The sequence below is a fragment of the Anastrepha ludens genome, chromosome 2, assembly GCF_028408465.1.
Source record: "Anastrepha ludens isolate Willacy chromosome 2, idAnaLude1.1, whole genome shotgun sequence".
Classification (NCBI taxonomy): domain Eukaryota; kingdom Metazoa; phylum Arthropoda; class Insecta; order Diptera; family Tephritidae; genus Anastrepha; species Anastrepha ludens.
The window spans coordinates 156801832-156862121 of record NC_071498.1 but is presented as its reverse complement, the minus strand read 5'-3'; the positions used below and the strand labels follow the sequence as shown (position 1 = coordinate 156862121).

At 38.0% G+C, this 60290-nt stretch overlaps 3 protein-coding genes across 3 annotated transcripts; all 3 read right to left on the bottom strand.

The window, feature by feature from the left end:
• Positions 1-14984: 14984 nt before the first annotated feature.
• Positions 14985-30323, bottom strand: LOC128860175 (endocuticle structural glycoprotein SgAbd-9-like). Its single transcript, XM_054097469.1, has 3 exons — positions 30255-30323; positions 15458-15585; positions 14985-15388 (listed from the first exon to the last, which is right to left on the bottom strand). Exons 1-3 carry the CDS (start codon positions 30270-30272, stop codon positions 15163-15165), a joined length of 372 nt encoding a protein of 123 aa, XP_053953444.1. The 5' UTR covers positions 30273-30323; the 3' UTR covers positions 14985-15162.
• Positions 30324-39537: 9214 nt separating this feature from the next.
• Positions 39538-43804, bottom strand: LOC128855469 (uncharacterized). The gene is made up of 3 exons (XM_054090404.1): positions 43787-43804; positions 39821-39948; positions 39538-39763 (listed from the first exon to the last, which is right to left on the bottom strand). Exons 1-3 carry the CDS (start codon positions 43802-43804, stop codon positions 39538-39540), a joined length of 372 nt encoding a protein of 123 aa, XP_053946379.1.
• Positions 43805-47473: 3669 nt separating this feature from the next.
• On the bottom strand, positions 47474-57295 carry LOC128860166 (uncharacterized). The gene is made up of 3 exons (XM_054097458.1): positions 57202-57295; positions 48026-48153; positions 47474-47945 (listed from the first exon to the last, which is right to left on the bottom strand). Exons 1-3 carry the CDS (start codon positions 57217-57219, stop codon positions 47720-47722), a joined length of 372 nt encoding a protein of 123 aa, XP_053953433.1. The 5' UTR covers positions 57220-57295; the 3' UTR covers positions 47474-47719.
• Between the last annotated feature and the right edge of the window lie 2995 nt (positions 57296-60290).

The following is a 60290-nucleotide window of genomic DNA, read 5'->3' as shown; positions in this document are numbered from 1 at the left end:
GCAACTTGTAAGCTACCAAATAAAAAAAAAAAACACCATCAATTCTGCAAACGTGCTATATATTCAGTCCCTGACAGATGCAACAAGTAGGATGACGTAGCCAGAATGAAATACGGGGCGCACAAATCGAGTGTAGAAACTTAAAAGAAAGGACGTGAGAAATCTTTTTGGGGCTCTAATTGGGCACGGTCTTATAGGCAGGCATGCCAGCGCCCTATAACTGTTTTAAGAGGAGACTCTATAACACTTTCTATGCGGCTGCATGTCTCTGGGTAGAAGAAGGTTCAATATTCTAGGAAAACGTTTTTGAATATTTGGCAGCCAATTTAAAACTAACAAAGATCGTTAGATACATTAAAACCACTTGCTGGCTCATTGGTGATATCACAATTGACATACAGCTGTCCTAGGGGCGAGACCTATGACGCCATGCTGACTAAATTTTAGTTTCCAAAAATTAATCACCTAAATATCGACGGCATTTGGTTCCAACAAGACGACCCGGTTATCAATCGATTCTTTGCATTATTCAAGCCAATATTGACGCCATACCAAATATCACATCACCTGTAAGGATTCTCCAGAGCTATCTGGCCCAGCTCAAGGATCTATTCTAGGCTCCGATTTGTGGAATCGGAGCTGCGACGAGATATTGAGCATAAAAATGCCAGAAGATACATATCTAGTGGGATACGCGGACGATATAACGTTGGTCATACCAACTCGGTACACTGATGCTGCGAGAAGGAAGTTGAACCAACTTATGATAAAGACGCAAATATGGCTTGAGGACCGCGGCCGGGAACTCGCCAAACATAAAACTGAAGTCATCCTTTTGACACGAGGTCACATGCCACTCGAGGTCAGCCTGCAAATAGGCGGCACGCCCTTAGTGACCCAAAAAGTAGTGAAATACTTGGGTACTCAATTTGACTGCAGACTTACTTTCTGGGCCCAGCGGCTACCAAAGCAGCAAAGGTCACGAGTATGCCAAGTGGATTAATGGCAAACATCAGTGGGCCAACACAAAGCAAAAGAAATCTACTTATGCCGGTCACAAAATCAATTCTCTCCTGTACGGCAGCGAAGCATGGGGAATTGCGCTAAGCTGCAAAGCCAAACGCAAAGCAAAAGCTCTGCAATGAACAACAGCACTCAGAGTTTTCCCAGCCTACCGCACTGTCTCAGGCCCAGCAATTTTTGTGATCAGCGGGCAGATACCCGTCGACCTCGTGGTCCGGGAACGAAAGGATGCGGGGGACTCCAAGAAGAAACATGTGATCACTAGCTTCCCAGAACGGAGCTGCCAAACCATGCTGCGGTGGCAAAGCGGATGGGATACTGAACCGAGTGGCAGATGGACGGCGAATCTTACTCCATCAATAGGCAAATGAGTCCAAAGGAACTTCGGGGAAGTGAACTACTTTTAACTCAGTTCCCCTCGGGCCACGGATACTTCCGGAGATACCTATACCGCTTGAGCAAGGTAACCGATTACAAGTGCATATACTGCGAAGAGCTGAACGGTGGCGCTGAACAGACGTTTTTTAGTTGTGACAGATGGCTCGCGGAAAGAAATGCTCTGAGGGAGCAGATTGGCTACATCACGCCGAGCAACATAATCAGCAAAATGTACGAACGCGAGGGTAGTTGGAACGTGGTAAAGAGAACGTACTGCGGAAAAAAAGGTAGATCTCGACACAGAGCAACAAAGTGAAGTCGCATAGATAGAGACACAAGGAGACGAGCCTATAGCATGAAAGCTGGCTATAAATATGGTGGACCCAGACGTGGGTGAATAGAATTGGTTTTTATAGATGCCTTTCTGGGCCCTCAGGAAGTAATATAGAAAGCAGTCCCGAAAGCAGGGTGTTTCCCCAGATGGAGAAGAGGGATCGTTTTAGTGGCCACACCATACGACGCCGTAGACGACGGTCACTGTAAGTGCGAAGGCATTTTGAAGCCCATCAAACAAAAAAAAAAAACAAATATCATCAAGATATACATGCCATGAAATTATCTGTCAGATTATAATAAAACGAATTGTTTTGTTTTAACACGATTTTCAATATTTTATGAATTTTTCTGGAATCTTAGGGGCAGATAGACTGAGATTTTTTGACGCTTGTACGAAGCGTTTAAATTAGTCTAAGTCTCTGAGACTCGGTAGACTTCGCTCTCGCCGTTTAAAAATTTTGTTCCTTAATGAATTAAAATATGTAAGCACAAAATAAATTCTTAAGCGAACTCTATAAATAATTTTTGAATATTGTGAACCTAATTCTCTATTTACACGAATTTTTTTTACATGCATTTTTTTGGGATCATTTAATCTCTCAAGCTCTTTAAAAAACACCCGATATATTCAGCATTTGTTCGAACACACTTATCACAAACTTACGCACTCATAGCAACTCACATTATGTTGTCAGTGGCGGATGTTTGCCTGCGCCATCTAGCGGTTATTAGCAGTCGTTAAAGAATATTTGCACCAGAGAATGTTAACAGCGCAATGTTAATGAATTAGCATTCTTAACATTCTCTGCTGTTGTTTCGGTGTTGAGCAAGCATTTTATCAACAGCAAAACTGTGCGTTGGGGAAATGGAATTTTGATTAATTTCCAAGTGCTTCTAATGAGATCGTCCTCCAGAATAAAATTATTGCTGTTATAAAATATTGAATATTTTTAACCAGTATTAATCTAATTTTTGCTTTTTATTGTCAAGTTCTTTTATCATATTTTTGACTATTTTGTCGCTTTATTCCGTCAATGATATTAGAATTTTTTAGGAGAGATCGATACTCGCTACCGATTTTAAAAGTTTCCAATCCTTTCGATACTGCACAATGGACGCAAAATAGCCACAAATAGGGAATAAATCAGTGCAATTTAGGAAATTTAGAAGGTCTCGCCTATAAAAAACAGGGCTGCAGTGGCTGAAAGCTGAGGCTAATACTAATGAAAATGACGCAAAAACTTTATATACAGGTTCTATGATAAGGAAAAGTCAATGACACATTTTTTGTGTGATATAAAATTTTATATTCAGATTCTGTAAAAGAGAAGAGTCAATTCCGCAATTAAAACAAAAAGAAATTTGTTTCTAAAACGAAAGGTTAAAAAATTGTCATATTAAAAATTATACAGATGCATAAATAAAGGGTTTGCCAATAAGAGGTGGAATTTTGATATTAGAAGAAAAATGTTATTTTTTAATATAAATGATCGGATGTTTATTTCGTTATAAAGGGGAAGGTACGCCGTTAATAGTGGAAAATAAAATCAGGCAAATGTCCACCACGACCACGCTTGCAGGACAATATCCTTTTCATGAAATTTTCCATAACCGAATTCCAAGTCTCACGAATTCCATCTTTGAGGTCTTGCGTAGACCTTCTCTTTCACGCGGCCCCAAAGAAAAAAATCACAAGGTGCTAAATCACAAGATCTCGATGGCCAATTGTGATCACCTTTTCGAGAGATAACACGGTCCGGAAACTTTCCCCGTAAAAGATCAACGAAACCGCTTGTGCGGCACGTAGGGCCGTCTTGCTGAAAATAAATGTTGTCCAAATCAATGCCATCTAATTCCGGCCATAAAAAATCGTTAATCATCTCTCGATAGCGCAACCCATTCACCTGTAACACCTGTTATTGGAAAACCCTTTGTACTTAAATTTTGAACTTTTCAAATGAATTTTGAGAAAATTTTCGGGTACTCATCAACATGGCACAGGAAATTCAATAGTAAAATGAAGCGGCTAATTCCATATAAAAATTAACTTCCTGCGGGAGAAAATGCGCGAGGCTTTTCGCAAAATATTAAAAAATTAAAAAGAATCAACACCAGTTTTTAAAAATTGCAATTTTTATATAAAAAATCGAAAGTGCAGTCACCGAAAACAAAAAACAAAAATTGTTATTAATCGCCGTTTGAACTTGTACTTCGTAATACCAGAATTCAATGGTCTATAAAGCTGCATACCAGAAATTTCTGTAAAAATTCAGTTTAAAATTTGGATGAAAATTTGTTGAATATTTCAAATTTAGATGAGTTTCTAAAATTTAGACGAATTTTTTTAAATTTTTTTTTTTTAATTTAGATGGATTTCTAGAATTTAGATGAAAATTTGTTGAATTATTCAAAATTTAGATGAAAACTTCTTGATTTTTTTTTCAAAAATTTGTATAAAGTTTGCAAGTTAAATTTATATGGATTTGATTCAAGAACTCTCAATACAAAAAAATATAACCAAAAAATTATAATTCGGAAAACATTGCAAATATGAAAACAAACAACAAGACTCTTCCATCGTACATGGTTCCGGACTTTTTTCTTTGCACTGTCCTAAGAGATGTCGGCATCTGTTAGTTAGCGCAACATCGACCTTCTCCAAGTTTTTTTTGGTCGACCGCGTCCACTGCTTCCTTGCGCATTCCATCTAGAACCAGTGGTCTAGAATTTTCAAAATATCGACTGCCTTTGATATTTTGAAAGCATAGTCTTTTAAGAACATACTGCCAAATTTTTGAAAGGATATTCTCAGTATTTTCGATTCTGTTTGACACGCAGCGGTATCAAAACTTAAAGCTCAATTATCTCAAAACTACATTTTTCGGTTTGGTGTTGTCAAAAATCAAAAAAGTATTCATCCGAGTCGTCTGAAATTTTAATTTGTTGTTCACAACATCAATGGCTATCACCCGTACTAGAAACATATAATTATTTCTATTATTACGTTTTTTTTTTATTAAAAACTGAAAAAAACGATTTTTAGAGTGTCAAATTCGAAACCACGCCATTTCCTCAAGCTTTTTTTTCTTTTTTTTTCTAGTACGGGACATAGCTACAGGTACAGTCATACTGATTTATATTTTTTTTTTGGTTTTTGTGTTTCAGATTAATAGAAGAGCCCAAATGGACAACACCGTCCAGGTCCAATTTTTCGAGAGGGTCAAATTCAGCACCATTTTTTAAATTATTAAAATTAAGTTTTTTTGTTGTCCTTTTTGTATTTAAAAGAAGTTAAATAAAAAGCCTAAAAAATTTAAATATCGTTTCTCATTTTTTTATTGTGAAAAAAATTAATGAAAATACCCTAAACTTTCGAGCTCTAGACTACCGGGACTCCTTAATGCCGCTTGTTTCTCCCTTTGTAGTGCGCTTTTACAGCCTCCGTACAGTTATTGCTATTTTGAGAGTGAATTTCCACAAATTCTATAATTTTTGATGACTCGTTCAAACATGGCAGCAGCCAAACAACATTCAACGTACGTTAAACTCAAATTCATGCCCCTAATTGGTCACCCTTTACATTGGCCATTGACCGAGAAGTGTTGGTAGCGCGGCCGTCACTGAAAAAACATTTAGTTGCCTGGTAAATAATCAAAAAGTGCATGAAGTATCTGGGCAAGTGGGTGTATCTCTACGCACATACATACACACATGTGACCAAATATGTGCTTGCTAACTAACATCAAGATTATGGTATTTTCTTAAGTGTTCAAGTTGTAATATTTTAACAAAATTGTGACTGTTAATATTTACAAATCACCACGAAAATATTTGGCACTGCAAGTTGTTCTGCGGTAAGCAAATCAAATTGACCGAGAAACGTAATGGCAGCCGCACGCACAAGTTAAATGCAGACGTCGCAGAAAGTCACAAATTAGTTATTTACCTGTCACGCACAATGCCACTCAAGACATTTGCTAATGATTTTACTTAAGACAACCAACCAGTCGTAGACTGGGCTCAAGGTGCTGAAGATGATTCTTGAAATTTATGGCACTGCCACAGTGGGCACTGCCCCATTCAATGCAAGAATGTGTAAATTTTGTGTTCGTTAGTGATAATAAATAAATAAAATATTAATTAATAACAGATAATAACTATGGTTTTTTATATAGAGGGCATCCATCAGCTCACTTTTATAGCTCTAACGTGCGTTTTGGAGAAATAAATATATGAATATATAGTATAGAAAATGGCGTCATTACAAAGGGGTTAAGCTACCGTCGAAAACGTTCACAGAAGGAGGATGTTGAGCATTTTGTGTGTAAATATCCGGGTCTGGCAGCTAAACGAATAAGGTCACTGGGTGCTCGTTTCTTCGACAGCCTGGGGCAGTGCGTCAACCTAAATCCCATCAATCTTCATCGCTACTGTAGGTCTCCTAATGGTATCAAAATGGCGCTTTACTGCTACTTGGGGGGTGCCAGAGTAGTAATTCAACCATTTCCCCTACCTGCCTATAGTATTTTAAAAATTCTACTTGTTCTTTTACTTAAATGGTGCTCTAATACTATGAAAGAATTATAAAGTCTCGGATGTGACAAAATTCGTTCATGGTAATGGTAATGGTTGTACGGGTTAGGCTAAGGCCTTTAAACACTGCGACTAGATTGATCTATTGGGCGCTCCGGGGTGTTTAATTTTAATTATTTAATATTGCGAGGAATCGAACCAGCTCTTTAGGAGTGAGCATGGTAAGCCTTCATCCTTTACTATATTAGCTATGAGCTCAAGATTCTCTCAGCTCTCTAATGTTTCACAGTTGGTGACTAAGTGTTCCATGGACTCCTCTTCATCGCAGCAGAATCTGTATAAACTAGTGCTAGATGGTCCTAGTGCATTGAAGTGTTTATTGCAGGCAAAGCGGCCTGAAAGTGGTCCACAGAGTAATCTTGAGGGTTAGAGCAGATTTTGCTCAGTTGGTATTAAAGCTCAGGAACTTTTTGGAGTAATTAAAGCCGCTTGTGCCGTTCCAGTGTTCCTTGATTTTAGTTTGAATCCATTTTTTCGTTTCCTATTTTAGGTTGCTTTTGTTAAAGCCGAAAAATGAGGTTGGTCCAATAAATAGCCCTTCTGCCCTTTTTGGGCATAAAAGTCTGCCTTCTCGTTTCTTTCGTGTCCCTCATGCCCCGGTACCCAAATCAGGGAAACCTAATAGTTGGTCGCCAATTTGTTGAGATAATTATTACACCCTATAAGGGCTTTTAAATTGAACGTAAACCTATTTAAGCCTTTGAGAACTGATTGACTGTCCGAAAATATTTTAATTTTTACTTTTTTGAACCCTCTTTTGGATATGATTTCCACTGCTTCCATTATGGCGAAGAGCTCCGCATGGAAAGTTGTGATATCTGTACTTAGTGGTAAGAATTTGTGTGCTCCAGGCTCCACTATTCCAGCTTCTACTCCTTGGAGCTTTTTGAAACCATCTGTGTATCATTTTTTAGAGTCATCATTTAGCCATGTTGGGTTAGTGTTCCACTCTTGCCTAGACGGGAAGATAACCTTGTATCTCTTTATAAAATTGAGAACGGGTTCCGTGTGGTAATTCGCCTGGGTTATGCATACTGCATCAATGAAGCCTCTTCAAGATATTGAGGTGTCCAGTAAAGTTTCCTGGTTTAAGTTTTTCTTTCATATGAAAAGAGAGTGTTTGCGTATTAGCTTTCTCTTGCATTGCTAAATGTAGCGGTGGTAAATTTAAAAGCCCTTCCATGCCAGCAGTTGGGGCAGTTCTCGCTCTCGGCTGTTTCGGCTATTAAAACGCATTCCCTGAAGTAGACTTTTGACTCGATCAAACAGAAAAAATAGCAGGTTGCCATATCAGTGGAATTCTATTGTTGCTGGATGATTTTCGTTTCATTCCTGGCCAAAAATTCACGGATAATGATGACACTGTGGTGGGCGATAAGTTATCATGATGCAAAATCCCCGAGTTGTTTTCTCATAAAACATATTTTTTATCGAATTGCTTCACATAAAGGTCTGGTTACGCCGAAAAGCCATAAAAACCGTAAGCCTAATAATTATTTTGCACGAAAAATAAATCGACAGACAGCTCATGCCATTGTCGATAAATTATTTTAAATATTTTTTTTCTTAATATTACAATAAGTAAATTTCTAATTTAATATATTTTACTTTTATTTGCTATCAATACTACGACTACAATACTACTAATACAATACAACAAAAAAACAATACACTTAGATTTTAGCAGCACAACGAATTCAGTAAAACGTAGCTACGCAAAAACAACTGAAAAGATGGAAGATCCACTTCATCAGTAGATTTTAGTGCAGCGAAAATTTCATATTCCAGCTGATGCAACACAGTTCAAAAGTAAATGTCCACGCGAGTTGCATAAGAACTTGTACAATTACGCGCGCACCCACATCTCGATTTTATTCACTACCATTTCATCAAAGTCTTACTTTTCCATCTCTGGCCTCTCGCTACTTCATGTGATATTATATGTGAGTATGTATGTTCCATTTTTCACTTTGTTTCTATTGTTTCTAAGAAAACAACATTTCTAGTACAACAACTAGTTAGTTTGGTTATTGCGATACCTTCACAGCAGCGCTGGTCATTTCGTAGACACGAGTGCCAAATTTTTCTCTTCTGCTTTCACACGTACTCCAAAAAACCGGAGCCGCTGTCACACATACATTAGCGTAATCTATGAAGCAGTCAGGCCGGCGCTTATTACCTTGCTGCGGTGGTGCTCAACCGAGCCACAATTTTTTAGCAATCAACAAATTTGGCGCAGCAATAGTTTGACGAATGAAAGCTTGCAATATTTCTAAAGTATAGGGTGGGCCATGTAAAATTTACTTTTTGAATCGGCTATAAAAGAAAAGAAGAAGAAGAAGATTGAACATTGTCATTTATGAATGAAAAATAATATAGTTCAAATGACTGCCACGACTGGCTTTACAGTAGGCCATTCGATCAACCCAATTTTTAAGCACATTTTCGATTCTTTGGGCTCCAATTTCATGAATGGCAACTTCGATTTCGTGTTTTAAAGCATCAATCTTCTCTGGATGGTTCGCATAGCATTTGTCCTTAACGGCTCCTCACAAAAAATAGTCCAACGGGCTTAAATCACAGCTCCGAGGCGGCCAATTGATATCGCAATTTCGGCTGATTATTCGGTAAGCCAAAAGTTCGAGTGTAACTTTGGCAGTGCGACAAGTTGTACCGTCCTGTTGAAACCAAATGTCGTCCTTGTCATCCTCTTCAATTTTTGGAAACAACTCGTTGAGCATGTCACGGTAACGCTCGCCATTTACCGTAATCGCGGCTTCTCGCTCATTTTCGAAAAAAAATGGCCCGATGATGCAGCCAGACCAAAAACCACACCAAACAGTGACTCGTTGTGGATGCATTTGATTCTCTACAGTAACGTGTGGATTTTCTGAGCCCCAAATCCGACAATTTTGCTTATTGACGTAGCCACCGATATGAAAATCAGAAAAGAAGGAGAAGACTTACCACTTTGGAAATAGGGTTTCAATATTTCCCAATTTTGTTCAAGCGTATAGCGTCCCATATCGCAAATGTCAAACCTTTAAGTAAATTATGAACACATTTGACATGTCATTTGTATTACCATTCTCAAAAAAACAGGTGGTTCAAAAAGCAACCGCTATATGGCCCACCCTGTATTAATGAACTGAATATTGAAGAATTAATTAATAATTAGAAATTCAATACGTTGCATTTCCATTATTTAATTTTATTACAAATTTGCATTAATATAATAAAATAGGTACGCACATAAATAAAAGAAAATGAATTTAATTACTTCAAAAATAAGTTCATTAGCAAAATAATTTCAACCTTTTATATTTACGGAGTTAAAAATGAGTTGAAGAATGAACATTTTAATTTAACTTTAGAGCTAATTCTGTGCAAAATGTTAATTAAAAATCCGAGCAAGAAATAAAGTGAATTTAAGAATTGTACATATGTATATCAAAAGCTTAATCCTTCAACCAAAGGCTTAAACAAGCACGCGTTGTTTGTTTCCCCTGCTAAAAAGTAGTTCGAAGTTCGAAAAGATTCCCACCTTGCTGAAGGAGGGCATCATCAAGCTTTTACTGAAAAACGAATGCAAAAACTGGAGAAGCATGACATTGCTCAGCTTGGTGAACAAAATCATAGCCTACGTAATCAATAAAAAAGTATATGATGCAGTCTGAGAAACGGCTTTCGACCACGATGCTCGTGTGTTGATCATAAAAACTCACTTAGAGTGATCGTGGAACAGTCGCTTGATTGGCGTACGCCACTTTAACTCTGCTTGATCGACTTCGAAAAAGCGTTTGATACCATCAACCACGAAGCTATCTGGAAAGCACTCGTTTGCAAACGTTTACCTGACAATATCAGCAATCTGGTAAGAGAACTGTGCACAGACGCTAGCTGTACAGTTAGGCAAGAAAACATCTTGAGCAGCGGGATAAGGCACACAGGAGTAAGGCAAGGTGGTGTGCTGTCTCCACTCTTGTTTAAGCTGGTCTTGGACTTACCAATACGACAAACTTCTGCTGAGAGAAGAGGCTTAGACGGCGGTCTTGAGGATCTCGACTATGCGAACGATATTTGTCTGCTCACGCACATGCAATCCAAATTGGAGGTGGTAAGCACATTTGCAGCTGAGGAAGGTCTAAAAACTAACATCGCCAAAAGGAAGATGATTTGCATCAATACCACAGGTCCCCAAACTTTGCAAATATACCTAGCCGAATATCAAAAAGTCGTGTAGTGATTGGCATGCTGGACAAGGTGTGGATGTCATCACGTATACGAGGTGTGTTCAAAAAGTATCGCGAATTTTGAATTTTCGCAGATTACGGATATTCGAATTTCGATTTTTTTGTGGCGATATGTTGGTACTCATGTCTCTCACTCATGCCGACGAGTTCGGTCATTTTGAATATTCAGTTAATTGTTGACAGCTGCTTTGCTTGCACGTGTTTCGGCTCGTCTTCGATTTTTACCTATTCAAACAGATGGATCAAAGAACCTGCATCAGATTTTGTGTGAAATACGAAATGAAGTGCGCGGATGCATTCCGAATGTTGACTGTGTCATATGGAGAAGCTAAGCTAAGCTTTGGACCAAACCAACGTTTATCGAGGGTAAAAAATGTTCAACAACAGACGAAAAAATTGATGAAGTGAAGAAAATGGTATTAGCCAATTGTCGAATCACCGTAAGAAAGGTTGCTGAGGATCTAGACATATCGATTGGCTCGTGCCATTCGTTTTTTTTTTTTCAATGATTTTTGCATGAGATGGGTCGCCGCAAAACTCGTACCAAAACTGCTCAATTTCGACCAAAAGCAGCATCGCATGAACATTGCTAATGAGATGTTGGACTCTGTCCGCCACGACCCAAATTTGCTGCAGAGGGTCATAACTGGTGACGAATCGTGGGTTTATGGTTATGACGTGGAAACCAAAGTTCAATCATCTCAATGGAAGCTGGCGCACGAACCAAGAACGAAAAAAACGCGCCAAGTTCGGTCGAATGTAAAAGTTTTGCTTACCGTTTTCTTCGATTGCAAGGGCGTTGTACATCATGAGTTCTTGCCACAGGGGAAAACGATCAATAAGGAATATTACCTGCAAGCTATTCGCAATTTGCGTCAAGCAACCCGCCAGAAACGCCCGGATATGTGAAAGAACAAAATTTGGCTCTTGCATCACGATAACGCCCCTGCTCACACATCTTTGCCTGTGCGCGACTTTTTGGCCAAAAACAACACACTAATGATACCACAGCCACCGAATTCCACAGATCTGGCCCCCTGTGACTTTTTCTTGTTCCCGAAACTGAAGAGGCCCATGAAAGGACGACGCTACGCTACGATTGACGAGATAAAGACGGCATCGAAGGAGGAGCTGAACAAGTTAAAAAAAATTATCTTTTGAAGTACTTCGAAGATTGGAAAAAACGTTGGCACAAGTATATAATATCCCATGGGGATTACTATGAGAGGGACCAAATAGATACAAACGAATAAATACATAAATATTTTTTGAAAAAAAAAACACAAAATTCGCGATATACGCTCGTATCTAGGCGCACGAAACTCGGAATATTCGTGTTCAATGTCAAGTCAGTTACCTTATTTGGATGCGAAACTTGAAAAGCGTATTTGCATTACATCAACCGCAGCCTTCGTAAGATCATTCAACAATCTCTGGGCTATGTCGAAAATTGAAATGGTTTGGTCATACTCTACGCAAGCCCAATTGAGACGACACCATAACAGTTTCATACTGGATCCCGCAAGGAAGTCGCAGATGTGGCAGACCATCGAATGCGTGTGGGCGACTAGCCGAAGAAGAAGCAATACAAGCAAGCCCCTCTTGGCGGCAAGTGAAAATCTTAGCTTTAAACAAATCTAATTTTAAATTGTTTAGTGGGACCCTAAGTTCCTTCTAGGAATGACGGAAAAATATGTATATTAGTAAATAAAATGTAATTCTTCTCTATTTTTCACATTATTTGCACAACAAAAGAATCAACTTTTTCTTATAATTTGCAACCCAACTCGTTGACGAAACTCACGATGTACAGAATGCCGAATCCACGATGACGTGACAACTGATGTTGCTCTCACAATTTTGCTTGGGATGGTCTTCGATGTAATCTGTGATACTTGGACAAAACTGTATGCATTAGGCAAGCGAGCGAGCTGCTCCCATTATTCCCGCATCATCTAGCAAACTTGTAATATGAGATTATGTGAATTTTGGCGAGCATTACTTTCGAGTCTGCACTCTTTTAATTGAGCCTGTGGCTATCGCTATTGCTTAGGAATAGTTTTAATTCAAATATGATTAATCAAAATAACAATAATGGTAATATATTCTTAGTTGAAAAGAATTTTCAACTCAATCGGATCCGGATTTTTCCTCACGAAATGCTCAACTATCTCATTCATCATTGGGATTTTGTGTTTAAAGAAAATAAATTACTTTCTTGAAAGGAAGGTCCGGCAAGTGTAACCAATTAAAAAGTGCATAAATTTAGTTTGGAAAATTACTTTTCGTTCAGTTCAAAGTAAAAAATGTGTGAAAATAATACAAAATTAAGAATAAATTTACTTTTACTCGATATGACTACATTTCGTTTTGACTATGGCCTTGAGACGGCCCAGAAGCGAGTTGCAAGCTTCCCTAATGTGACTTGCAGGTATTTTGGCTCACTTGCGAACAAACATAGAATTGTATGCCGTAAGTACAAACCGGTGCTATTATTTTTTTTATAAGTAATTTTTTGTGAATTGATAAGCCTGAGCGCCTACCAATTAGGTGATATATAGAAACTTATTCAATTTCAAGTCAAGCTCGTCTCGTTTTTTTTATTTTGACATGAACTTTCCAGCGTAGTTGGGCAACAAGTGCCGTGCCGAGTTTTTTGGCCTCGTTTGTCCAAAATAATAATCATAATGAAATTTTTTCACAAATGTTTTCGAGGTACATTTTCAAACATTTAAGAGTACTTTTTGGGCTTTTCTTAATAGAGGATCAAATTGACCATCAAAAAGGAAGTGAGGCGATTTAAATATCCTACAAATACTATTCTCTTGAAGTTCTTCTTTAGAATATTTATAACTATATTTCTATGAGAAATCGATACGTAAAAATTCCAGTAACAGAAATTTGGAAACTTTAAAAGGCAAGATTCGATTAAAATATTACATATATTCATAATAAAGTATTAATTCAATTCATTCTTAATAAAATATAAGTTCATATGCGTGTTAACATATGCGTGTTAAAACATATAAATACTTAAAATATCCATATATGTACAATATGTACGTAAATTTGTATTTTTTTTTCACTTAATTACCCACTGGCGATAATTACATCATTTTAATTGTTGAAGCGGGCTGTGCAATTATGTGAGTTTCACTCGTACAGCGAACTAATGTTGCGAAACAGGTGCCAATCGAACGTGTAAATGGCAACAGGTTGACACAGGTATAAAAAATTAGCTTAGAACTTTTATGACAGATTCATAAATGATGACAAATAGATAACTAAGAGAAATACCTACATACATACAGACATACATATGAATATGAATAAATCAAGCAAATAGGAACGAAAATCATAGTTTTCAATTACGTAAACCGAGAATACCTAGCATACGTATGTAAGGACAAGGGCGGTTGATAAGTTTGCGACTTTAAAAGAGATCTGGGAAGACGAGACCCGCAGAGGTAGCCCAATAACGGTAACCATCGAAAAACGAAATTGTGACAGAAAGTAGAAGAACTACAAAATAAATGGAAACAGATTGAATTGGAGAGAATTTTTAATATTGTAAGTATGCCCAAATCGGCAAATGATAATACTACTTGGAAGAATACTACTTGAAGAAGAAAATAAAGTTGGATTGGTCACGTCCTTCGTAGACAATGTGACGATTTAACAAGAGCCACTATTGAGTGGAATCCGAAAGGCAGCTGTAGAGGAGGCTCGTAAGGCCGCAGATGAAGGTCATCGAACACTTGGAGACGATTGTTGGATTTGGAAACGCGCACCGTGAATTCATGTTCCACACTTCATTTCGTCCACCATGTATTTCCCTTAGACTCGATTATGTTGAAAAATAACAAATATTAAACCAAAATTTGCATTCATTAACTACCTTGGGACACGAATTTTTCAACCGCCCCTCGTATGTATGTATGTTTTTGGACACATCCCACATAGTTTCACTTGTGCCACACAAAGAAGAGAATCTGCACATTGCTAATAATGAAAACAATTAAATAATTATTGGGTCGGTAGTAATAAGCAAATTACTTTTATGTCTTCCGACTACGAAGCCAAGCAAATAGTTTAGGGTTTATAAAAGGTACTAAAAAAGCAATTTTCTAACTCCTAATGCAGCTACTTATTAATTTTATATACAATATTTGCATACACAAAGGTGGCGAATTCAAATAAAAACAAAGGTGTATGGCAAATCAGCATCAATCATCATTCCAACGAAGTGAAGCAAATCGGTCGAATAGTTGAAGTCAAACATTCAATACCAGAAGTATGAGAAATTCATTAACGACAGCATTTAACTGAGACTACCAGATTCCTCTGTGTTTGTTTAGCCAAGCGAACCAGTTGCATGATTAATGATAATTCAAAATCCAATAAAAATATGAAACACTTGGCAACAAGGAATTTATTTAAAATTACGTAAAAAGTTTCATTTCACACAAAAATGGCAGTTACTGAGCATTAATCGATATAAAATACTTTCGAAAAAAAAGACAACTCAATACCAAATTTAAGTTAAATTCACAACCTGTTCTTCCGACTTAATACTAATTTATCCAGCCGCCGATTTCAATGCGCCTGGGCTCAATTTACGATTCTTGATCATATATCTTGGCTTGTAACCATCCTTGTCGGCGGTGTACATCGTCACCGTTTCGGTGTCGGTCTTCTCATCGTAAACCGTGTAGGAACCCATCACTACGAGCTGTTCATCCTTTGTACCCGGATTCATTACCACACCGATCTCCTCACGTTTGCTGCCATTTGGTTCTTCCAACCTGCACACAAGTTAGTATATTTGTAACGGTAATAAAGAATTTTCAAAATCGAATGCACGGGAAACTTACTTGAAACGGTAACCCTCCTTTGTGGGTGCCAGACTGTAGAACTCCGACATGACTGTGGGGTAAATGTAGTCCAGAAAACCGGCATTCACGGAGAGGGAAAATGTGGCCAAAATGGCTACAGCAAGAAACTGAAAGGAGAAATAAGTTGAAATATTACAAATTTATAAAAAGCTATTTGTGCTTGACGAGAGGGGCGGTGAATTGGGGAATTTAGTTAAATAGGAGACGAAAAGAAAAGAAAAGAAAAGAAAAGAAAAGGAAAGAAAAGAAAGCGGAAGTTTCTAATCAACTTTCTTATGTACTAAATTGCATTAAACCTATAAAAAAAATTTGTATGGTGAGGTCAATTTGGCTCATTAATTATATGCCAGATAGTCCAAAAGATTAACTTTGAGCTGTGTTGATAGTGCATGGGAGCGCCACTAAGTTGAGAGGTCCTTTTAAGACTGTTGCCTCATTCATTTTTTTCTGTAAGCCATGTACTGCTAATGTATCGGGTGTTATTTTAAGAGTTTGCAAACTTAATATGATAATACAAAACATAAATATGTTTGGGATGCGTTTTTTTTTACCATAACTCAGTAGATAATTATATGGGCCTACGGGTTACATGGCACATTCGATCACTCCAAATTTTGACTACTCGGAATAATAAATCTAATTAAGGCCAATCAGCAAAAATGGGATGCAACCGACGGTAATTTGGCTTCAATTCTTGCACGAGCTGTAGCTGTAGCTGAGATCTATAGCCAAGAGCCGTACGTGAGAATTTTCACGTAGTCGAAAATATATTTTGTATAAATTTAGAATAGAAAAATCTGCATGTCTTCCTAATTCCAGGTGGAAGTACTGGCAATAGAGAAAGCTGCCAAAGCAGCCCAGGACATTTGCGACGTGTATGGAGAAGGTGTAATAGACGAGTCTACAGCACGAAAATGGTTGCAAAGTGCAAAAATGGCGGCTTTGACATCGATGACATGTCGCGCAGCGGAAGGCCTTCTGAATTCGATGAAAAACGTCTCAAATCACTTTTGAAGCAGAACGGTCGTTATGAATTGGCGGAAAAAATGAACTGCGTTCAAAAAACGATTCTCAATCACTTTACTTCAATCTTTTACCGCATTTTATCTATTTACCGCAAAATTGGGAGCCTGAGTGCCTCACGAGCTCAACGGAAAAAACGAAGAGAGTCACCTTCAAATTGCTTTTCATAAACAGCGTTTTTTGTACCAAATCCTCACGAGAGGTGAGAAAACGCCAAGATGACGTAAAAGGAAGGAGTGAGTGACTGCAGGAGATACGCCAAAATCGAAAGCCAAGCCGGATCTTCATCCAAAGAAGATCATGATATGAGTATGGTGGGACTAGGAGGGCATGGTGCACTGGGAAACGCTCGAAAAGAATGCCATGGTCAACAAGGAGCTATACATTGCCCAGCTACACCACTTGAATGAGGCTGTTCGACTGAAAAGACCTCATCGACATGGTCAAACCATATTCCTTCACGACAACGTTGCATGCTGCACAAGTCGTCAAAGCTGCACTCCAAGCGCTCGAATTGGAGGTCCTTCAGTATTCGGAGTATTCTCCGGACCTTAAACCAACAGATAACCATCTTTTTCGCTCCTTGTCAAACTATATGAAAGGCGTTACCATGGGGTAACAAAGAGGTTCTTAAAAACTGGCTCAACAACTTCTTTAACACCAGACTACGCAATTTTTGGCGAACGGCAGCCACAAATAGGTCGAGAGGTGGGAATAGGTTGGAAACAGCAGCAGCGAAAATATAATTGATTAACTTATTGATATAATTATTGTTTTTTGTTTAAATAAAAGTCTTCGGTAAAAACGCTACGAGCTTATTCCACAACCTAATAAATATAGATGGGGGTCAGTCATCAGCTGCTTTTCGCCCATTATGAATTAGTTCGTTAACTAGTTTAGCGCTGAAGGTGAGGTTGAGTAGTTCAGAATTGTGTTATGGGGTTAGTGCAGAGGATGACAACTAACATTTCCATGTTACCAGTAAAATGCAAACCGCAAATATGAACTGAAATGTGAACTAAAATGTGAACTGCAAATGCAAACTGCATTGCGTGAGTGGATGTGACTGCTAGTATTTTCTATGTTAAGGAAAAGTTAAATTTTTAGGCTTTGATAAATTCGATTTTCAAAAAGAACTGCTTTCTCGAAAGTGGGGTTCAAAACTATGCAAAGAGTTGCCTAAGATCCAGACTCAAATTCAAGAGCGAAATTCTTTGAGTCAAATTAGAAAGCCGATAATGCAAGGTAACGCAAAATAAATCACTCTATCGGAAGACTTACAATTAATTTGGAAATAGCGTCGTTCGTCAATCATGTTTGACACTTGTGAACTTAGCTACAGTATACACACAGATAAGTAATGGAGCGCGTAAAAGTAAAAAAAAACATTTTTTTCAATCACTCAAAATAATCTTTTTTTATTCAAAAACTAAGTTGGATGAATAATTTTGTGCCACCTTGTACAACATATTCAAGGTCCCACAAGAGGATTTCTCCATATTTCGAGATAATTTTACCTAACTCTCTACTGGTGGCCGCCGTAGCCGAAGGGGTTGACGTGTGACTACCATTCGGAATTCAGAGAGAACGCAGGTTAGAATTTCCGTGCATGAAAAATCAAAATGGAAAAAAGTTGTTTCTAATAGCGGTCGGCCCTCGGCAGGCAATGGCAAACCTCCGAGTGTATTTCTGTCATACAAAATCTCCTCATAAAAAACCATCTGCCGTTCAAAATCGACATATCGGCTACTCCATTTGTGAAACAACAACAAGACGCACGCCACAAATAGGAGAAGGAGCTCTGCCAATCATCTAACAGAATTGTACGCCCCAACTACGAGTATTTATTCATTTTTTTATCTACCGATGTAGTGAAACGCATGCAAAAACCTCTCACTTTTTAATGACGGGAATCAGAATCAGCAACTTTGACCATCAATTTTATTTCAATGATTCACTAATCTGTATCTTCCAATACTTTTTTCATTTAACGATAGCAAAATAAAGAAGTTTTTCTGGTTTCACCTCAATCCTTTGAAATTTTGTAGTCAAAAGTCAAGAATGCGAGAACGACGCAAATCAGCTTCAAATCATTAACATAGCCATGGCTACTCCGCTCAAAACACAAATAAAGATCTTAATGAGTGATGGGCATCTTAGAAGTCATCATAAAAACAACAACATATTTACTTTGAAAAATGATGTAATTTTATTAAATTTTTGGCTATTTTTGTTCACTCTTCCGAAAATGTTTATTTACAAGTATTAGGCACAAGGTTTCATATCTATCCGCCAGCTACTTACACATACATGCATACATATGTAAGTACGCGTGTAAATAAAAATACTGTTAACTGCTAATAGGACTACTCCGCATGAAAATCGGCGCTGTCATCATTGAACTCCTAAATGTCAATATGACCTCCCATCGTCAGCCACAGTTTTTGATGAAGGCCACTTCATTTATCAATTTTCGAAAATTTTAAGACCAAGAATTTAATTAATCGCAAGAAAATGTGCTTAGAGGGGGGTTGTACAGATTCTTGTTTCACTAATGGGCATGCATTTAGCTTACTTAGATAATTAATATTAAAACCTGAAGCTCACTTCTTTATTTTGCCAAGTGGTAAATGTTGTATGAATCAATAAAAAAATTCATGCCGAGCGGCCATTATTCTGTTCTTATGAAGTTTGTTCAAGCCACAAAAGTAAATAAAAGAAAGATTTGGATGGTAATGCTTTATTCTTCAAAATTAGTTATATTATTAGAATTTTTTTTTTTGTTTACGGAATTCAACTGAAGCAGTTAATTACAGGGTGGGTCATGTAGCGTTTGCTTTTTGAACCACCTATTTTTTTGAGAATGGTAACACAAATGACATGCCAAATGTGTTCATAATTTACTTAAAGGTTTGACATTTGCGATATGGGACGCTATACGCTTGAACAAAATTGGGAAATATTGAAAACCTATTTCCAAAGTGGTAAGTCTTCTTCTTCTTTTCTGATTTTCATATCGGTGGCTACGTCAATAAGCAAAATTGTCGGATTTGGGACTCAGAAAATCCACACGTTACTGTAGAGAAGCAAATGCATCCACAACGAGTCACTGTTTGGTGCGGTTTTTGGTCTGACGGCATCATCGGGCCATTTTTTTTCGAAATTGAGCGAGGAGCCGCAGTTACAGTAAATGGCGAGCATTACCGTGACATGCTCAACGAGTTTGTGTTTCCAAAAATTGAAGAGGATGACATGGACGACATTTGGTTTCAACAGGACGGTGCAACTTGTCACTCTGCCAAAGTTAAACTCGAACTTTTGGCTACCGTTTTTGAAAACCGAATAATCAGTCGAAATTCCGATATCAATTGGCCGCCTCGGAGCTGTGACTTAAGCCCGTTGGACTATTTTTTGTGAGGAGCCGTTAAGGACAAATGCTATGCGAACCATCCAGAGACTATTGATGCTTTAAAACACGAAATCGAAGTTGCCATTCATGAAATTGGAGCCCTAACAATCGAAAATATGCTTAAAAATTGGGTTGATCGAATGGCCTACTGTAAAGCCAGTCGTGGCAGTCATTTGAACGATATTATTTCTCATTCATAAATGACAATGTTCAATTTTCAAAATAAAAAAAAAGTTTGAAAAAATATTGATTAGTTTTTTTTGTAGCCGATTCAAAAAGCAAATTTTACATGGCCCACCCTATATATACACTTATTCTCAAATAATCAAGCCACTTCAGCTTTTATAATACTCACAATATTTTTCGTGCTAAATTTTTTAGTTAATTTTTTTTTATAAAAATTTAGTTTATAGTCAACCAATTTTGTTTTGAGTCACTTTTTTAATGCATAAAAAAAATTATTTTGTGTGATGAGATCTTTATTTTGACCTTTACGCGCTCTATTGCTTCTCTGTTTGTACCTGCAGCTGTCTAGTTCACAAGTGACGAATAAAATTCTCGTACTATTTACAAAAATTATATATTTTCCAATAGGGTGATTAATTTTGCGCCATATTGTATAACAAAATTCTCAATTTTGCGTGCAAACAATATTTAAAAAAGGCAGGACGATTGTGAGCGACTTAAAATCTTTACTATTTTACATTTTTAATAGGACTATGAATAAGTTCGTGCGGTTTTACAACAGATGGCGTAACTTGATTATTATTCCATCGATCCACATTTCCAAACATTCATTGGAGAGCTACTGTCGTAAGGCACAAACGTCAGTATAAGTTTTTTATTTGAAGCGTAAACAACAATATTTTTACCACACTTGAAAATGTCGAATTTCGTGCCAAATAATGTGTTTTTGCGGGGAATTCTTCTTCATTATTTTAATATGAAGAAAAAAGCAGCCGAAAGTCATCGTATCTTGGTGGAAGTTTATGGTGAGCATGCTCTATCTGAGCGAACGTGCCAGAAGTGGTTTGCACGCTTTAAAAGTGGTGATTTTGGCTTGGAAGACGAAGAACGCGAGGGTGCGCCGCCAAAGTTCATGGATACCGAATTGGAGGAATTGCTCGATCAAGATCCGGCTCAAACGCAAGAAGAGGTTGCAAAAACTTTGGGAGTTGATCAATCAACCATTTCCAAACGTTTAAAAGCCATGGGAATGATCCGAAAGGTAGGCCATTGGGTGCCGTATGAATTGAAGCCAAGAGACGTTGAACGCCGTTTTATGGCATGCGAACAACTGCTTCAACGGCACAAAAGAAAGGGTTTTTTGCATCGAATTGTGACTGGCGATGAAAAGTGGGTCCATTACGACAATCCAAAACGTCGGGCAACGTATGGATACCCTGGCCATGCTTCAACATCGACGTCGGCGCAGAATATTCATGGCCTGAAGGTTATGCTGTGTATCTGGTGGGACCAGCTGGGTGTTGTGTATTATGAGCTACTGAAACCGAATGAAACGATTACGGGGGATGTCTACCGACGACAATTGATGCGTTTGAGCCGAGCACTGCGAGAAAAACGGCCGCAATACGCCGATAGACACGACAAAGTTATTTTGCAACATGACAATGCTCGGCCACATGTTGCACAAGTGGTCAAAACATACTTAGAAACGCTCAAATGGGATGTCCTACCCCACCCGCCGTATAGTCCAGACCTTGCGCCATCCGATTACTATCTCTTCCGATCGATGCAACATGGCCTGGCTGACCAGCACTTCCGTAATTACGATGAAGTCAAAAAATGGATCGATTCGTGGATTGCGGCAAAACCGACCGAATTTTTCACAAAGGGAATCCGTGAATTGCCAGAAAGATGGGAAAAAGTAGTAGTAAGCGATGGACAATATTTTGAATATTAAATTTGTAACCATTTTACGTCAATAAAGTTTCAAATTTCGAAAAAACCGCACGAACTTATTCATAGAAGTTTTCTACAAATTCTGTTTAAAAAGTTGAAAGTCCTGATAATAATTTTTTGAATTTATGTAAATTTTACACAAAGTTGGGTCCATTAAGCATTTGTAATAGACTAAATTATATTTCTGTAAAAAAAAAATAACGAAAAATATAGGAAGAAAAATGTGGGAGAAAAAAAAAATGGATACCAATTCCATATTTTATGCTGGCTAGGTTTGAAAACTTAAAAAAAATTAGTTATCTTAATAAAAAGCATAAGATATCTAAAAAATATTCTTCAATATTTTTAATTCAATTAAAATAAAATTTGAAAAATAGATTCCTTTGGTATATAGTTCCGTTCACTAGCGCAGGTCAACGCAGTGCGTCGCTTGCCATCCCAGTTTTCTCAAAATCTATTTCACAGTTATTTGATATGATTTCTTAAAAAAACAATAATAAGCAGTTCTTCATCAAATTTTCCACACTTCTTAAACGAAGATTTTTTGTATAATAACTAATTTTACAAGCGGTCGGCATAGCAGAGAGGTTTCGCGCGCGTCTACCATTCGGAAGTGAACAGGTTTGAAACCCGGGAACGAAACACCAAATGATCTATTAAGGAGATGTAAAAGCAATTAAAAGCCTTAGTCAGTGTGGGACTTTAACGCCACTAAAGCTCAATTTTTTTTACCTCAAAAATTTGAATAATGCACATTTTTTACAAAAAAAGGATTTATTTTTTTCAGCTTTAGCCACATTTTTTAATTAGCAACCTATTTTTCAATTAAGTAAAAATTCAAAATATGGTGCGCTGCTTTCGTAATTTTTTAACCGGATTATTAATTTTTTTAAAACAATTTTTAGTCTGTTTTTTTTTTTTTTTTTTGCATTGTACTTATAAAAACACCTTCTATGATTTGGAAAAAGTACTTATATAATCAGGTGAGCACTGGGTCACCTTATGTTTATTAATATGACTCGAAAGTGCTGAACATTTTAAACAGACATGAACTTTGTCTACTGTCTGTACAACCTCAACCTTTGTGGGTAAAAAATTTGGGAGAAAAATTAATCTAAAATTGCGCACTTAATACCTCAAAATGATGTCAAAAAACGTACGACGCCAATTCCAAAACCTATAAATCTTTCGATAGGGTAATTAATTATGTAAAGATTAATTCCATGTGCTTGGATAATAAATAGCAAATATTTGGTCTGCAAAATTTCATAGAGAGACAAAAAATTTTTTTTGTAATATAGCTAAAAGCACCTTTCTGACCTAGAATTTCGAAAAAATCGTTTTTTTTTTTCATGTTATGATAGTTTATACTTTCAAAAATATAATTTCAAACTTTTATATTGAAATTCGTTGTAGTTTAGACGTAACAGTCCTATAAAACGCGACCGGTTTGGAGTACGACGCCCAGGTATAAGTAGCGATTTAACTGTGTTTTTCTCGAAACTATTTTTTCCGAGTTGGCGTTGGTAATTTCTCAAAAAGTTCTGAACCGATTGATTTGAATTTTTAATGTGTTATTGAGTAGACTTCTGGCTCTCGCGGGTAGCGGTATTATAATTTTATAATCAATTTTTCTATTTTTTTTAAGACCGAGAACGGGAAAAAAATCCCTTTTTGTTGTTTTTCCAATAAACAGATAAAATATCTATTAGAAACATTTTTTTGTTTTAAATCTGCTACCCACCATAGCGACATATCTCCTGATGAGTAATCGACCGATTTTTCTTTTCTCAGACGTACCTGAGCAGCCCAATCAGTTACGCCAGTGGCATGTGTTACGTCAGGAAAAGCAAGTTTTTTTTATTATTGTCACTGGGAAAATTTTGTTTTTGTTTTTATATTTTGTAAATAAAGAATTGATTTAATAAATAAAAATGATTTTCAATTGATACCAATTGTTTTTCTTCAATTTTCAACGCCTTCAATTTTCACGTCTCTAGACCAGAAAGGTACCTAAATGAAATGTAAAATTTTAGTCAGTGCAAAATCAAAATGGATCCCTAAGGACCAAAAGGTCTATGCTTGGCTTAATGCCAACCATGCTAACCTAACCTAACCTAACCTAAAATCAGAATAGGGCGCATAAGTAGGATCCTTCAAAATATCTCGACACCAGCTACACCTAGTGGTCAATAACAAAATATGAAATATGAACATGTCTGAAGAGTCATCTAACTATCAGTGGAAACTTTACCAAAATTGATGAAGTCAGTTCGGTTATTATCCCGAAGAAATAAGCAGACAAGGATTTTTTAGCTAAACAGGAAGGATTATCAGCCAAACAAAAAAAAAACACCGATTAATTCAAAATCACAGACGGTCGCTTTTATTTACACTAAAAGCTGGTCACTCAAATATGAAGTCAATTTTTATTGAATTTTGGCACACCGCTAAACTATGATGAAATTAATTTTAAAAATGGATATTCGATATACAGAAATAAGTATGATAAAAGGTGTTTTTTTAGAGGTTAGGTTTTCAAGATGAAATAAAACGTATATAATTTAATGTTATGGCCAAGAATTTAGCTTTATTATAAAGATAAGGGTTTGCCATTATGTTTTAAAAATGATTTCGGGCAAGTGACCGCCGCGGCTGGCTTGAATAAATTCCAGCCAAGAGGCCCAATTTTCGACCACTTTTTGCAGCAATTCGGGCCGTATGTCAGCAATAACGAGCCGAATATTCTCTTCCAAGACGTCAATCGTCTCGGGCTTATCTGCGTAGACAAGCGACTTCACATATCCCCACAAGAAATAGTCCAGCAGTGTTATATCGCACGATCTTGGAGGCCACGCCACAGGTCCACGGCGCGAGATAATGCGCTCACCAAAAGTTTCCTTCAATAAATCGATTGTTGCGTTGGCTGTGTGGCATGTAGCGCCGTCTTGTTGGAACCAAAGGTCGTCCACATCAACATCGTCCAATTCAGGCACGAAAAAGTCATTAATCATGGCTCTATAGCGCTCTCCATTGGCTGTAACATTATGGCCGGCTTCATTTTTAAAGAAATATGGACCAATGATTCCCTCTGCCCATAGAGCACACCAAACAGTGACTTTTTGAGGATGTAACGGCGTCTCAGCAATGGCTTGTGGATTATGTTCACTCCAAATGCGACAATTTTGCTTATTGACATACCCATTCAACCAAAAGTGAGCTTCATCGCTGAACAAAATTTTCTTCGATGCGTCGCGCGAACCGAACCATTATTTTCTTAATACAATAAATTTGCACGATTTGCAAACGTTGTTCAGGTGTAAGTCTATTCATTATGAAATGGCAAACCAAACTGAGCATAAATCAAGTGACAGCTGTTAAAAAGACCATCTACGAAAAAAGTAGTGCCAACTTGAAAACCTAACCTCTAAAAAAACACCCTTTATATGTGCAAGGGTATTTTCAAATGGAAAACTATAAAGAAGCAGGAGAAAGGTTCAACCAAAATTCAACTTGACTAAACTTATTAAATTAAAAAATAAATTAAAATAACTTCATATGATATAAGTTTATGTGCATTGTCCTTTCTTTAGACTTTTTCAACGTTTCTATAACTTTCGATTTTCTAATAATTAATATGTTTTTCATTTTGAGAAGGAGGACATCACTTATACGTTTAGGCATAGAGTCTGCCAAGTTTTAAAGAGTGGAATCAGATATCTTATTCCACTCTTCCACTAACGCACTTTTCAGGTGTTTGATTGTCTCAAACTGCCAAACTCATTAAATCAATTGGGTTTAAATCGGGACTTAGTGCTGGCCAATCTAGAACTGACATTTTTCTTCACGATAGGAAGGCCTTAGTTAAACGAGCCGTATGGATTGGGGCGTTGTCTTGCTGGGAAACCCAGTCATCTCCGTATATGTTTCCCACAAACTCGCTTCTTCACTGCGAGGAACTTACAACTCTCCCCCACTAAATCCACGGCGACCCTCTTCACCACCTGGACAAAGGAGATCAAGCTATAACTCAAAGTGAAAGTCTATGACACACAAATTCCAACGGCTAACAACCCCAAAATATTGGGAGTTAACTTTGACAGATTGCTCTCCTTCTCAGCGCACACAACCGCAATTGCCACTAAAGTCCAAAAACGCAACAAGGTCCTCAAATCGCTTGCCGGCAGCACTTGAGGCAAAGACAAAGAACTGTTGCTATCGACATTTAAGGCAATTGGTCGGCCGGTTCTAAACTATGCTGCGCCTGTCTGGTTGCCTGGAACCAGTGATTCACAGTGGACGAAGCTTCAGACCTGCCAAAACACTGCATTAAGGAACGCGACAGAATGTCTTTTAATGTCACCAATACAACACCTAAATGATGAGGCCCTTATGCTGCCTGTTAAGGAGCATAACAAATTGCGTAGTAAACAGTTTCTGCTAGGGTGTTACCGCAGGTTTCACCCATGCAGACACCTGTTCGAGCCTGAGCCACCTCCCAGGCACATCAGGAGGCATTTCCTCAACTACGTAGATGAGATCTTAGACAAAACAAACAGACAGCTACTAGATCGGACAATGTGCAGGCAGGCCATAAACGACATTCATCGGGAGACTCTCACCACCTTCCTAAGCTCCCGACCCCCGAATGCCGTAATCGGAGTCCAACCACCACCAATCGCAGACGAAGAGCTCCAACTTCCCCGAGAGTCCCGCGTAACCTTGGCACAATTACGTTCTGGATACTGTAGCAGGTTCAACTCCTATTTATGCAGAATTGGTCCTAACATACTAAACACATGTCCTGCATGTGAAGGCACCTCGCTCGACACTAGCCACCTTTTCACATGCCCCAACAAATCCACTCATCTAACACCCCTCTCCATCTGGATCCAACCCGTCGAAACAGCTAGTTTCCTGGGCCTACCGTAAGATGAGCTAGACGAAGACGACCGATGATTACACTACACTGACAGGGCAAAGTTGCTGCTACAACAACAACAACCAATTTCGCGAAAGCTGTAGTTTTCGCTATGTAAAGTTAATATTTAAGTTTTGTCACATTTGCCCATTTTTTAAGGTTCAGCATTTTTCCGCTTTTTTTCACGAATTACAAATCACACAATCAAATAATTACAAAAACAAGGTGTGTGAACTAAGTGGTGGAAAAACAAATTTCAAGTCTACTAGACTCTGCCAAAATTCAGCTACACAATTGTCCGGTTTTTAGTATCCTCTTCTGCAGAAATACAGCCAGCGAAAAATATAATATAGGATCTTAACATTTTGACCCGTTTTGAAAAACGTTTTTTTTTTTGTCATTGTAATGCTCATTATTTTTTTATAAATGTATAACTTACGGTCTAAAAATCATATGTATGTATGTATATCAATTCAAATTGCAGTAGCTCAATATTCTAATAGGACTATGAATAAGTTCGTGCGGTTTTTTCCGAAATTTGAAACTTTATTGACGGAAAATGGTTACAAATTTAATATTCAAAATATTGTCCATCGCTTACTACTACTTTTTCCCATCTTTCTGGCAATTCACGGATTCCCTTTGTGAAAAATTCGGTCGGTTTTGCCGCAATCCACGAATCGATCCATTTTTTGACTTCATCGTAATTACGGAAGTGCTGGTCAGCCAGGCCATGTTGCATCGATCGGAAGAGATAGTAATCGGATGGCGCAAGGTCTGGACTATACAGCGGGTGGGGTAGGACATCCCATTTGAGCGTTTCTAAGTATGTTTTGACCACTTGTGCAACATGTGGCCGAGCATTGTCATGTTGCAAAATAACTTTGTCGTGTCTATCGGCGTATTGCGGCCGTTTTTCTCGCAGTGCTCGGCTCAAACGCATCAATTGTCGTCGGTAGACATCCCCCGTAATCGTTTCATTCGGTTTCAGTAGCTCATAATACACAACACCCAGCTGGTCCCACCAGATACACAGCATAACCTTCAGGCCATGTATATTCTGCGCCGACGTCGATGTTGAAGCATGGCCAGGGTATCCATACGTTGCCCGACGTTTTGGATTGTCGTAATGGACCCACTTTTCATCGCCAGTCACAATTCGATGCAAAAAACCCTTTCTTTTGTGCCGTTGAAGCAGTTGTTCGCATGCCATAAAACGGCGTTCAACGTCTCTTGGCTTCAATTCATACGGCACCCAATGGCCTACCTTTCGGATCATTCCCATGGCTTTTAAACGTTTGGAAATGGTTGATTGATCAACTCCCAAAGTTTTTGCAACCTCTTCTTGCGTTTGAGCCGGATCTTGATCGAGCAATTCCTCCAATTCGGTATCCATGAACTTTGGCGGCGCACCCTCGCGTTCTTCGTCTTCCAAGCCAAAATCACCACTTTTAAAGCGTGCAAACCACTTCTGGCACGTTCGCTCAGATAGAGCATGCTCACCATAAACTTCCACCAAGATACGATGACTTTCGGCTGCTTTTTTCTTCATATTAAAATAATGAAGAAGAATTCCCCGCAAAAACACATTATTTGGCACGAAATTCGACATTTTCAAGTGTGGTAAAAATATTGTTGTTTACGCTTCAAATAAAAAACTTATACTGACGTTTGTGCCTTACGACAGTAGCTCTCCAATGAATGTTTGGAAATGTGGATCGATGGAATAATAATCAAGTTACGCCATCTGTTGTAAAACCGCACGAACTTATAAATAGACCTATTACAAATTTCACCAAAATTTTAACCTTTTTATTCGAAATTTTCAGAAAAAATTCAGGACCGGTGTTTTAAAGTCTATTAAAATGTAATAAAATAAAGCATAAGCTTGGAGTGGCTCAAAATTCCAGATAATTTTTGATAATTTTTTCCATGTTGGTATTTTTGATAACTTTTTTGGCGTTTAAAAAAAATGCCTTGTATTCCTTATATGGAGAAATCGCACAAGACCGCTAGGGAAAAAATTAACAAAAGTCAACGAGAATTTTGAGCTAATTTGAATTTCACCTGTATTATAAAAGTTGACGCAAAATTAATCACCTTATCGGAAAATTTATAATTTTTGAAAATGCGACGTACGTGAATCATATTCGGCACTTCTGAACTAATCAGCTGCTGTATACAAGCATATGACCAGTGGAGCGCGTGGAAGTCGAAATAAAGAAAATTTAATAAAAAGATTATTCAAAATAAAATTTGGAACTTTTTGCCTTGTACGAAATTGTACTAGAATTTAGTTGGCTTTAAAACTTTGTACCCAAAATTTTTTCGATAATTCTGATTAAAAAGTTTGAAATTTTATGAAAATTTGTTGTATTCTGAGAAGTTCTGTACTAAGTTTGAAACCTCATTCAAGAAATTAAAAAAAAAATGTTTAATTGAAAAAAGCAAAACAAAAAAATGTGTAAAAACTGGTCAAAATTGGAATTGTCGAATGAGGAATTGTAGTTTTAACACAGGTTGTTTGCATGAATAGATAAAACCATTTTTTTATTTTCCTTCCGTAAAATTTTTTTGCAAAGTAAAAATGAAAAATTTTACAATTCGTTACGAGATAGAATACATCAGTACTCAAGAAATATAATATATAAATTATCACTTCCCACCAAAATTCAATCAAAAACAAATAAACAAAAAAAATATATAAAAAATTATAGCAGACTGGCGCGTACCTTGAAAAGAATTTGGCTAAGTTTCTACTCCAGTTTCATACATAATATACATCTCCAAGTTGTTCCACAAATGGAAGCACCACAAACCCCACACTTAATTACCTACATTTATGTCATTATCGCTTACACTCTTTAATGGACATTTGGCTGAGCTCTTCCTTCTGTTTGTAGTGAACGACTTAATGATTTTCCACAAATGGAGAGACCTACAATTTTAATGCCGCGCTTCGGAAGTTGGTTTTGTAAGAGAAGTTATTTTTTAATGGAGGAAGTACTCGCTAACATTTGTCATGCCTTTTCGGTTATTGATGTTTTTGTAACGACATAAAACATTTGTCACCAACTTTTGAAGAACTTCGTTGGAGTGACAGTACCTAGCCGGATAAGACATCCGAGTCATTCTAAGAATGTAAAACTGACTATCAAGGGACGACCCCCAGATTGCCAGAAAAATATTCTTAAATTTCAAATAGGCAATGAGCTCCAAGCCGAAGATTTGCTAATTGTATGTCACACACAAATACACCAGACTGCGATGGCCGCCAAAAAATAACATACCCAAGCATATTTCATGGCACACAAATACAAAGTTTCTGAAGTTTTTATGTATGCACAAAGGCTTTCATATTTTTTTTAATATTTTTTTTTATAAATAAGTTACAGTTAACTGTAATACTTCATTAACTGTAATACTGCATCAATCACCATAAATCTTAATCGTCACTTTGTTACCAAATTCACTGAGGTATCCGTTAAGTGCTCACTTACCAGCTTAGCGGATGCCATGATGAGGCTCGTTGAAGATCACAACACTAACTGAAATATGATAGCAATTTTATTAAACATTTCGCTTTCGTTTTGAATTGAATTTGCAAAATGACAATAATTAAACGGTTAAACTTAAAACTCTTGCTACACACACACACATGCGCACATGCATACATATGAACACATTCATTATTTACTCGTATTATGCAAGTCAGAATACATAGAAGATGCCAGTGGGTATTCACATGCTTTTGCATACACACACATACATGTACACATATACACACATAAATATTTACTTATTTGTTTTTTGTTTTGGTTGTCTTATTCAAAAATTTAATAGGTTTCGTAAAGTTTTAAATCTTCTACTAAACCGGTCCGTGCATAAAACTTGAAAAGCGCTAATCAACAACTTAAAATCAACATAGCCACCAAGAATAGTGATGATATATGAAAAGAAAAGGGGGAAAAAATAAAGCAAAACAAGTAAGGAAATGCTGAGTTCGGTCCGAACAGAACTTTTTATGTTCGCGCACATTTCAGTAAAATTCTACTAAATAAAACAAATAGTTTTTGATGATAAAAATCTAAGTTTCGACTTCCAGACAAGCGTCTGTTTGTATACTGCAGCTGATTAGTTGACAAGTGTCAAATATGATTGGCGTAAACCAGCATTTGGATGGATGGTTCCATGTGTAGAAGTCCACGCAAGTCGGGAAAGTTACTGACTGCCATTCACTTGGAAGTGGCCAGGACGATTCTTCTGCATATGGTTCAAGCAGCTCACAACATCCGGAATTAACCCACGTATCCTCTGGGTAGCTTCCGAACACCCGTTCGGGAGTGAGCTAACGTGAGAAGGCGAAGCCACTTAAAAATCCCCGCAATGAAAAGACTTACAAAGTCTCGGATGAGAACTACCTTTACTGATGACGGCCTCTGCAAACGAAATAAGGATTACGACTTGAGGGCAAGCACCTGGAATGTCCGGTCCCTTAACGAGGAATGTGCCTCTGCCCGGCTGATTGATGTCCTCGTTAGAGTAAAGGCTGACAGCACTGCCATTCAAGAAATGCGATGGACGGGGCAAGGCAAAAAAAAAACATAGGACCTTGCGATGTCTACTACAGTTGCCATGTAAAGGAGCACAAGTTCTGTATCGGATTTGTTGTGGGAAAGAGACTTCGTCGCCAAGTAATGTCGTTCACTCCGGTAGACGAGCGTCTCGCAATAATCCGCATCAAAGTCCATTTTTTTAACATCTCGCTAATTTGCGCCCACGCCCCGACGGAAGAGAAGGACGATACGACCAAAGATTCCTTCTATGAGCGCTTGGAACGTTCCTATGAGCGCTGCCCCCGTCACGACATAAAAATCGTGCTTGGCGACTTCAACGCCAGGGTGGGCAAGGAGGGAATTTTTGGTCCCACAGTCGGAAAATTCAGCCTGCACAACGAAACATCCGGTAACGTACAGAGGCTGATCGACTTCGCCGGGGCCCGAAACATCGTAGGTTGCAGCACCAGATTCCAGCATAAAAAGATACACCAAGCTACCTGGCTGTCTCCTGGTCCAAAAACGCGAAACCAGATCGATCATGTTGTGATAGATGGAAGACACGCTTCTAGTGTATTAGATGTACGTACGATCCGAGGACCCAACATCGATTCGGATCAATACCTTGTTGCAGCCGAACAGCCGGCGAGCCCGAAAAAACAGTTGGTATGACGAGGAATATCATGATGCCGCAGAAAGGAAAAATGCTGCCTATAGAGCCACGCTGCGATCGGGCGCAACGCGAGCTATGTGGGATCGCTACAGAGAGCTAAGAAAGGAAGAGAGACGCGTTATCCGACAGAAGAAACGAGAGGCCGAAATACGTGAGTGCGAGGAGCTTGAGATGCTGGCAAATAGGAACAACGACCGAAAATTCTACCAGAAAGTTCGGCGGCTTACAGAAGGTTTCAAGACCGGAGCGTTTTCCTGTAAGCACAAAGACTGCGAACTGGTGACTGACGTCTAGAGCATGCTTAAATTATGGAGGGAACACATCTCGAACCTGTTAAACAATGATAGTTGCGCATGTCACAGAGTATGTGAAGATCCCTATACCCCAATCGACGACGACGGAATTTACATTCCGCTACCCGAACAAGACGAGGTGAGAATAGCGATAACGCGGCTAAAGAACAACAAAGCCGCGGCACCGACGGACTGCCGACTGAGCTATTCAAACATGGCGGCGTGGAGCTGGTAAGGTGCATGCACCAGCTCCTATGCAGAATATGGTCGGATGAAAGCATGCCTGCCGATTGGAATTTAAGTGTGCTCTGCCCAATCCATAAGAAGGGAGATCCTGCAATCTGTGCCAATTACCGCGGGATTAGTCTTCTAAATATCGGCTATAAGGTTCTAGCGAGCGTATTGTGGAAAAGCTGAATACCACCGTCAACCAACTGATTGGACCTTATCAGTGTGGCTTAACACCCGGAAAGTGTAAGTGGAAATATTTAGAATACGCCAAATCTTGGAAAAGACCAACGAAAGGAGAACCGACACACACCATCTTTTCGTCGATTTCAAAGCTGCATTCGACAGTACGAAAATGAGTTATCTGTATGCCGCGATGCCTGAATTTGGTATCCCCACAAAACTAATACGGCTTTGCAAAATGCCGTTGTTCATCACCAGTAGCGCCGTCAAAATTGGGAAGGACCTCTCCGAGTCGTTTGATACCAAATGAGGTTTCAGACAGGGTGACTCGCTGTCATGTGACTTCTTTAACCTGATGTTGGAAAGCATCGTACGAGCCGCAGAACTTAATCGCTCAGGCACAATATTTTATAAGAGCGTATTGCCGATGATATTGACATCATCGGCCTTAACAACCGCGCTGTTAGTTCTGCCTTCTCCAAACTGGATAAAGAGCAAAGCGAATCGGTCTGGTGGTGAACGAGAACAAAACAAAATACCTCCTGTCTTCAAACAAACAGTCGGCGCACTCACGTATCGGCACCCACGTCACACCCACGTTGACAGTTATGATTTCGAGGATGTAAAGGACTTCGCATACTTAGGAACCAGCATTAACACCGATGACAATGTCAGCCTTGAAATCCTACGTAGAATCTCTCTTGCCAACAAGTGCTACTTTGGACTAAGTAGGCCAAGTAGTAAAGTAGTAAAGGCCTCTCTCGACGAACAAAACTAACACTCTACAAGACGCTCATCATGCCCATCCTAACGTATGGCGCAGGAGCTTGGACGATGACAACATCCGATGAAGCGACGCTTGGAGTGTTTGAGAGAAAGATTCTGCGTAAGATTTTTGGACCTTTGCACGTTGGCAACGGCGCGTATCGCAGGGGATGGAACGATGAGCTGTATGAGCTTTACGACGACATAGACATAGCGCAGCGAATAAAGATCCAGGGGCTACGTTGGCTGGGTCATGTCGTCCGAATGGATACAAACGCTCCATCTCTGAAAGTATTTGATGCGGTACCAGCGGGTGTTAGCAGAGGAAGAAGAAGGCCTTTGCGTTGGAAAGATCAGGTGGAGAAAAACTTGGTTTCACTTGGGGTGTCCAATTGGCGCCGATTAGCACGGGAAAGAAACGACTGGCGCGATTTGTTAAACTCGGCCAAAATCGGACCAATTAAGAAGAAGAAGAAGATGCCACCATTTGCTAAAATCATAAGTTTTCCGATAAAGTGATTAAATATGTGCCACTTTGTATAGTCTAAATCTATCTCCTACTGTTACTCCTATCTCCTCCTGACTCCTTTATACTCTTACATACAACTGTTATGGGAAGAAAATTTTAATACCCTTGTGTACAAGTGCGCGGGTATAAAAACCTAACCGCACGAGAATGTACGCAGATGATCACGAAAAACAATAAACGGCTAATAGCATTAATGATGCTATTAGGAAGAACGTGAGAAGAGAGAGACGATTACGAAATTTCAAGAAATCACTAAATGGTTGTATATCTCGAACGCGTACGTCTGTCGCGAAAATGTAGAAAAACCCCAAACAGAAAAAAACAGCTCAATAAGTGTTATGACAACAATAAACATTTCAGAATATAACAACAACATACTAAGCAGTTTTCATTCATAAAAGCGCCACCAGTTGTACTTTGAATTTGAGGGAAAATCTCCGCTTAGGTATAAACAGCTATATGAAACATGTATGTATGTATGTGTGTATGCATTGTATGTGTAGTACGTCTATATGAATTAATAATTGTGTGTGTGTTTAGCGAGTTCGTCAGCCGGTAATAGGAAATCACAAATTTCGTTCACTTTTATCCGCATATTTGGAAGTCTAGTCATAGGCACATAAATTCATATAATTGTTTTAAACATTTATTGTTTTCTTATTCATTAGAAAGATTGGTATCTAAAATAGTCACTAGGGAAATACCATTGAACTTTGTGGCGGTACGAATAACTGCCAAGGAAGGCGAAGGTTGAACCCGGATCGTCACGCCACCGATGATGAGGACTAATAACTGCTAGGGTTGGAAAGGTTAAATGCGCATACTTTTAAGAATGAGTCATGAACTCATGCTAATACTTACATATATATGTATCTAGAATGTAGCACGGATTATATTCAAAAACTTCAAAATACAAGTTTACTCCTCAAAAGTGATATTATCGCCTTCAAGGTAATCCCCATTAACTCCAATTATGGGGAATTGGCACTTATGCCAGCGTTTGATCCAGCTTTCGAAACATTTCTGCAGCTCTATTTTCGGTATAGCCACCAGAGCCGTCACTGTGCGCCCAAAGCCGGCATGTAATAATAATAATAATCAGAGCCGTCTTCGATTTTTCCACTACTTCCTCTCGGCTATTAAAACGCGTTCCCCGTGGTGCTTGTTTGACTCGATCAAACAGAAAAAAATTGCAGGCAGACATACATATCAGGTGAATTCGATGGCTATTGACTGGCATTCGTTTCCTTCCTTGTCAAACACTCACGGATAATGATGACACTGTGCGAGGGTGCGCTATCACGGTGGAAAATCCACGAGTTCTTTTCCCACAAATCCTTTTTTTTTGGCGAATTGCTTCATGTAAATGTCTCATAACGCCCAAATAATAGTACCTATTAACAGTCTGATCTTCTAGAAAAAATTTGTGGTGCACTTTACCGAGCATCGCTTTGGTTTTTGCCTCAAAACGTCGTGGTTTTTTTGGTCTAGGTTCATTAGGAGCCCTCCATTCACTCGCTTGATGCCTGGATTGTATCCGGTACTGCGTTTGATGAATGTTGGGACGGATTAAGTCTTGGAAATCATGTCGTTAGCGATATCAACGCGACATTTTTTTTTTTCATAGAATTCAAGTCGTTTGGGGCCAACTTTCAGCAACACGACGTCGACCCAAATCATTTACTACATCGTCCTGAACGGATCCATGAGCAATGTTCATGTTCTCTATCAGCTCACTGATGGTTAATTTACGGTTGTTGATCAACTTTTCTTTCAATTTATTGATATTTTCGACGGCCTGCCACTACGTTTGCCTCCGCGATGGATTCACGATATCTTCTGAAGTGTTCATGCGCTTTGTTTTCTTTAGAACATCATTACCGAGACAGTTTCCCAACATTTCTAGGGCTTTCGTACCTTTGAATCCATTTTTGACACAAATTTTAATGCAAACTCGTTGTTGAAAACTCAACTTCATTTTTAAGACTATAAATTTTAAAGTCACGTGCAGGGTTAGATTTACTTAAGATGCCGTAACTTTTACAAATGTCAAGAAATACGATGCAATTTTGGTAGGATGTGGTAACCAAACAAAAGAATCAGAACTTAAATCAATTGACTTAGAGCGACACCTGACGGTTGTTGCGGGAACTTTTTGGTTTAAGGCGGTATGCGTAATTACGGAGCAGGCAGCCAAATGCATCCTGCTAGAATTTGTACACGAAAGATTTGGAAATGGAAAGTCGCATCATCCCGAAATATAGATGAAATCAGGATATTAACTCTCTGCGACTTAACTTCCCAGGAACGACATTAATAACGATCATTAACTTTAAGAGCGAATTCAAGATAGCACTAGGAAAAAAGCCAAACTGGAACGTATCTGCTTCAGTGATTGGCATACATTTGACAGAAAGAAGTTTGTGCATATCGCGATACTTATTTTTCTTGATTGGCGCGAATACGAGTTTAATAAAGCCTTAAAAAAGCCATTCCAATGAATGCTACAAATGAAACCGTTGGCGAAAAAGCTGTTATTAGCAACGAATGGTATGACGCAGAATGTAGGGAGCTCAATAAAGCAAAGAATGAAGCAAGAAACGCCTGCCTCGAAAACAGTACTCGAAGAAACTTACAAAAATATAAAGAAAAACGAAAAGAAAAACCAAAAAAAAATTATTCAAAAGGCAGCTAGAAATAATAGAGCAAGATTTCCACAACAAACAAACGAGATCTTTGTACCGCAGGATAAAGCAACACACGAGCCAATGCCAGCCGAGATTGATGGCTTGCAAGAACAAAAATGGTGATTTAGTGAGTGATAGAAATGAAATGCTAAATATCTGGAAAGAACATTTTAACGAACTCTTAAATAATAATAAAAATGACGCGCCTATTGGTACTGTTTACACAGTAGAAAATAGGCTAAAAGACCCCGATCTTAGTGACACGAAAAGAGCAATAGAGAAGCTGAAAAACTACGAGTCAGGTGCTGAAGACTGTATATATATAAACGCAGAGCTCATAAAATATTGCGGAGAAGACTTGATAAGATAGATGCATTAAATAATACTTCAAATTTGGAGAGCTGAAAGCATGTCTAAGTAATGATGCACAAACCTAATAGTCCCAATTTATAAAAAAGGGGACAAATTAAATTGTGTAAAATATATAGGGATAGCTCTTCTCAACGTAAGCTACAAAATTCTATCAAACATATTGTATGATAAACTAAATGTGTATGCAGAAGATATCGTGGGAGATCACAAAGGGGACAGATACCTGTAAACGGCCATACTTCCCCTGATTTTTATTAAAATTATTTAAATTGAAGAAGTCAATATATTTCTTTCAAAATTGGTATACAGTTTATTTATATATTAAAATAATACAAAAACTTTTTTTTATTTTAATCATTTAAAATGGCGGATGTACTTTCAATTCTTCCCGGAATGTCGCAGCGGGGCTTCTCAATCGGCGTCAGTGACCTGAATACAAAAAACCCAAAAATTATTTTGTTTATTAATGTCATAATTTCAATACGGATTAAAAAGAAAGGAAAAAAAAATTTCGCGGAATAAAATACTTCAAAAAAATGAATTTTGGTTCGAATATTCCTACTATTTTTGCTTCGAAAAAATAATTTTTTCAAAAATTTTCAAATTGTAAATTCACATAGAAAGTAATATCATAGAAACGATGTGTGCAAAATTTCAGGGAGATCGGTCAATAACTTTTTGAGTTTCCGTGCCAATTCAAAAAATTTTGTTTTGAGAAAAACGCGTCTAAAGTTTGAATACAACGTGACAATGCCTATCCCAGCGCTCGAACGCAAAGAATAGAGTCGTCACGGTTGATGATCTATAATATAAGAAATAAGAAATTTTTTGACATATTCTTAAAGGATTATATTAACATTTTATGAAAAAAAGTACTACTACGTAAAAGTACTGGGTATACCACAAAAAACAAAAATTTGATCAATATAACTCTTATACACTCAAACGCTAAAGTAATAATGAATGTCGAAATATCTGACAAATTCGAAATGAAATCCGGCGTCAGGAAAGGTGACTCACTATCAATGATTTTATTTAATTTAACACTGCATTCAGCAATATATGAAATAGATCCAGGTAGCACAATATTTTATAAATCGACGCAAATATGCGCATACGCTGACGGCATTGTGATTCTTACGAGAGATTAGGGAGGCTCTTCCGAACGTTTTCATGCGCTTAGTACAAACTACAAGACCAACGGCCCTCACTATAAATAAAGACGAAGTACATGTCACGATCCTTTCATGATAGTCACATCAGAATCGAAAGTTATATTTTTGAGTTCATTCAAGATTTTAAATAACGGGTGATTTTTTAGCTATTATCTTTTTAAAAAGTTGGTTTAAACAGCTGACGCACGTTTCGTGTTTTGTTTCACTGTTAAACATCTTCAGTTTGGTCTATAATTTAACCATGAATCGTCTTACAAACGAACAATGCAAATCATTGAATTTTAATATACAAATGCATGTTCTGTTAAGAAAGTTTAAGATCCACTTTTTTATCGAAAAATTGTGTTCAGCGACGAAGCTCATTTTTGGATCAGGACCGTAGTTCTTCAAAAATGCTTCGAATCGTAACGTAACTGTGAATTGTGAGCGCTACCGTGAAATGATATCCAACTTTTTTTGCCCAAAATGCAGGAGCGGATGAACCATTTGAAGACCAGTCGCGGTCAACATTTGCCTGAAATAATCTGCAAACATTGAATTATATGGACTGTACTATCGATTTAAATAAAAATTTCATGCATTTTTCTGAATTTTACGTGTGTTTTTTTTGAAAAGCTTTCCTATAGCTCTTAAAAAATCACCCTATATATATATATATATATATATTGTTTATGATGCCGATACTGTAAAAGTTAAATACGGACATTTTTGGTTTCGTCGCTTCCGTTTAGGCATTTCATCCCCTTTACATTACAACTCACAAGCATGAAAAATCAAAAATTTTTGAAAAACTTACTTCACGAAGTATTCGAATGAAAGAAATCAGAAAAGGTTATTAAATCTATCTTGACTTATGGCGTCTGGGGACTGGGACGGCCGGTCCAATACTGTGACGTCATTTTCTTGTTTTGTTGTTTCTCAATGTGTTTTTCTGAGTGCAGTGGTTTTGATGATGTCGGAAGATAGGATATGTTCGCCTCCTTCAGTCGACGATCGATGGGGTTGATTGGAGTTGCCGAAGAGGTGGTTTTGCGAATATCAGCCATTCACGCAGAACTGTGCTTCCTATTCCGAACAAAAGCAATTTTTCCCAAAAAGGCGAAAAGGCCTGAGGTTAAACTTTGTTAAAGCTTAATAACATCGCTTAACTTATTTGAAGAGCTTAACTCCACACTTCACTAGGTTCTTAAATAATTAATCAGTGAACATTTTTGAACGCTTTCTGAGAGTTGTATATCCCTCAAGTCTAATTACATAAAATCTGCCTATTATAACTTAAAATTTTTTTTATTCTTAAAAGTGTATACATTTCGTACAAGAAATTAAGTAACCGAGGATTTTAGCGCTTTTAGACTTAATTTACGGTTCTTCAACATATATCTTGGCTTATATCCATTCTTGTCGGCTGTGTACATCGTCACCGTTTCGGTGTCGGTCTTCTCGTCGTAAACCGTGTAGGAGCCCATTACCACACGTTGCTCATCTTTTGTGCCTGGATTCATTACCATACTAATCTCCTCACGTTTGCTGCCATTGGGCTCTTCTATGCTGTAATGATTTTTTACTAATAAAATGTTCATAGTTTATTAAAAAATACTCTCTTACTTCACACGATATCCTTCCTTTGTGGGTGCTGCGCTGTAAAATTTCGTAACGAAGGATGGATATAAGGAATCCAGCAAACCGGCATTTATGGTCATGGCGAAAGTTGCCAAAACGGCAGCAACGAAAAACTGGAAAATAAATTTGCTGATATTAGGAAAAATTGTTTTGATATTTGCGATCCCGAAATTTACACGATTACTTTACTACAAGGATTTCTAAAAGGATTTCAGTTCTAAAAGCTTTAGATAGCTATACCTACAACTCAAAAACTCTCATAGAATGTCACAAGGCTCTCAATAATCTGGCATCCAAAAACAATGGCTCATTAATTTGGGTACCAGAACATGAGGGATATGACGGCAACGAAAAGGCAGACTTTCAAGCCAAAAAAGGGGCAGATGTAAATTTCGTCGGACCTAATCCCAGCCTAAAACAAAAAGTAAAATACTGGGCCAAAACTCTAATAAATCAGCATTGGAACAACGCAGAGGGTCTTAGCCACTCCAAAAAGTTCTTAAGTTGCAATGCTAAAAGAGCTAACATGGCCCTCACGTTAAACAAAAAGAGCATTCGCACTCTCACAGGCGTCCTCACGAGTTACTTCACCTGCAACAAACACTTACATAAATTAGGCATAACTAACACCAGCACCTACAGATTTTGCTGCGAAGATGAGGAGTCTATAGAACATCTCATCATCGAATGTCCGGGGTTGACGCATAGAAGGAAAAAACTTTTAAACAAGTTCATGTTTATAGATGAAGACCTACAATCACTCCCTCAGAAGGAGCTGGTACAATTCATAAGCATATTTAACAGTCAATAGACAGCATAGGGTGCACAATAGATCAATATGGTCGCAGTGCTAAAGGCCCATACCTTAACCCTTTACTACCATTAACCATTAATTAACCATTCCTGATTTAATTTTACACTGCTTCTTGATGGGGAAAACACTGTTTAAGCGAAACAATGGCTTGAAAATCGTTATGGGGGAGCCCTCATTCAGAAACAACAATAAAACGGTGGTTCGCTGACTTCAAGCGTGGTCGTAGAGCACCAATGATGCATAACGCAGTGGACGTCCAAATGAGGCGGTAACAGCAGAAAACATCAAAAAATCCACAAAATTGTTTTGCATGATCGAAAAGTGCAGTTGCATGAGTTATTTGACATCGCAACGATACCAAAAGATCGTCTTGGCTTTATATTGCATGAGCCTTTGACTATGAAAAAGCTCTGTTCAAAGTGGGTGCCGCGGTTGCTCACTGTTGGCCAAAATCAAGAACGTGTTGATGATTTTGAACAATGGCAAAATTAAATGAATTTAACTTGAAAGTGCTTCCACATCCATCATATTCGCCAGATTTGGCTTCCAGCGACTACTGGGTTCTCCAATAACGGGTTTTATTTTGAATAGCCCGCTATTTCGGTAGATGTCACTTATGCAGCTGTCATTTTTTAATATTTGACAAGTAGAAACCACGCCATTAATAAAAATGGAACCATACACGCTTAAACAACGCATTGAAATTATTAAAATTCACTATAAAAATGGTGAAAATTTGGCAGAGACGGTTCGTGAAACTCAAACATTTTTGGGTCATCGTGAAGCACCTTGTCGGACCGCAATAAAGATATTAATGAACAAATTCGAGCTGTTGGGACCAGTTAGTGATGTGAGGACTGAAACCCGTGCATTTCACTCAAGAACAACCGAAAATATTGCTGTTGTAGCCGAAAGTGTTGAAGAAAACGCAGGTAGGCATTCCACATACAGGGTTCCCAATATTCGACGGACCCATCTGGCAGCCCTGTATCTTTTGACAGAGACGTCAGATAGCTTAATGGCATACCGCATTGAAAGCGTCAGTCCAAGCAGATTTTTACTATGGAACAGTACACCTCACGCGAGCGCTCCCAAATTGTTGAAATTTACATTCAACAAAAGAAGTCAATTGTGAAAACTCAACGTGCGTATAAAAAATTAAATAATGTGAAAATTGCGATTTTCTATGAACACCATTAAACGTTTGTACGAAGGGTTTTCGACTGGTGAAGCTCTTTCTAATCCAAAAAGGCTAAATCAAAACCGACCAAGGCGTCGCCAAGGACATCCCAAAATCGTCGTTCTCAGCAGTTGGGCTTTGCTCGGACCACTTTACAACGAATTACCCGCATTGATATGCATTTATTCCCGTATAAGATTCAATTGACGCAAAGATTGTTGCCTGCGGACAAGCCTCGTCTATTGGAATGGGCCCAAAGAGTCATCGAAATCCGTCGGGTTCGTCGAATATAGGCAACCCTGTACGTCATTACACCGTATTTTGCATAAATATTTGGGCTTTAAGGCTTTTAAAGTCCAGTTAACACAAGAACCCAAGTCGGCTGTTCATCAACAACGTCGTGTTTTTGCTGATTGGGTCATTGAAATGCATGAAAATTAACCGGAATTCCATCGAAAAATCATCTTGAGTGATGAGGCGCATTTCCGCCTCGGTGGATTCGTCAACAAGCTAAATTGTCAGATTTACGGCTCAGAAAATCCAAGAGTTACTGTTAAAAAGCGTCTTTATCCTCAACGAGTGACTGTTTGGTGCGGTTAATGGTCCGGCGGAGTCAATGGACTTTACTGTTTCGAAAATGAAGCTGGAGCAACAGTTAGGGTGAATGGATTGCGCTATCGAGAGATGAGAACGATTTTTTATGACCGGAATTGGATGGTATTGATCTGGACAACGTTTATTTTCAACAAGACGGCGCTACGTGCCACACAAGCAACGAAACCATTGATATTTTATGAAAATAACACTTCTTATTGGAAAACCCTATCTACCTATCTTATAGTCAGTAAGCATCCTGTTGATTAGTAAATAAATGAATAACAAAAGGGGATTTTTGTGTCACCATTTCACTGCTTACTAAGAAATTACAAAATCCGAAAATCTCGAGATTGCTGAATTTTTTATTTTTTAAGTATATTTTATCCTACAAATTTTGAAAAAAAATTATAAAATTTTTTAAAGAAACCGAATACATAATATTTCACTTGAAAAAAGTCTAAGCCAAAATTGAATAAATCTCGAAATTATTAAATTTTCTCCAAAAACCAGATCGTGTAGTTAACATTAACTCAACTATCGGGAAAACTTCTAAGCAATCTATTGAAATGCTTCGATTGAAGCGTGGCCGCCTGCATGGCCGCATATCAATGAACACCGCTACAGGCTGGTCCGCAATTAATGCTACTCAAATGAAATGAAGAATTTGTAAAAATGTGAAGGTGTACAAAAACTTTTTTTTTTTCATTTTTGCAATCAATTATCATCATCATATAATTTTTCAAAGAAACAGTTGAACATAAATATTGAAAATGCCATTTGATGTTGGCTGTTTTAGTGAATTACTAATAGACAGCGGTTTCCAGTTTAGCAGCGTCAAACCAAAACAAAAAAGTTTGCTTAATCTGTTTTCAAGTTTCACAACATTTCAAATCACCAATATACATATAAACATAAATAAGTATGTGTGTATGTACATATGTGTACATAGGCATTTGTATTCAAAAGTCAAGAGCGCGAAGATGGTTAAAATGGCCTTCTGGACGTGCAACTAGTTTTATTTGATTATCATAAATGTGCATATATGTGTGTAATATGAAATCATATTGACAAATTGTATAATTATAACTAAATTTTGTTGGTAGAGCAAGCGAGCAACGCGAAATTGGATTTTTTTGTTTCATTTACTTTTTTATAGCAATTAATTGGCACTAAAATCAATTACCCGAAATCGGTGTTCTTTGTAAACGTAGCGCATAAAATAACTCAGCACATAGATACAACTATTTTATTTATCCACCAAAAAAACTGAAATTCAAGGATACCTATTTACCCTTTTTAAATTTCTACGCACATTTTTAGTAAGTTTTTCTATTCGCTTACGTTTTCAGTTAAAACTTACCACTTTTGGAGATGCCATGATGAAGCTCGCAGAAGATCACAAGACTAACTGAAACATAATCAATTTTACGTTCGAACATTTCGCATCGGTCTGCTTTCGCATGAATTAAAATATTCATATTTGTGCGTATGGAACCACTCTTGGTGAGAAGAGAAGATCAAGGTGACAAAATCGTAAACGTCACGCCATTGACTGTGGATTTGACTATCTTAAGTGAAATAGTTTTGAGAGCGGGCGCATAACTATAGTAAATTCATTTATAAACTAAGGCTTTCATAGATGGTAGGTAGCCTTAATGATTCGCATTAAGACAGAGCAGAGCTGGCGCAGTTTAACGGTGACGCACTTTAGTAAATTTTAAATAAAAAATCTAAAATTTATAAAACTGAGTTTAATTTGGCTAGGCAACCGCTTACAAATTATTAAAAGCGATGCATTCTAGTCTACTTAATCTACAGTCCGTGTCAGAAGAAAAGAACCGGTTTTTTCTTGTAACTTTAAGATATATTTCGTTCTGCTTTCTGCTGCGTAATAGTCGCACTCAAAGGATACGACGCCAGTGCTAACTCAGGTTAATGTCGTTCGAAACTTTCGAGTACGCGAAGCGTTTCGAGGCGGTATTTTAATGCACGTTATCTTACGCCGAGGCTCCAAAGGTGATTAAAAATCAAAAAGTTAGGTGTCTTGTCGAATCTGCGGTATAAAGTGTACAAAAATGTTGATAACTTTTCCGAGCGCGGCTTAAAGCGAAAGACGACAAAAAGAATAAAGTTATCGTCCAACTTTTTAAGCGGGACCCTTCTTTGTTACTACGCCAAACACGATCAATTCTTGTAAAAAAGGGAATAGATGTGAGTATCAACACCATCGAATGTCGACTGAAGGAGGCGAATATATTCTACCGTTCCACATCATCAAAACCACTTCTCTCAGAAAAGCACATTGAGAAACAACAAAGCAAGAAAATGACGTGACAGTATTGGACTGGTCTTTCCAGTCCCCAGACGCTAACCCCATTGAAAATGTGTGGGGAACTTTGAAGTCGCATCTCGCCGGAAGGCCAGTCCATGATTTAAAGCAACTTGTGTGTCAAGTTCGCAAAATCTAGTCCTGTTTGTCGACTAGAAAAGCTGGTCCAAAGCATGAAGAAGATGCTAGGCTATACTTGACAACGATGAAGACTACACGGCTTATAGAGTAATTGCGACTCGTAGTTTTGTACATACTTTCATATACAAAAATGTAAATATATATATTTTATACTTCGCGGTGCCTTTTTTCTGACACAGACTAGTACATAATTCAAAAATTTCGAACTTCTTTGCCGAGATGATTTTTTAAAGCCACTGCAAACAATTTAACTATGGCTCACTCCTCAAAACGTTCTGAGTGTGCTTATGGTAAAATATGAAAAATTTTCCATTGGCTCGTTTTGACCCCTTCTTCAAGCAACCCCACAAAATTAAAATTTGAAGGTCTTTGGAGGATTGAGATGTTCTAGAAAAAATAGTCTCTTAAAAAATACGGTTTACAAGCAAACAGACTTTCTGCAACTAAGATTGCCCAAAAATGAAGGGCGTTTAATAAGTTGCAGTTGTCAGGCCATGTCTGCATCGTAACAAATAACTAGTGTGGAAAAAGGAAGCTTCGACCAGCAGATCGCGAAGCTTGGCTTTGGTCACAATTTTAATATTCGCTTCCACGACACAACTAACAGAGAATCTGATATCCTTCTCATAGCGAAATTTCAATATTCCCAAGTGGTTCAAATATGGACATAGGAATGTGAATCTGACTTTTCTACCGCGATTTTTTGAGAAAAGCATACAGACTTACAGACTACAGACTCTACGGTATCTCAAAATAACTCAAAATTTGTGCTTAAGAATGTCAATGTCTGTTCAGTAACTCTGCGTCGTAGGACAAATTTGTGTGCTGGAAAATGAAGAAGCAATTGAATGTCCGTTTAAAGTGTCTAAGACAAATTTGTGGCACCCAGTTCAAGCGCACTAGTCTCTCTGAGTATCCTGTTTTCACAAGTTCGGGCAGCAGTTAAACTAATCAGAACACCTGCAGAGTCGCACATTCCATTTGACCAGTATTCGATAAACGAAGGACATGAAATTCATCAAGACTCCCAAAAACAAATTTGTGACTGCTAACACTAAAATTCACTGGAATAACGATCTTATGAGCACAAGATTCAGAGAAGCTATATAACGATTTCTGTAGAAAGTTTATTATTATGGAAGAGCGGAATCCATTCAGCACTTCCGGTGCTAAGGTCTAGTACACAAATTTTAGTTGACCAATTCTTCAAGAGCCGTAATAGTCGTTGAAAAGACTGATAAGATTCATCAAAAATATCGGTATTACTTGAAATTTAAAATTTTAAAAAGGCGAGCTACGAAGCACCGATAGAATAGTAACTCCTAAAACACGCACGCTAAAATGTGCATTGCATTCGAAGCTTTGGAAAGTAGTAGTTGACAATCAAGGTGGAAAAGGGAGAAGTAACAGAAACAAAGAGATAGGATAGAACAGAGATGGAGACAGAGATAGCTTGTGATGTGAGGATTTTCTAGAAATGTTGATGATGTGAGGATTTTCTGAAAATATCATCCAGTTTGATATAACGAATTTTACTCGATCTCATGACATCGGAACCCGAAATTCCTAGTTTTGCTCTAACAAAGGCAGGTCACTCACAGAGAAAATTTTCAGTGTTATCCGGCCCCTCTAAGCAAGACAGGCAAATCGGGTCCTCAATGATTCCAATGGTAGTCATATGCTGACCCCATGGGTTGTTCTCTGTAGTAATACCGACCCTCAACCGAACCACTTTTTTACGAAGTTTCAGAAGAAATTCGACAGTTTTTTTTCGGTCTTATCACAAAATACTTTGTAGTGCTGCAACGCTCTTTATGTAAATTGCATCGATAAGCACTGATCCCATTCATGATTCCTGTAGAATTGATTTGACTTTGTTCCTTCTAGGGTAATCACTGATTCGCAGTTGGCCAATTCATCGGAAATTTCATTTACGTGCACCAAAAAATTAGTTTCTTCTGGCATTCTTGCACAATATTTGAGGTTTGCTTCTTGTTGTCCAGGGCCTTCAGTGCAACCTGACTGCCACTAAAGACTCCAATCTGATTCCCGCTGCATCTCCTCTCAATTAACTATTCTGCTACTTTCAGAATGGCTCAAATTTTCGTTTGTAAAACAGTTGGCATTCCTCCCATAGCTTAATGATACTTAAATACGTTTAAGAACCATCCGACTCGGTAAAGAAAATATGCATAAAATTTGTGGGCGTAAGAACGTCCTTAGGTGCAAAATCAGAGGATACTGCTCAGATAGCATCTTAAAGATTTCTCTGTCTCCCGAAGTGCCGTTTTTGAGCCAGGAACCATATTTAAGGAGTCTATGTACACATTGCTTTTTTTGTTTCCTGCTATATCTTAAGATCCAGGGGGAGCAAATCAAGCATAGCATTTAGGCCATCGTCGGAGGTTGTACTCATAGCACATGTGACGCATGAATATATGTTTTTGAAGTCTATATAATTCTTGGCCTGTGGACTTGGTATTGTTTCACGGGTCACCAAATTCATTAAGACCCATCTACACTTTTTTGAAACTCATCTCCAATTTATACAATATTAAAACCATTTTACAACCTAAAATTATTTTTGTAACAAATTCAATTTATTTGAAATTACTTGAAATGTAGTGAATGAATATATATGTACATATGTATGTATGTTTTTGTATGCTTTTAACTATCAAAAATTTGGAATGGAATATAACTTAAATAAATGAAAAATAAATGAAATTATATTTCGCTTGAAAAGCCAATGTACTTATTGTAAGTATGTATGTGTAATTCTACGCCAGCCCAGATTTATTGGTAAATCGGTTACATTATCAGTTAACCCGCACTGGACATTAAGGCTTTCGCACTTATTTTACGATTCTTGATCATATATCTTGGCTTGTAACCATCCTTATCGGCTGTGTACATCGTCACCGTTTCGGTATCGGTCTTCTCGTCGTACACTGTGTACATACCCATTATCACAAGCTGCTCTTCCGGCGTGTCTGGGTTCATGACCACGCCAATCTCCTCACGTTTGCTGCCATTTGGCTCCTCCAAGCTGCATAAAAGGATTTAAAAATTTAATTAATAATACAATTAATTCAAGGAGAACTGTATTTTTAAGGGCACGCTACATACTTGAAACGATATCCCAACTTGGTGGGCACTTGACTATAAAACTCCGTCATAAGGGCAGGATAAATATAGTCCAGAAGTCCGGCATTTACGGATAAGGACATGGTGACCAGAATGGATACAAAAAGTAACTGAAAGTAAAAAAATAATAATGAAATATAGTGAATGTGGAAATAGTTTGACGATAAAACGCAATTCGAATGGCAGCGATAAAATGTTGATTAGATCAAATTGCATATCAAATATTTTTAGTAGTTTGCTTCGTTTACTTATATGTGTAACTCCGACTTGCGATCTGTACTCATAATTCGATGTTTGGCATTTTCATTTTAATCAATAAAAGTTAGATAAAAAACATGCTGATCATTTCTGTTATCTTATTTTGGATTATCCGATTCAGATCAATTAAACGTCGTTTTGTCTGATAACTTTTCACCCATTCCATTTTGAGGCCAATTTCGTGATTCGACGATTAAAGAGAAGTCTTCTCACTATTGATAAAAATAAAATTTACCAGCTCATTTTTCCAAGCACTGCTCGCTCAATCATTAAATCGCTCCTATTCATGTGGCGCCCATACATCAACCTTTTTCTTGGAATCATTCTTATGTAAATGATTCCTAGTTATTTTTTTTTTTCTCAAGCTAATGCTGCTTTCCCCGGCCGCCGTAGCCGAATGGGTTGGTGCGTGATTACCATTCGGAATTCACAGAGAGGACGTAGGTTCGAATCTCGGTGAAACACCAAAATAAAGAAAAACATTTTTTCTAATAGCGGTCGCCCCTCGGCAGGCAATGGTAAACCTCCGAGTGTATTTCTGCCATGAAAAAGCTCCTCATAAAAATATCTGCCGTTTGGAGTCAGTTGAAACTGTAGGTTTCTGTATTTGTGGACCAACATTAAGACGCACACCACAAATAGGAGGAGGAGCAATTTATACATATATATATATACAATGCTGCTTTCCTGATTCGAATCAATGGTTTCTATGATTTTATCGACATTTTTGACAATTGGCCTCAAAAAATATACCTCATCTTCTATGTTCATATTACCCATTTTCTGTTGTTGCGATCCTGTATTGGGTAACAGATTTTTGAAGTGAAACTTCTTTAGGCGCGTCGGGGGCCCCAAGGCAGATTGAAAATAGGCGAGTGAAACGGTAAGTTCGGAGCGTTACCGAAATCTGTCAAATGGGCGGGGCCAAGGAGCAGCTGCTCCTTCCCACTCTCGCCTATTCGCTCTTTCTGTCGCTCTCTCGCATCGCAAGCGCTGAATGATGTGAGGGAGCCACCGAGACACGCCGTCTCTCCCCTTCTCTCTCGAATGCCTTTCTTTCTCTCCCGTTTGCTCTATAGCAGTGCTGTCCAAAATGAAAAATGTGAGTGTATAAGTGAGAACGAGAGAATGGGAGCAGCCCAGTGGGAAATTTAAACCAAAATAAATAAATATTGGATTGGAGTAGAAAATTGTTGTGGGAGGAATCGAAATGCCTTTTGATATTACATCTATAGCTTCCTTTGAACGACTTGTAACATAAAAGGCATTGCAAGTCGCCAAAGGCACTTTCTAGCATAAAAAAGTTCTCACAGGGCATTGTATTGCATACATTAAGCGTCGCGGACAAACGTGTTGTTTATTCGTTGCTGGTTTGCTAACGACTGAACGATGGAGAGTAAGAATACGTGTCATCAATTGATGTATGGGATGGACAGCACTGCTCTATAGCAAACTACCCACGCCGTGCATCAGCCGTTCACTAAGTGTGAAGCGAGGTTAGGATATTGCGTTGACCTGTGATTCGCACTGAACGAAGCGATATTCTTAATAGTTTTTAACAATATCGCTAAATCGAAGGAATATACGTATTACGGCTATTGATTTTTCTTTATTGAAAAAAAAAAAATGAAAACCTGAATTTAACACGAGAGAGGGGGGAGAGATCTAAACCGGGGCTCCCATGCATGGAACAACCAACTTAGAAGTTTCACTTCTACCGTGCGTGAGTCTGACAGACCCTAGATTTATTTTTTTTTTTTTTTTTTTTTTTTTTGTGTCCTTGCTCACTCGCGAGCATAGAGCCTCGACAACACTCTTCTATCGTACACAATTCTGTGGGGTTATTTTTGTGTAGTCCCATTTGATGTCGGCATTTGCTAGCTCGCGCAACATCGACCTTCTCCAAGTATTCTTTGGCCAATCGCGACTCCTGGTCTCTTGCGGGTTCCAGTCCAGTCTCATTCTCGTCATGGCTTGTGATGGTTTGGTAGCACATAAGCAGCACAAATTAGTTTAGCTGTATGCTCCGAATTTTCACTTTCTGTTTGAAGTAGTTTTAAAGTTTGTATCGAGCTTTCGCTTTCTTTACCTCCGTTTTGGAACTCTGTAGCTCATAAAATACAAAACTCAAAAGACCGGTTTTGAAGCTTAATGTCACGCTTACGTCTCCGTATGGTATGACGCAAAGCAATGCGCACTTTCTCTATGCAACAAAGCATATTTTAATATTTACGGTATTATTTCACTATTATTGTATTACAATATATTATTTCACTTACTAATTAATATTGAATTGAGCAATTTTAATTTTTTCAGCATATTAAGAGCATTTTTTAAGTTTTAAAAGGCATTTATAAGCGCTTAAAATTGATGTATAGTGCATGTCTGGCCTTGCCCTAGTAATTAAGCATTACGAAAGGGAAACATCACTCATACGACATGTCGCATTTTCAACCAAAATTGCAGCACTGATTTTGAATAGGCTTTCACTGATAAGTAAAGTACTTTTTAGATAATTTTATACTCAAATCCTTTGCAACTTAAGACCAATGGACTACTCACGTATATTCTTGATCTCAGAATAAGGTTTTTGTACTCGATTCTTCTCTTTTACTTGAGTAATCTCGTTGCTTTAGTTAAATATGCACAAATAATAAAGATATGTTTTAAATTATAGCAAAAAACAATTATTACTTATAGATATCTAGCGAAAGAATAAAATGCAGGTGTTCCACACATTTGCTGCTGATGATTGCATTTCTTGTTGCTTTTTTAATGCAAAGATGTAATGGTAAACGCGAGCTTCCCGCATTTGCATTCCATCAAAAATTTACATTGAATTTTTTGCGAGTTAAGAGAGCTTACACAACTTGTTGAATCCGGGGGGCTTTAAACTAGTTTTGACGTGATTCCAACATGTGATAAATATATTAAAATTTATTATCAAAATCAGTGCTCCTAAATTTATTCTTAATAAAACCTTAGCTGATCGAGTATTAATTGATGATTGTAAGCTGACTTCAGTCACTCCAATTTACAAAAGAATGGAATGGTAATTTACATACCAATTTCCAAATTAACTGCCGTATATAAACTATTTGAATGTGTTCTCAAAGACAAGTTATATTTTAGCGTAAAACGCCTGACTAGTCTCAGACAGCTTGGTTTTGAAGTTGCACGATCTATGGAATCTATCTAACTTATCAGTTTTTCCTGAAGATTGCGATGCAGGTTTGAGGGTCGACCTGGGGCAACCTTTCCAAATAGGCAGGATTGGATTGAAGGGAAAATCTGCACCGAAGCTTGCACCTCTGTCTTCACTGACGGTTCCAATAGGGAATCGGGAGTCGGAGCAGGATTTTGTCTAAATCAGCCAATTTATCTATCTCCTTTAAACTGCCGAACACTGGTAGTGTTTTTCAAGCAGAAGTCTTTGCGATACTGCAGTCATGCAAAATGCTTAGGGAACGCGGGAGCGAGGAAGATATCAACATTTTCTCCTATAGTCAAGCCGCGCTTAAGGCTCAGACGACCACACGGTGCAGAACGAAACTAGTAAATTTCTGTAAGGAGGAGATCAAATCTCTTGGAACTACAGGGAACATTTCTCTGATCTGGGTTCCAGCGCATAGGAACATAGAGGGATATGAAATTGTTCATGAGCTTGCCAGGAAGGAGTCAACTGAATTGGTATCAGAGACCTCCTACCCGGCCATCGACATCCCGCTGACAGTTGCTAATGGGAAAGGAGTCAACTGAATTGGTATCAGAGACCTCCTACCCGGCCATCGACATCCCGCTGACAGTTGCTAATGGGAAACTGCACAAATTATTTCTCAGGAAAGCGCAGAAAAGATGGAGCTCTATTTCTTCATGTGCTATTTCGAAAACCCTTTGGCCCCAATACTCGTACGATATACTAAGGACTCAGAAAGTCCTTTGGACTCCTCGCCATTCAATTTCCGAACTCGTAGCTAAGTTTACCGGTCACTGGGCGATCGGCTCGCACTTGGAAAAGCTAAGGTTACCATTTAACCCCCATTGCAGAACCTTTCAGAGAAGGAGACTGTTGAGCATTTTCTCTGTGAATGTCCGGGTTTGACAGCTATAAGACTACGGTTACTGGACGTTCACAGCCCTGGCTGGCTGTAGATATCTGCCTGTTGGAGGTCTCATAATGGTATCAAAACGGCGCTTTATTGGTACTTGAGGAGTGTCGAACCGGCACTTCAACCATTTCACCTACGTACCTACGCAGGCTTCCAGAATGAATACACACGGACTTCTCTAAAGCCTTCGATAAAATCTTCCATATGATTTTAGTAACTAAATTGGCCTGTTTCGGTTTTCACTCGAATCTCCTTGATTGGATTCGATCCCATTTAATAATAAGTTGTTATTGATTGAGTTTCTTCGAAGCAGTTTAATGCCACCTCTGGTGTACCTCAAGGTACTATTTTAGGACCTTTGCTATTTGTTTTGTTGTCAATAATATCTGTTCATGTTTTTCCTTTGCTAATTTTCTTCTCTATGCTGATGGTTCAAAAATTTATGCTGAAATAAAAAATTCTAGTGATTCAGAAGTCTTGCAGTCTGAGCAGTCTGAGAGCTCAAAAAATGTGTGTGCGTTTCGCACTATATTCACTCAATTAATTTCTCTGGCCAGAGATCATCATACGTATCTCATTGTCGATTGATTAGTCTTTTCCCATTAAATGACAGATGTTTTCTTCAGGCAGCATCATTTATGTTTGATCTCGTTAATGGCGCAATTGACTACCCGGCTACCCGACAAGAAAGAATAGAGTTTAATTTTCCATGCAGAAATTTTCGTCGTTTTAGGATTTTTAGCGTTGGCTTAAGTAAGATTGGGCGGCCGCCGTAGCCGAATGGGTTGGTGCGTGATTACCATTCGGAATTCACCGAGAGGTCGTTGGTTCGAATCTCGGTGAAGGCAAAATTAATAAAAACATTTTTTTAATAGCGGTCGCCCCTCGGCAGGCAATGGCAAACCTCCGAGTGTATTTCTGCCATGAAAAAGCTCCTCATAAAAATATCTGCCGTTCGGAGTCGGCTTGAAACTGTAGGTCCCTCCATTTGTGGAACAACATCAAGACGCACACCACAAATAGGAGGAGGAGCTCGGCCAAACACCTAACAGAAGTGTACGCGCCAATTATTTATTTTTTTTTTTTTTTTTAAGTAAGATTGGCTTTAGTGCCAATGCACCACTCTTTGGAACGTTGTGTGACTTTATTATCTCTCTACCTTTTTCAATTTGAAACTTTCTGGGGCCAAACAAGTATTTCCATGCAGGTAAAAAATTACTTTCTATGTAACAAATCAAAATAATACCTCGGAAATGTTTGTTAAATTCAAATTAAAATTATATTTTTTAATACTTTTTTTTTAATTTTGATCAAGTCAAATTGAAATATGATGTCTTAATGGTATGTTTTTATTTTTGTAAAATAAAGTAATTGACTAGCAAAAAAAAAATATTAAAAATCATTTTTTTGGGCCTCTGACTACCTCTAACCCCTTAATATCTTGAATATCTTTCCAGAATTTTGTTACACATTTATGAATTAATAAATATTTTTTTATTTTTTATTTATTTTACAATATTTTTATTTTTTTAATTTATTTTTTTATTGTTTACTTATTTATTTGTTATCAACCGGAAAACCCAAAGTAAGTTTAGAGCTTTTAGTTAAAATAAATTTAATTTGTATTTAATCTTAATTTTTTTGAGGTGTTAACTTACTGGAATATTAAAGTTTTATTTTAGCCTAAATTTTTTTATAATGCTTTATTTTGCATGTAAATTTGTGATTAGTGATTTTTTGTTTTATCCTAAATATCAGGTCAGTTCATAAGTTCGTGCGTTTTTTTAAGGTGGTTTTAAAATTAATAAAAAAGATGTTAAAAGTATTTATTAATCAATAATATACACAATAATATTTTCCTTCATTATTTACACTATGTTCCCAACGTTTAGGCAAATTTTTAATTCCCTGCTCAAAATATTTTTTGTCCTTGGAGCCAAAATACGCTTCGATATCCCTTTTTATATAATATCTTCTTTTGAGGAGTAGTTCTTGTTACTCATATGGGATTGAAGTCCACGGAAAAGGTAATAATCCACAAGGTGCCATATCCGGATATACTACTGTGGGCAAAAAGTAATGTGAATTTATTTGACAGAGTTCGCTTGATTAAAATTTCGCTCTAGCCAACTCGTCAATAAAGTGAAGGAGTTAGTGCTCAAAAATCGTCGGTTGACTATTAAAGACCTCACTGATATGATCGGAATATCAGAAGGATCTGTGAAAACCATTTTGAAAGACCATTTGGGCCTACGAAAAGTCAAATCTCGTTTGGTACCGAAAACTCTCAATTTCTTGGAAAAAAGTCGTCGCGTTGATGTGTGTGATACAATGCTTTCAGACTATCAGGACAAGCTCAAATGCATCATTACGGCAGATGAGACTTGGTTTTATGCTTACGACCCTGAAACAATCGACCAATCAAGCGAATATCGTGCTAAAGGCGAGGCCAGACCGAAAAAAGCACGTCAAAGTCGTTCAAAAATAAAGGTCATGATAACAGTTTTTTTCGATTTTCGTGGTGTGGTGCACTATGAATTCCTTCCACCTGGCCAAACTGTTAATAAGGAATATTATTTGAGCGTTATGCGTCGTTTACGTGAAGCAATTCGTCTAAAAAGACCAGAATTATGGGCCAACAACCCATTGGTTTTTGCATCACGATAATGCACCGTCTCACACTGCACTCGTTCTTCGTGACCATTTCGCCAAAAATTCCACGCATATCTTTCCGCAACCACCGTATTCGCCTGATTTGGCTCCGTGTGACTTCTGGCTATTCCCAAAACTCAAGAGGCCACTCCGGGGAACGCGTTTCGAGTCGATTGAGGAGATAAAAGCTGAATCGAAGAAGGTGCTGATGGCTACACCGGAAATGGACTATTTGGCATGTTTCGGGGATTGGAAAAATCGTTGGCATAAGTGTATTTCATCGAGAGGGGATTATTTTGAAGGGGATGGGATGAAATTGATTTACAAGAATAAATAAAGATTTTTCATTTTACAACCAAATTCACCTTACTTTTTGCCCACAGTAGCATGGTGGATGCGGCACTAGCTCTCATTCGAGCTCGTTCAGCTTGCCTAATGTTTGCCTTGTGGTATGAGGTCTTGCGTTGTCGTGGTGAAACAATACTTTTTTTTGAGTGCCTCATTCAGGTCTGATACCTGATAGGAATGGCTTGGTTCCAGAAGTTCATAATAAACAATACCGGCCATATCCCACCAAATAGACAGGGGAATCTTCTTGGGGTGAAGGCCATCTCAACAGGTTGGTTCTGGTGTTTCATCTTTATCTAACCATTGGCATTTGCGAAGAGGACTATTATAAAGGACCCATTTTTCATCACCAGTAGCGATACGGTTCAAAAAACTTTCATTTTCAAGCCGTTGCAGCAGCTGGGAAGACACATTCACTCTTTGCTGAAGGTTGGCGATGGAAAGTCCCATTTTCTCAGCTTTGAAACCTTTCCCAACTAAACCAGGTGCTTATGAACCGTTCCATGCGATGAATTTAACCTCTGTATCCACTATCATATCGACTGTTAAATTTGGCTCAGCTTCCGCGAGTTCGAGCAAGGCGTCGGAGTTAAAGACTTCAGGACGACCAGCGCGCGGAGCATCCTCCACGTCGCAGTTACCACTATGGAATTTTAAAAACCACTTTTGCGCAGTCCTTACACATGCGGTATCCTCTCCCGGAACCGTGTTTAGTTCTACAGCAACATATGTTGCATTTTTACCACTTTTATAAAAAAAATACAAAATATGCCTCTTATACGCGTTCGAAGATTCCATTTTATTTTTTAACAACACGTGGTTCTATCTGCGATTAAAAGCACTTGTTTAATGCACAATATATTAAAGAAAATGTAAGGAGTTCCGTTATATTCCGCGAATAATTTTTTGTATGCAAAAATCGTACAAAAGTGAAATGATGGGTAAAATACGCACGAACTTATGGACTGACCTGATATTTTGTATTTATTTATTTGTTTATCAAGCACACAGGCAAAAGATATTCTACAGCATTCAGTTAAAAGTAAATTTAATTTTTATTTAATAATTTTTTTTTTTTATATTTTTACTTATTAAATTTATAAACTAAAATTAAAAGTTTTATTTTCGCTTACGTGATTTTATATAGATTTATTTTATTTTTGTAAATTTTGTTTATAAATTAGTGTGTTTTTTTAATATTAATTAATATATTAAATAATTTTATGGAATACGAAGCCGAAACTAACTGAATTTCCTCCATATTTTCATCAGCCTTCACTTTCGCATTTCAAACCAAAATTCATTTATCTGAAATTCACGGAAAAAGCTTGACTATGTTCAGTTTATGCTTATATTTTTTTATAATTTGTAGGTATAATTTATACAATTCAATTTTTATCAATTAAGTTTTACTACATATTTAAATTTAGAATTAATTTTTATCAATTTAATTCATAGCATCTTAATTTTTTAACTGTCCATAATATAATATTTCAGAAGAAACAAATGTGATTTTACTTTCTTCACAGAAGCCTCTATTATCACAATTTATGAAACACTATTTTATCAACAAGCACTAAGCATCGGTATCAAAGCCATAAAAAGCAAATAAAATAAAACTTTCATTCCTCTTTTTTTTGTTTTTGTTTCAATAAAATTTTTGTTGTTTTTGTCTTTACACATTTTTGCCGCAGTTACACTGAATCAAACTATAAAAATCACAATTTGAATTTGCATCCTTCATCTGATAAATCTATCGCTAGTGGGTGACGTTGTTGGTAGGCTACTAACCAGCTTTACAGCAGCCATGGCGCGTTGCAAAGTGTTCAAGAACAAAATATCGACTGATCCATTGTAATCACAAGAGCTTCGCTTGACGGTTTGGTTTCACATCTATCAAGAGATGTAATATGACTAGAAGAGACATAGCATAGCATAGCATAGGCATACATATGTGTGTATATGTATGTATGTATGGGTATGGCTGCACACATATTTCCACAAACAAATTTGCTGGTATAACATATAATTAAGAATACACAATGGGCAAGCATACATACATACATACACACATACATATGCAAAACTAAATAGTAAGAGTTTAGCAACAAATCAACTATTTTTATTTTTTATATTATATTACTTTATAATAATAAATTTGTAAATTTAATTATTCTTATCACAACAAATAAACAATGGAACAATCGACGGTCGTATGAGTAGTATTTTCCACATTTTATACTCAGGTACTTCACTATCGACAGGTGCATTTTTTTCTACTATTTACATAAATCTTTTCAGTCTCTTGCGGTGAAACCAGTCTTAGTAACTAAGCGAAGCATGATTTTGTAGTAAATTGCTTAACGAACATCGAGCGCATGACCTACGAGATGAGAAAGATGCAAGAGATATGGTAACCACTGCATGAGTAATTAAAATACCTTTAGAGAGGTATGAAGGAATAATAAAATAATTCAAATAATTTAATGCTTGCGCAAATTAGAATTACTTCTAGACATAAATGGCTTGCGGGTTGTTTTTTAATGTTTCTTGCGGTATAGTTGATTTAAATATAGGGGTTTTCAATAGGCACATACTTTATTGGGTATGCAACTTTGCTTGCGCCACTTTTTCCTCTCAAACTTAATAGTGGTAATGGTTGTACGGGTAAGGCTAAGGCCATTTATGCACTGCGACCAGATTGATCTATTGTGCGCCCCTAATTACGTAATTATAATTATTTAGTATACCGATGAATCGAACCAGCTCTTTAGGAGGGAGCAATTGTAGATCTTTTCCTCTAGTAGGGACGAGCCCAGGATCCTGTGTCGCCTGCGGCCTAATGCCTCATAGTTGGTGATTCAGTGTTCCATGGAATCCTCTTCATCGGAGCAGAACCTGCATGATCTTGTACTAGATAACCCCAGGCGGCCGCCGTAGCCGAATGGGTTGGTGCGTGATTACCATTCGGAATTCACAGAGAGAACGTAGGTTCGAATCTCAGTGAAACACCAAAATTAAGAAAAATATTTTTCTAATAGCGGTCGCCCCTTGGCAGGCAATGGAAAACCTCTGAGCGTATTTCTGCCATGAAAAGCTCCTCATAAAAAATATTTGCCGTTCGGAGTCGGCTTGAAACTGTAGGTCCCTCCATTTGTGGAACAACAACAAGACGCACACCACAAATAGGAGAAGGAGCTCGGCCAAACATCCAAATAGAGTGTACGCGCCAATTATATATATATATATATACGGGTGGGCCATATAGAGTTTGCTTTTTGAACCACCTTTTTTTTTTTGTTTTTTTTGTGGAGGAGGGGAAACATCAAAAGCCTTTGGCCGAAGCCGTGATGTGGGACTTTAACCCAACTAAACCCCCCCTCATGTCCTACGGTATGTCCTCCTAGAACTTCACCGTTAAGTAGTACGTCAGGAGGCGGTTGTGAGTATGTTATTACTCAATCGTCTTCTATTATCATTCTGTTCTGTACATTGTGTTAAGGAGCTCTTTCTAGGGACCTACGTGAATATTCCGCGTATTGAATACGCATGCACATGTAATTTTCTAGTTTTCTTCGTTTTCGCACATATGTTGGATAAGATTTGTCTCACTTATGTTTTCACCAAACGCTCCCTCAAGTATATTTCGCTCATTAATAAACCGCGGGCATTGGAACAAGATATGACTCGCCGTTTCTTGTTCTTCGGGGCACTGCGGGCAGTACGGGTCGTTCTCAAGATGGAACCTGTGTAGGTATGCTTTAAAGCAACCCTGTCCAGTCAACAACTGTGTGACACAAAAATCAATTTCTCCGTGTTTTTGCTCAATCCACCTCGCAATGTTTGAAATCAGTTCAAAGGTCCACCTACCTTTCTCGGATTGCTCCCATCGTATCTGCCATTCTTCAATTGTTCGCAGCCTTTCTTCTTTTTTAGCCACGTTCGACGGTTCCTGCCCAATGGTATTATGTAACCTATACATCTCAACCGCGAGAAAGTCGATAGGCACCATTCCATACCATTTATCACATGGATTGCGTCATCTGAGACAGTGCGATAGGCACTGGCTACTCGCAGGGCGCCAAGTCTGTATGTGGCTCGTATGTGTTGGAGGTACGATGGCTTTGTGTTTGCCCAGATTGGTGCTGCGTACAGAATCACTGAGCTAGCAAGCGGCAAGCGTTCCAGCTCATGTTGAAAACTTCGGGATCAAAAGATTGTCTCTTCCATCCTCTTTGCTGTGCTCTTTGAGGGCGAAAATCGCTATTTTCTACACCCATTGGTATATCGATGGTTATTGCCTTATGATCGCTGTACGTGTAGATGGAACTTACAGTCCATGTTGCGTTGCGTGCTATAGTACTATGGGCGAAGGCGAGATCCACTATTGAGCATCCTCTTTCGGTTTGAAAAATGAATTTACCAGGCACATTAAGCAATTCCAGGTCAAATGGTGCCAGGCTTTCCATAAGCACTCTGCCACGTCTGCTAGTACGCGTACTTCCCCAGGTAGTAGACCAGGCATTGAAATCGCCGGCTATAAGTACTGGATTCTTGCCACGTGCCTCAAATGCCAAGGCTGTCAGCATTCGTTCATATTCTTCTGCGGTGAGGCTCGGTGGAGCATAACAACTGAAGAAATAGATGCCTTTCGTCTTAACCCATGTAAAGCCGTGTTTAGCAGTCGTCATTTCGCTCTGCGGCTTAATATGTCCCATTGTCCAAATCGCCGACTTGTTTGAATCATCCGACGCCCAGGAATAACCATCGATGTTTTTGTATTGCTCGGATATAAGTGCAATATCTATTTTGTGCTCTTGCATGGTCTGCTCCAAGAGTTTTTGGGCAGTTTGACAGTGGTTTAGATTAAGCTGTAAAAC

Excerpts from the sequence above, each read along its gene's own strand:
- LOC128860175 (XM_054097469.1), bottom strand. Across the intron at positions 15,389-15,457 it reads AAGGAGGGTTACCGTTTCAA|GTTGGAAGAACCAAATGGCA; the intron begins GTAAGTTTCCCG and ends ACTTGTGTGCAG.
- LOC128855469 (XM_054090404.1), bottom strand. Across the intron at positions 39,764-39,820 it reads AAGGAAGGATATCGTGTGAA|CATAGAAGAGCCCAATGGCA; the intron begins GTAAGAGAGTAT and ends AAATCATTACAG.
- LOC128860166 (XM_054097458.1), bottom strand. Across the intron at positions 47,946-48,025 it reads AAGTTGGGATATCGTTTCAA|CTTGGAGGAGCCAAATGGCA; the intron begins GTATGTAGCGTG and ends CCTTTTATGCAG.